This window comes from Neofelis nebulosa, chromosome 3, assembly GCF_028018385.1.
Source record: "Neofelis nebulosa isolate mNeoNeb1 chromosome 3, mNeoNeb1.pri, whole genome shotgun sequence".
NCBI lineage: Eukaryota > Metazoa > Chordata > Mammalia > Carnivora > Felidae > Neofelis > Neofelis nebulosa.
The window spans coordinates 123,803,688-123,875,776 of record NC_080784.1 but is presented as its reverse complement, the minus strand read 5'-3'; the positions used below and the strand labels follow the sequence as shown (position 1 = coordinate 123,875,776).

At 38.0% G+C, this 72,089-nt stretch overlaps 1 protein-coding gene across 4 annotated transcripts; it reads left to right on the top strand.

Annotated features, from left to right (window-relative positions):
• The first annotated feature begins 22,440 nt into the window (after positions 1 to 22,440).
• Positions 22,441 to 69,256, top strand: C3H4orf17 (chromosome 3 C4orf17 homolog). Of its 4 annotated transcripts, none has more exons than XM_058721829.1 (10): positions 22,441 to 22,465; positions 40,840 to 41,058; positions 48,027 to 48,236; positions 50,780 to 50,844; positions 56,363 to 56,506; positions 57,067 to 57,123; positions 64,772 to 64,853; positions 66,250 to 66,436; positions 67,377 to 67,420; positions 68,882 to 69,256. In XM_058721829.1, exons 2-10 carry the CDS (start codon positions 40,932 to 40,934, stop codon positions 69,082 to 69,084), a joined length of 1,119 nt encoding a protein of 372 aa, XP_058577812.1. In that variant the 5' UTR covers positions 22,441 to 22,465; positions 40,840 to 40,931; the 3' UTR covers positions 69,085 to 69,256. The 4 variants fall into 4 exon arrangements, with proteins under 4 accessions (XP_058577812.1, XP_058577813.1, XP_058577816.1 ...); XM_058721833.1 differs by lacking the exon at positions 22,441 to 22,465 and adding an exon at positions 33,619 to 33,775; XM_058721832.1 differs by lacking the exon at positions 22,441 to 22,465 and adding an exon at positions 34,627 to 34,882.
• Positions 69,257 to 72,089: the final 2,833 nt, after the last annotated feature.

The window sequence follows — 72,089 nt, the reverse complement described above, 5'->3', positions numbered from 1 at the left end:
TTAATATCTGTATAAATCTTTATCGTCCTAATCCCTTTACTAGAAGAATTGATTGGTGATAAAATGTCAAAAGCTGAAACTCAGAAGGTAACCTATTAAAGAAAAATAAAAAGGTGAGTTAAAAAAGTTCACAATCATGTTGGACAATATATCACATCAGTCCTAGATTTAGGTTTGGAGAAGTTAGCAGCTGAATCTCTCTTATAAACCCCTTCACAGTATTGTATGAAATTCTGGGGCCAAATCTCTCGTGGTACTGAATCTCCTAACTGCTGTGAACCTTGCTCCACTGCAGAAAGTTTCTAAGAGCCTCTAAAGAAAGGTGCTAATCTCAAAATACCCAGGCAACTCTAATTTGCTCAGGATAAGTTATAGGGGATCTGGAAGAACTTTGAGAAGTGTGCCACAGGAGGGAGTAAGGGCTGGAGTCAGAAACAGCTAGTTCAGGGCCTGGAGACTTGCTTGAACATGTATGACCTCAGCTGCCATGTTCGTAAACTGGGCATAATAAGAACTGCATTGCATGATGTGCTGAGGATTAGTGGTAAGGCTCTTAAAGCCCTTCCTACATTGACTGGTTCATAATCAGTAACCAAAAATCATCATTTTTGATTACCTTGATTCCCATTGGTAACCAAGGACTTGGATTTTTAAAATATTGGGACACTTGAGACAAAATAGCCAGGAGTCCAGGTTCGGTAAAAACTGTTTTTGTGGAGATCAATTGTGGAGTCTCAGAAACCTCCAGAATTTCCTAAGAGTATGAGGCTAAGAATCTTCTGAACCTGGAAGTGCTACCAGAAATTCAAGTGGAGACAAATGCAAAATATGATCCACACATGGGGAGACCAACCATCCTGGTTTGCCCAGGTTTGGGCAGGTTCCCAGGCTGCAGGATTTTCAGTGCTACAAATAGAGACATATTGGTTACCCTATGCTCGCTCTGAGTCACCTCAGGGTCCTTGAGTGTGTGCGGTGTGCGGGGGCATGTTAGCCTTGGGTTTCAGCCCCCCTCCCTCACAGCCCTGATCCTTCTGCCTTCAGACCCCAAACAAGTCTCTGATCACCCCAGTCTCAGAATGACAGCATGGAAGTGAAAACAGTCACCAGGGTCAGGAGAACTGGGTTCAAGTATCAGCTCCAACGGTGACTGGTAAGTGCTTCTGGCAAGACACTACATGCTCTGGCTTTCCAAATGAGAGGGAATTATACCTACTTCCGGGCTTGTCGTGAAGTCTAAGTGAGGTAGTGCATGTGGAAATGCTTATTCAACTGTCAAACAGTCGGTAAAAGAAAATTACTATAAGTGATAAGGTTAAGAGAGTAAGAAAAGGGCCTTTGTGCACACAGGCAAATGGACCCAGCTTATTGCCAAATCATTCTTCATGGCAGGAGGACTTGCACAATCGTAATATAGAGAAGCATACAGCTTCTAGTAAGCACACGGCTGCTGGTCACCCAGGATCGCAGTGAACACTGCTTACTTCCGCTCTGCTTTAGCAAATGCCAAACCTTCAGGATGGGATTTGATTCTGGCCTTTGTTCCTAAAATTTCCTCTCTCCAGAACTGCAAACTCAGAGGTGGTCAGACAGCCACAAGAAAGCAGAAAACTTTCATCCTCCCACTCTGCCCGGCCATGTGAGGGTGTGTCCGTGCTGCCACCAGGGCCAGGATGGGGTTTCTGCAGCTCTAACCTGGTAGGTAAAAATTTCTCCAATCCCTTCTTCAGGCACACTGTGGCAGCTTTCAGAACTGCTGTGTGAGACAGTGCTTGGCAGTGTTGGTGAAATTTTCTTCTGTAGGCACACCTTGCCGAAGAGAAGAATCCAAAGCAGGTTTTTTTATAACAAGGCAAGAGCTTCACATTCGCTAAGCATAAACTCTCCATTGGGTTCAACTCACCGAGTGTGCTGCTGATGAGAATTTCCATTCGAAGAGGTCAGGAATTGAGTAAAAAAATAATCCAAGTTGTTCTGTCCCTCTCCTCCCACCCCACTCCCCTGCCACGATCTCCCCCTTTTTAAAAAACACCCAGAAAAATCAGTTTGGCTGTACATCTGGCTGATAACAAGTTAAACATAACTCCAAGGCCACAAAGCCTGGCAGTTCTTTACAGATGTGAGCCTACAGGTTGTTTCTTACAGGGAAGGACAGGCCACAAATCATCATAGAAACTGGAAAGGGCTGGAAGGCAGGAGGCATGGCCTTGGGAAGGAGGCAGCCGTGACTCTGGGGGGTATTGCATATCATTAAGTCAAGCTACTGATTTGTTCTCTCTTTTCATCTATTGCGAGTTCCCCTGAGGGTCTGTCTCAGGAAAACAAGGAGTAGGATCCTTTACCATTTTGTGTTTCATCAGCAGGATCAAGTACAGCATCTTCAAGAGTTGGCTTACCTTTGCCAGTTTCTCTCAGAGAACATAGATCAGCACTGTCACTTCTAGTGTGCCTGGAAAAGAAATGGAAATGTATGAGTATAAAATGCAAATTACTTCTAAGTGATGAAAGCAACAGGGAGAACTCAATAGCACTTTGAGATAAAGCAGTTAGGTGACTATCTCATAAGCAAACCTGAGGCTTCTTAGCCAAACACACTCCCGGAGGAGAGAGCCCCAGGCCTTGTGCAAGACCTGTGGGCAGGCAGATTCATAGCCCCCTCTTTTTTTTTTTTTTCTGGCCCTAGGAATGAAGTTATGTGACAAGATGGAGCCATATGGCAGTTCTCTCTGAAGACAAGACCCAGGATTGCATAATCATGGAAAAGTTAGCTGCTAAATTGAGGTCTCAGCTATTATCTTATAGGAGAGGACTAAACTGACCAGTCTGTGACTTGGTTTATTATTTCAAAACAAAGAACTTCTAATTTAAAAATAAAAAGGTTTAATTGTGTCTAAAAGAGTTATTTTCCTAATTAAAAATTAATGCAAAAAATAAAAATAAGTAAAAACCAATGTAGAGTCTAATAAAGGGTTTTTTGGCTTTCATGTTTTGATGTCACTTCCATATTTGAGACTTAGTCTAAGAAATATAATTTGGATACTCAAATGGAGGAATTTTCTGAAACATTTCAATGCTTTATAGGGAAAATGGAGCAGAATATTTTATATCAGAATATGCTTCAAAAGCAGAAAAATTGCCAAAATTCTGCCAATGTGAAAGAAGAAAAATAGATGACCTTCTTCCATCTGAAATTATAGTCTGAAATTTCCTAGAAATTACTTTGGTCAAATCATGCTCTGTATCTTTCTCTTTATAAGTGAGTGTTCCTTCAATTAATATAGCTAATGTTTATTAGCTCATTAAATCAATACCTGATTTAATTTTCATAAAACCCCTATAAAGCAGATGATAGTAAGTCCATTTTATTATTTTTTTAAAAGTTTTATTTAAATTCCAGTTAGTTAAACATTGGGGTACATGTGCCTCTATGCATCAGCACTCCTGTATCCCTTGGGTAAATTCCTAGCAGTGCTATTGCTGTGTGATAGGGTAGATCTATTTTTAATTTTTTGAGGAACCTCCACACTGTTTTCCAATGTGTATAGCAGTACTTTCAACAATAACCAGCCAAATTATGGAAAGAGCCTAAATGTCCATCAACTGATGAACGGATAAAGAAGATGTGGTTTATATATACAATGGATTACTACTTGGCAATGAGAAAGAATGAAATCCTGCTATTTGCAGCAACATGGAGGGAACTGGAGGGTAATATGCTAAGTGAAATAAGTCTGTCACAGAAAGACAGATATCATATGTTTTCACTCATATATGGATTTTGAGAAACTTAACAGAAGACCATGGGGGAAGGGAAGGGGGAAAAATAGTTACAAACAGAGAGGGAGGGAGGCAAACCATAAGAGACTCTTAAATACAGAGAACAAACTGAGGGTTGATGGGGGGTGGGGGAGAGGGGAAAGTGGGCGATGGACATTGAGGAGGGCACCTGTTGGGATGAGCCCTAGGTGTTGTATGGAAGCCAATTTGACAATAAATTATATTTTAAAAATAATAAATTCCAGTTAGTTAACATACAGTGTATTATTAGTTTCAGGTGTACAATATAGTGATTTAACACTTCCATACAACACCCAGTGCTCATCATAAGTGCACTCCTTAATCCCCATCACCTATTTTACCCATCATCCCACCCACCTCCCTTCTAGTAACCATCTGTTTGTTCTCTACAGTTAAGAGTCTGTTTCTTGGTTTTCCTCCCTCTCTTTTTTTTCTCCTTTGCTCATTTGTTTTGTTTCTTAAATTCCATTAATCATATGTTGGATGGATTTGTTTCCATAATTTGGCTCTTTTAAATAATGGGGCTATAAACATTGAGTACATGTTTCCCTTTGAATTAGTGTTTTTGTATTCTTTGGGTAAATACCTCGTACTACAATTGCTGGGTTGTAGGATAGTTCTATTTTTACCTTTTTGAGGAACCTCCATATTGTTTTCCGGAGTGGCTCCACCAGTTTACATTCCCACCAATGGTATAATAGGGTTCCCCTTTCTCCACATCCTCGCCAGCGCCTGTTGTATCTTGTGTTGTTTATTTCAGCCATTCTGACAGGTATAACATGATATCTCATTGTGACTTGTTTTATATTTTCCTGATGATGAGTGATATTGAGCATCTTTTCATGTTGGCCATCTGTATGTCTTTGGAAAAATGTTTATTCATGTCTTCTGGCCATTTTTTAAATTGGGTTGTTTTTTGAGTGTTGAGTTTTATCAGTTCTTTATATATTTTGGATACTACCCCTTATCAGATATGTCATTGACAAACATCTTCTCCCATTTTGTCTGTTGCCTTTTAGCTTTGTTGATGGTTTCCTTCACTGTGCAGAATTTTTTTATTTTGTTATAGTCCCAATAGTTTATTTTTGCTTTTGTTTCTCTTGCCTCTGGAGACATATCTAGGAAGAAGTTGCTGCAGCTGAGGTCAAGGAGGTTACTGCTTGTGTTCTCTTCTAGGATTTTTATGGTTTCAAGTCTCACAGGTAGGTCTTTCATCCATTTTGAATTAATTTTTGCATATGGTATAAGAAAGTGGTCCAGTTTCATTCTTTTGCATGCTGCTGTCCAGTTTTTCCAACACCATTTGTTGAAGAGACTTTTTCCCATTAGATATTCTTTCCTGCTTCGTTGAAAATCAATTGACCATGTAATGTGGGTTTATTTACGGATTTTCTATTCTGTTCTATTGATCTATGTGCCTGTTTTTGTCCCAGTACCATACTGTTTTGATCACTACAGCATTGTAATACAACTTGAAGTTCGGAATTGTTATGCCTCCAACTTCACTTTTCTTTTTCAAGGTTGCTTTGGCTATTCAGGGTCTTTTGTGGTTCCATACAAATTTTAGGAGTGTCTGTTCTGGCTCTGTGAAAAGTGCTGTTGATATTTTGATAAGGATACCATTAAATGTGTAGAATGCTTTGGGTAGTATAGACATTCTAACAATGTTTGTTTTTCTGATCCATGAGCCTAGAATGCTTTTCCATTTTTTTCTATTACCTTCAATTTCTTTCATTAATGTTTTATAGTTTTCAGAGCACAGGTATTTCCCCTCCTTAGTTAGGTGGGGACCTAGGTATCTCATGGTTTTTGTTGCGGTTGTAAATGGGACCAATTCCTTAATTTCTCTTTCTGCTGCTTCATTATTGGTGTATAAAAATGCAACAGATCTCTGTACATTGATTATGTATCCTGTGACTTCACTGAATTCATTTATCAGTTCTAGCAGTTTTTTGATGGAATCTTTCAGATTTTCTATATATAGTATCATGTCAACTGCAAATAGTGAAAGTTTGATTTCTGTCTTGCTGATTTGGATGCCTTTTATTTCTTTTTGTTGTCTGATTACTGTGCCTAGGACTTCCAGTCCTATGTTAAATAACAGTGGTGAGAGTGGATATCCCTGTCTTGTTCCTGACTATAGAGGAAAAGCTCTCAGTTTTCCCCATTAAGGATGATATCAGCTGTGGGTTTTTCATATACGGTCTTTATTATGTTGAGATATATTCCCTGTAAACCTATTTTGTTGAGGGTATTCATCATGAATAAGTCCATTAAAATTTTTTAATGTTTATTTATTTTTGAGATAGAGAGAGAGAGCAGGGGAGGGGCAGAGAGAGAGGGAGACACAGAATCAGAAGCAGGATCCAGGCTCTGAGCTGTCAGCACAGAGCCTGATGCGGGGCTTGAACTCACAGACTGCGACATTATGACCTGAGCCGAAATTGGGTGCTTACCCAGCTGAGCCACCTAGGCACTCCTGGGTAATTCCATTTTAGAGATGAGGGACTGAACACAATTTGAAACAAGCCTCAAAGGTAATCTCAAAGAGAAAATGCTACTTGAGTGACATGAAAACTATGGATGGGTTGCAGAAGTGTTTACAACGTAGCTGAATAAAGAGGAGGAAGAAGAAGAGGAGGGGAAAAAATGGAAAGGAAATGAGCTAGAAGCAGACACATGATCTGAATCTTATGCCCAAAATCTACATTGAGCCATTATTCTCAGCTTGAAGCATCCTGTATGATAGCCCCCACAGCCCTATATCCAAGGAGCAGAGAGTAGTGTGAAACTTTTATTGTCTTGCTCACCTACACATAGAACCAGCCTCAAGAAGGAAGAATAGTCTCTTGTATACAAACTTCTAGGCACAGCCAGGCTAGCATCATTTTAACAAACTCTTGGGTAAACATATCCAGGTCATTATCCATAGTTGTACTACCTCTTTATTTATTTATTTTGATCAGCTGAATCCTCAAATCCTACCCTCTATTCTCCATTGCCATCATTACTTAGGCTCCTGAAGAGCCCCAGATGCCATTCAAGTGTTATAAACAGAATTTAGCCTGAAGGCAAAATACACTAGGATTTGCATTTCAGATTTACTGGCTAAGAGACTTCAAGCAGATGACTTCTTATACTAATAACGATCTTAGCTGCCAAATGGAGAAGATAATGTCTTTTTTATAGGGATACCACATTGAACAGTGTTTAAAAGTTCAGTCACTGGACTCTGACATCCATTTGAGAATGTTTCCACCTTTGGTAAATTACCTAATTTCAGCAAGGCTTAATTTCATTGTCTGTAAAATGAGGATAAGGCTAATAGCACTTATGTCACAGAATTGTTAAAAGAATCGAATGAGATACTATATATGAAACACTTGACATATTCCCTGACAAAGAGTGATCAACAAATATTGGCTTTTATTATTATTACTGGAGATCAGTGATAAGCCTGGCACAGTGTAGCTGACCGATGCATGCTAACTAGCCTTATTAGGATACACGTGGCAAGCTTTGAATAATTTATATTGCACATTATTTTCCCCAAACTGCCACTCTTAAGTATGTATTCAGTGATGAAAGGCTGGCTTTCTAGTTATTTTCTCTGTTGATAAACAAACCTCTATCTAGAGATATAGACTCGTGGTGTGGGTAACATCTCAAGCAAGCCCAAATGCTGCCTTGTACTCCTATAAGATCTGGCTGGGAAGAGAGGAGTGGGTTGATTTTCGTCCCCTCGGAATTCATGTCCACCAGAACCTCAGAACATGACCTTATCTGAAAGCAGAGTCTTTGCAGGGATGATGTAAGTAGTTAATATAAGGTTATATTGAATTAGGGTACTCCCTAAATCTAATGACTAGGGTCTTTATAAGAAGGCCATGCGACCACAGAAACAGAGATTGGAGCAGTGCTTCTATAAGCCAAGGAACACCAGGGATTGCCAGCAATCTCCAGAAGCTACAAGAGAGGCAGGGGACAGATTCTGCTTAAGAGATTCCAGAAAGACCCAACCCTGCCAACATTTTGATTGTGAACTTCTGGTTTTGAGAAACGATCAAGTTTGTGTAATTTGTTAGGGTAACCCCCAGAAACTAATACATGAGGGACCTCTAGCCAAAAGTGCAATAAGGGTTACACATCTCTTCTCTCCAGGCAGAGGCAGCAAGGAGTGGTGCAGAGGATGTATATTTGGGGGTCCTGAATGTATCCAGACAAACATAAGACCTCCAAAAGTGGGCCCCAGAAGACACAGCAACGGTAGGTGCATGTTCTGTTATATCAGTGGCCCCTTAGGCAACTGAGGGTAGTTCTGTGCCATTTGGAGTGGGTGCCAGGGCACAAAAGGGCAAGGAAGTAGAACCACATTGATATGCAGAGATTGGGCTACGCCAATACTCAAGGGTGACCTACCAGACAGATTCAGAGGCTGGGGCATCTCAGGCAACATTAACTCCTTTTAAGTATATAGCCAAAGATATGGCACCATTCCTTGCTGCCTCTGCCTGGAGAGAAGAGATGTGTAACCCTTATTGCACTTTTGGCTAGAGGTCCCTCATGTATTAGTTTCTGGGGGTTACCCTAACAAATTACACAAACTTGATCATTTCTCAAAACCAGAAGTTCACAATCAAAATGTTGGCAGGGTTGGGTCTTTCTGGAATCTCTCAAGCAGAATCTGTCCCCTGCCTCTCTTGTAGCTTCTGGAGATTGCTGGCAATCCCTGGCGTTCCTTGGCTATATACCTCTTATACCGCAAAGACAACACTGATACCAGAAGTACCTGAGGAGCTTTGCAAAAGTTCTGGAGCTCTGAAATAGGGACTGAAATTTGTGTTTTGAAAAGCTTTTCCTGGTAGATTGATACAGAGCCAGGACTGAGAGAAGTAGCTAGTTCAATTAATGTTAGTTACTAATATGCCAGAATAAGTAAAGGATGACCAGTCCATCATAAATGAGCAGCTGAATGATCAAGTGTGCCTTCAATACTGTAACATTTCAGGCCACGTGGAGGTATGGAGACATCAGGCATTGTGTGAACCCAATGTGAAGGGGGAACAGGACAGCTGGGGGCTGGAGGGGCATCAGTGTCCACTGGCTGCAGAGCAAGTCTTGGCTGAGCCCTGGCTCCTCGGCGATTTTTCATCCTGGAATGATAATTTAAGTCAATGGTAGCCCATATTTCTCTAGTACTTTTTGAGTTACATTTTTGTAACAGTTATGTTAATTGTCGACTCTGTTTATCCTAGGATGTAATATTGTAAGTATTTATAGCTTAACTCTGATGAAGAGAAAACGGAAGATCATTTGCTGGTAAATCGCCATGCGGAGATGTAGAATGTGAATTCCACTAGTGGAAGCAGTATTGCAGATGTGCTGATTTATCAAGACGAACTTATTGAAAGGTCAATACATAAGCTTTCGTTAATTTTTTTTTTTTTTTTTTTAACTGTTTGAGGGGTTTATTAGTTTAGGGAACTGAATGGTTGCTGCCTCCAAGTCTCCTCCCTACCCTGGCGGACCTGGGCACAGACAAGTCCGTGTACAGTATAGCGTGTTGCCGCCACCTAGTGGTGAAGATGGCATTTAACCATTGTTAATGGAATAAAAAATCTCTTGAAGAGAGGACAATAAGTAAAGTTGGATTCTCAAGCTCACTTTGAAAACAATCTAGAATTCTCCTCTGGCCCTCCAAACAAAAACACCCTGATATATCTTTCTGATAAGTTTACATATTATATAATCAGCTATTTTTTAACATTGGCACACCAGTGCTCCCGTTTCGTTTCCTCTATTCACATCCTATAATTTTTCCTTTTTTTTTTTAAACAGAAACAAACTATTACCTTAACCTCTCCACATTTGTGAAATAGCTAATGTGAATATGCAAATGATAGAGAATGCTCTTTCATCCTTTTTTATGAATACTTATACATCTGATGTGTAGCACTTCTCCCAATGAATGCAATCTTTCTTCTCAGAGCCAGAAGAACAATTCTGAAGCACTCTATTTTGGGTTCTTACAGAGCCAGATCTCACCTTTAGAGAGATCACGTGATAGGAGTTGATAGTAATTAAAACCACAAGCTGGAAAAAATAAATTTGTCATCTCCCCTTTTCTGTTTTGTTGATGGATGATCTGGAGCGAGGTTATCCATCCTAAATTTCCCAAGGAACTCAATAAACATTTCTACTGTCTTTCCCTTTTATTCAAATAAGGAGACAGAAATGTGACAAATAGCTCATTCATGTAAGTCTGAATTTTGCAAAGCTGTCAGCATTCTCAAGCTGAAAACACAGCATTTCTTTTAGTTCTTCTACACATGGGATCATTTCTGCCACTAGCTCTCTTTGGAACATGCTCACCAAAGCTGTGTTTCTATTGGAAACACTTGAAATGGACACTAAGATTGCTTCTAATTTACACACACACACACACACACACACACACACACACACACATGCACAACCACTGATTCCCTTGCTACTGTATCTTGTTGAAAAGATCTGTGGCCCTAGGATCACCTTGTACTGGGTTAAGTGGTGGCCGCCTGAAAGATGTGTCCTTATACTATTCCCTGGGAACCTGTGTATGTATTCTTATTTGGGAAAGGGTCTTTACATGTATAATTAACTTAAGTATCTCATGATAATTTTGCAAAGCTGTCAGCAAAGCTGTCCTAAATCCAATAACAAATCGCCTCAGAAGTACAAGCTAAGGAATACAAGCTAAGGCCACTAAAAGCTGAAAGAGGCAAAGAAAGACTCTTCTTCCAGGTAATTCTAATGTTGAGAATGTGTGAATCTGAAGTATTAATAGGAAAGCCACCTTCTGTCTGGCCCCAATGAAGGTGGGTAGGACCTGGACTGAGGATACGGGACAGATGGTCAGCACAGTGACCTCTGGCATGCATGCATGTGTGTGTGTGTGTGTGTGTGTGTGTGTGTGTGTGTGTGTGTGTGTGGTAGGAGTGGGTAGATACATGTAGATAAGGTGCTGGGACATATCAGGAGGGTGTAGGGTAAGGATTATACTGGTCATCAAGGAGCCAGGAAATGCCAAATTCAGTTTCATGTTTTCCTCATTTCAACTCTCCTGTTCTTCCCCACCCTTGAGTCATGTTTTGTTGAATGTTACCCCTTACTTTCTGTGCACTGGGGAATTGGTGAAGATGTGATAGCTTCTTAGACAAAAGCAAAGCCTTTGAGCCAGGATACCTGGGAATGAATTCTGATGTAGCTACTTTCTAGCTGTGTGACAAAATTACCTAAACTTTTGCTGCCTCAGTTTTCTCCTCTGTAAAACAATGTAAAAAACAATGCCATCCTCCTATGGCTCTGTGAAGAATAAATATAAAGTACTTAGGATAGAAATTGATCCCTAGAAAGTGTGATAGTGATCACTTTTTAAGTAGTACTGAGAATATCCACACTCAGTGTGGAACCCAATATGGGCCTCATTCCCCCAGCTGTGAGATCATAACCTGAGCTGAAATCAAGAGTCGGACACTTAACTGACTGAGGCACCCTAGAAATCTTCTTCCGTAGAAAACTTCTTGCTTCTAATCCGAGGGTGTGCCGTCTTACAATAGGAATGACTCTGCAGAGTAGGTACAATAGATGTCCAGTGTTTGTTGAATTAATGAATAATTATTTCATAATTGTTTATCTTGCAATGGGGTATACCTGAAAACTTATTGGCTGCATAGCATAATTTTTGCATCTGCTGATTTTAGATTTCTTCTTTAATAACTTTAAAGAACTATATTCTTAAGACATAGATCAGATTAGAAACTATATAGAACAAGCTTATTCTGTGAGATGTATTTCTTTTTTCCATCTTTCACCCATCTGCAAATTTTCATTTTTATCAAGTCATTTTCTGAATGCTGTGAAGAAATGTGTAATGTCATTATAATTATAGATATCAATAGCATGAAAGAATGCAATAAATCTCTTTATTTAGTAACCTCAATTAAAGTATGCTATTTTTCAGAGGCCAATGCCAGTTAGAGAGGGCACACAGGGAAAAGGAATCTAGGGTGGCCAAGTGTGGAGAAGCTATACTAGGATCTGAGGCTGCTGATGGGTGGGAAGAATTTTAGCATGTGGTAAATATGGCGTTAATGGATATGGCTAAACATGGGCTCCAGTTGAGTAGAAAGTTTGTATAATCAGGACGGGGCTGACGATATAAGAGTGATAGGTTGAATTATTGTGAACCCTGTTGAGAATAATTCAGATTTGGTTTACACAGAGGAATAGAAAAAAAATTAATTGTAATTGGCAAATAGTGCCATGACAATGAACAAATCCCAGATAGTTTTCTTGAAAGACTTCATGTTCCTTGTCATCAAGATTTTGAAAGCAGAAATACAATTTTACCATTGTAATATAAAAATGGAGACAATTAGTACATAAAGCTTCCTGAACAATATTTCAATAGCCAGTGCATTATGATATGGACAGAGTTAAGCTGTACTATTTTCTTCTTTTGTTTGTGTTTTCTTTTGAAAAGTATTTTTAATGTTTATTCATTTTTGAGAGAGAGAGAGAGAGAGAGAGAGACAGAGAGAGAGACAGAGAGAGACAGAGTAAGAGCAGGAGAGGGGCAGAGAGAGAGGGAGACACAGAATCTGAAGCAGGCTTCAGGCTTCAAGCTGTCAGTACAGAGCCCGATGCAGGGCTTGAACTCACAAACCGTGAGATCATGACCTGAGCCGAAGTCAGATGCTCAACTGACTGAGCCACCCAGGTGCCCCAAAGCTGTACTATTTTCTAAGACTCTTTGTAGATTCATCCTATATCTAATAGATTGGTTTTATATCTAATTTGAGACAATGGCCTAATGTAATAAATAGTATCCCTACTTTACAGATGGGGAAACAGGTTCAGGGAGGTTAGGAAAATAGCTCATAACATAGTGAATGACGAAGCTGGGATTTGAATCCAGGAGTTGAATCCAAGTGTCCTGAATCCAGAGAGCTTTTACTTTTTCCATTACACAATCCTACCAAGCACCTCCTAGATTATAATTTTTCAGACATTTATAAGTTATAGACCCTACATTTATTATTCTTGATCACCTTACCCTTTTCATTTCTTCACAGCATTTGTAAAATTTTATATTTGTATTTCTATGTGTCATATATACATATACACAAATACATACATATACATCCCCAGCCCCCCAACACACACAATTGACCATTATTTGTATGCTGGAGCAGGACCAAAGTTTCTTCCTGAGGAAAATTCTGGCTTTGACCATTTATTCCTATGAGTCACCTCAACTAAGGGATGGGTGGCCTGCTACCTGGATGTGAGTATCACATAACTCTTCAGTTTCCACAACTGGATATGTATCCTACATCTGGTTGTTTTCCCTAATTGCACATGGGCCTGCCCTTGGTCAGTGATACCAGCATCAGAGAAAGCAGAAGAATCTCAAGGTAGAAAGATAGACTTGTCATGCCCTATTTTTACAGAACTTCTCTTCTTTTGCCTAAGACTGCTACAATAATCACAAAATTAATAGTCCCTACCTCCTAAGGACTAAAATGGATATTGACTCGTTCTTTAAGTCTTCCCTTCCCTTAGCACTTGTCACTCAAGGAGTTGTGAAGGCATTCTTGCACATCAAATCAATCATAGAAAATTTCAAAACAGGTGTCCTCAAGTTTTAATGCAGTTTAAAAATCCTTGGAGGGGCACCTGGGTGGCTCGGTCGATTAAGGGTCTGATTCTTGATTTCGGCTCAAGTCATGATCTCAAGGTTGGTGAGTTTAAGCCCACATGGGGCTCTGTGCTAACAGCCTCTCTCTCTCTCTCTCTCTCTCTCTCTCTCTCTCTCAATCTCAAAATAAGTAAACATTAAAAAAAAAAGTCCTTGTAGGGGTACCTGGGTGGCTCAGTCAGTTAAGCATCCAACTTCAGCTCAGGTCATGGTCTCATGGTTCATGGATTTGGGCCCCACATTGGGATCTGAGCTGATAGCTCAGAGCATGGAGCCTGCTTTGAATTCTATGTCTTTCTCTCTCTCCCTGTGTCTCAAAAGTGAATAAACATGAAAAAAAAGTCCTTGGAGCTATGGTTCAGGAAGATATGCCTGGAAATGAAGACTTCTGCATTCTAGACTTAATTACACCCCTCCCCTTTTTCCTAGATGATAAGGAAAACAATGTAAAGGGAATATCTCAAGACACTAAAGAAGTGAGTGATTAGAAGAGAGTACCTAATCATTGCTTATGTAATTTTATGGGGAAAATGGAAAATACAAATATTTTTGCTTGAAGATTTATTAGGCTTAGACCCCCTAATTTGAACATTCTGTATTAGAAAGACACAAATCTGGAGGAAATAGAAAAATACTTGATTCAGGTATAAAATGGTAACAAAATGGAAACTAACTTTGTGATAATTTAGGAATAGAGTATCCATAGGTTGGAAATATAAGACTAGAAGTTATCTAAGAAAATAACACTGATTATATATTGTTATTTTAATTTCAGTACAAACTGCAGCCCCTTCTTCTTGTTTAGAAATAAAATCTATCCTATCAATACACATCTCTTTCCTGAATGATGCAAGTCAGTTCCTTCCTATTTTTTTTCCTGTGTCCAATACATGAGTTCTCAGTGGGTCCAGATTAATCTTGTAGGCAATACAATCAGCCACAAGTGTAAGGTTACTATCTTTGCTCTTGAAACTTAAACAAAAAATTAAAAAAAAAAACATGTGCAAAAAGATGAGATTTTGTATTGGGTTACATTTTTACATTTCCAGGAAGACTAGTTACTAATAAGGCTGCTAAGATGTTTTTAGTTTTAGAAACATTTACTTATGCTGGAAAAATAAGTTTAATTACATTTCTGGTTGTGTTTAAAAGATTAATAGACAGTTGGCTCTCAAACATTAGTGGGCATTAAAAATCTCCTGGGATTGGGGGAATCCTGCTTAAAATGGAGATTTCAAGGCTCTGTTCCCAGGAATTTTGACTCAGTAAGTCTGAGGAGTGGGACCTAGAAAACTACATTTTTAAAAGCTTTAATTGAAATATACTATGCAGATAGAAAAATGCTTGTATCATTGGGGTATAGCTCAGAGAATTTTCACAAACTGAACCCACACTTGTAACCAGCACTCAGTTCAACAACCAGAATGTTCTAGTACGTAGAAGCCTTCTTGTGCTTCTTTCTCTTGCTCTCCCCTCACAGGAATAACTGTTATGCTCACTTCTGACTTGTTAGATTAGTTTTGTCCATTAGCTTTGTCTGTTTAGCTCTTGTATTTCACGCAAATGGAAGACTGTATAATTTATATTCTTTTGATTCTGACTTCTCTCAGTCAACATTATGTCCATGAGAGTCATCCATATTGTTGTGTATAATCGTAGGCCATTCATTTGCCTTGCTGTATGGTATTCCATTGTGTGACCATACCACAATTTACATATTCATTTATTTTTGTTAGGTATGTGGGTAGTTTCCAGTTTGGGCTATTAAAACTGGTACTGCTATAAACATTGCTGTTTGAATCTTTTGGTAGATTTGAGTGCCTTTCTTTGGAGATATACCTTGGAGTAGAATTTCTGAGTCACGGAGATAATCAAAATTTCGCATTTAGTAGATACTACTAGAAAATTCTCCAAAGTGGTTATACCAATTTATATTCCCACCAGAGAGTATGAGAGTTATTCCACATCCTCACCAACACTAGGTATTATCTACTTTTTTCATTTTAGCTATTCTAGTGATCGTGTAAAAGAAGCTGCATTGTTAACACACTCCCCTCCCACTTGATTCTGATGTCGAGGGCGTGTGAACTTTGAAACACACTTATCTAGCTGTCACATATTAGGCTGAATGGGGCTAACAGATATGATTTTTTTGCCTACATTTTTTCTCTAAAGACCAGTCTTGCATTCTTGAGTTTACTGTGGTCCACACCACTCTGTCTCATTTTGTGTTCTACATGGTTCATTCACACATTTATATTGCCAGCCCAGCTCACATAGCCATTTTAAGGTTAACTCTTGAAGACATTATGAATCAATCAACAAGCTATTAATTTAAAAGCATCTGTGTGCAGGAGTGCATGGGTGGCTCTGTTAGTTAAGTGTCCGACTATTGATCTCAGCTCAGGTCTTGATTTCAGGGTAATGAGTTCAAGCCCCACGTTGGGCTCTGTGCTGGGCATGAAGCCTACCAAAATAAATACATAAATGAATAAATGCATGCATGCATGCATGCATGAATGAATAAATAAATAAATAAATAAATAAATAAATAAATCTATGTGCAAGACACTTTGTATGCTAAGTGCCTCTTGATCTTCAAAGAAATAATCTAAAAAGTCTCCTTCCTGAAGAAATTTATAATCTAGTTGGATAGACAAGATATCAATATAGAAAAGCAAATAGCATTAAAAAGAGTTTGCAACTACCATAGTAAGTGCTTATTTGCAATGTAATTTATTGAACCATTATTTTTTAAACTGCCATGTAAAGGAGCTGTTTGTAGCTCACCAGACGGCAAGAGGCCATGTGGTCTAGAACCAGAACATCCACTCATCAGCCAACTTCTAGGCTCTAGAAATCAGGGCAAGGCCCTGAGGGATCTTCTAGTCCAGCCCAGCTTTGAGCTGGATGTAGCCACATGAGTGAGACCAGGTGAAACTGGCAGAACCTCCTAGTCGACCTACAGGATTATGAGAAAAAAATAACTTGTTGTTGCTTTTAGCCCCTAAAGTTTTAGGGTAGTTTCTTAAGCAGCGGTAAACAAGTGAAACACATGCTAACACATGTGATAGTAAGTGCAGAAAGCAAATTGCACAACAGTATTTATAATATGATTCCTACCCCTCCAGCTGCCTCCGGCTACCACCAATCTGTTCTTGGTTATCTATGAGTTCAGTTATTTTTTTTTAAGATTCCACATATAAGTGAGATCATACAGTATTTGTGTTTCTCTGACATTTCATTTAGCATAATGCCCTCAAATTCCAGCCATGTTGTTGCAAATGGCAGAATTTCCTTCTTTTTTATGACTGAATTATATTCCATTCTATCTATATACCTTACTTTCTTTATATAGTCATTCATTAATAGACCATTGGGTTGCTTCGATGTCTTGGCTATTGTAAATAGTGGTAAATATTTATTGTAAATAACGAACATGTGTGTGTATATATCTTTTTTTATTCATCAGTATTGACATTTTATGAGTTCCAAGACTAAACATAGAATTGAAGAAAATTTTTAATCTTTAATAACTTTTGATTATATATACAAATATTAATTAAATAAAAAATTAACTCAAAAAAGGTTATATATATATAATTATACATATATATATAATCTTTTTTGATTCAAAAAATATATATAATTATATACATATAATCTTTTTTGAGTTAATTTTTTAGTTTCCTTTGCATAAATACCCAGAAGTAGACTTTCTGGATCATACAGAAGTTCTATTTTTAATTTTTGGAGAAGCCTCCATATTGCTTTCCATAGTGACTACACCAATTTACCTTTCTACCAACAATGCACAAAGTTCCCTTTTCTACACATCCTTGCCAATACTTGTCCTTGTATTTTTTATAATAGCCATGCTACAGATTTGAGGTTATATCTCATCATGGTTTTGATTTGCATTTCCCTGATTAGTGATGTTGAACAGCATTTCATGTAAGTATGTATGTCTTCTTTGGAAAAATGTCCGCTCAGATCCTCTGCTCATTTTTAATTGGAGTGTTTGGGTTTTTTTGCTATTGAGTTTCTTTGTGTATTTTGGATCAGAATCCATTATCAGGCATATGACTTGCAATATAATCTCCCATTCTGTAAGTTTTAATTTTTTCTTTTAATTTTTTGATGGTTTCCTTTACTGTGCAGAAGCGTTTTAGTTTGATGTAGTCTCATTTGTCTATTTTTGCTTTTTTGGCCTTTGATTTTGGTGTCATATCCAGAAAATCATTGCCAAGGCCAATGTTGACGAGTTTCTTCCCTATATTATCTTGTAGGAGTTTTATGGTATCAGTTCTTATGTTTAAGTCATTGACCCATTTTGAGTTAATTTTTGTGAGTCATGTAAGACAGGGGTCCAATTTAATTGTCATACATGTATTTATCCAAGTTTTCCAGCACCATCTGTTCAAGAGACCATCCTTTCCCCATTTGGTGTGTTTGACTTCTTTGTCAAATATTAGATGATCGTATATGTGGGAGTTTAATTCTGGGCACTCTCTTCTGTTCCCTTGGTTTATGTGTCTATTTTTACACTAGCGCCATACTATTTTATTACTAAAGCTTTGTAGTATAGTTTGAAGTCAGTAGTGGGATACCTCTGTGTTTGTTATTGTTCTGCAGGATTGCTTTGGCTATCTAAGGTTTTTTGTTGTTCCATACAAATTTTAAGATAGTTTTTTCTATTTCTTGAACATTGTTTCTTTCAGTCTTCATGGAAACCTTATCTAGTAGGTTTTATTATCCTTTATCCAACGAAGGTCTAATGCAAAGAGAAGTTATATAATTTTATAAGGCCAAACGTCTAGTACAAGGCAGAGCTAGGATTCAAATTAACATTTACCTGACTACAAAACCCATGCTATTGATTACTAAATATGCTTCTTTCTCACAGCTCTTATTCTGGCCTGTAGCTAAGCCTGTTGAATTGTATCATCTGCAGCCTTGAATCAAATTCAGCACGTCATAGTAACACCTAATCTTGCATACTGCTTTACTGTCTGTGGAACATTTTCACATCTATCACTTATTTTGGCTGATACCGTGAATCACTCTGCAGGGACCTGAGCAACATTTACTTCCTGCATGAACCAGAAGCTGTGAATATGAGTGTTAGTTCAATAAGTCTGAGTTAGAATGCCAACTCTGACAAGGTCTGTGTGACCTCGTCCAACTCTGAATTTGTCTGGGTCACAGATGTCTTTCTTTTTAATAAATTTTTCTTAGTGTTTATTCATTTTTGAGAGACAGAGAGAGACAGAGCATGAGCAGGGAAGGGGCAGAGAGAGAGGGAGACACAAAATCCAAAACAGGCTCCAGGCTCTGAGCTGTCAGCACAGAGTCCGACGCAGGACTCGAACTCACGAACTGTGAGATCATGACCTGAGCCGAAGTCGGGCACTCAACCAACTGAGCCACCTAGGCGCCCCTGGGTCATAGATGTCCCAGTAAGCTGGTATATTAAATAATGCGTGCATGTGATATACTTAGTTCTGACTTTAACTCAGATGTTTGCTCAGCAAGGTTTTTGCTCAGGTTCCCTGTCCCTATTTTCTATTGTCCTTCCCGTCCCCTGTCTCCACCAAAGTAGCTAGAGCAGGAGACATTTGGGATTGGGAGAAACCTCTGCCCACGGCTTTAACAAGATCAATGCAGTTTCAAAACTTATGGAGTAGACCTTGGGGGAAGAAGGTTGTGGTCTAATAAATAGACATTATTTAATATACTAACTTACACACAAAACATCAACATCGAGTGGCAAAGTGCCTAAGCCCAAAGTCGCATATAGCTGGCGGTCAGAGCTCCTGTGCAAGACCCAATGGCCCTGCTCTTTACTATGTGGAATTCTCAGTATACAGAGACAGTTATGAGTCACACAAAACCCTGCACCGCCCTCAGGAGGCACTTTCAGAGCTACAGGCACACAGCTTTATCGATTCTTACTGCCTGAGCAGAGTCAAGACCCCATGGTCTGGCAGTGGCTCAGTGTCCACTAGTCAGGAGTAACAACACTGGGTTTGGAATCTGATAAGCCTCACTTTAACATGTTTGCTATCAGGGCAAATAATTTCATCTCTCTGGATGTCAGTTTCCTGTTCTCTACAATGTACATAGTAATACTTATTTCACAAAGTATCTTAAAGATTAGATGCCATGATGGAGATGAAAAGTTTGGCACAAATTAAGGATCATAAATGGCGGCTATTCACCGTGCATTTTGTTCTCTCTCCTCCACTTGCTCTGGGAAAGCAGACTTCCTCAGTCTGAGCCAAGAGCGGCACGCTCCCCCGGCAAAAACCTCTGCGCTTTTCCTTGCTTCGTTTCTCCTTGTCTGTTACTAATTGGCTCTCCCCCCTCTCTGTCTCCTCTCTGCCTCTGTTTCTGTAACTGCCTGTTCTTTTGCTGTCTCTTTCATTCTCCTGTTCAGGCCTTTCCTCCCTTTTCCCCTGTCCTGCCTTTCTCAGACTTCACCCACCTTTATGCTATTATCAGATTTTTCTCTAGGACGTTCCCTTTTCAACCAACCACCATGCAGTATGTGCTGAGCTGCTGTGTGCAAATCACAGGAAGGAGTAGGAAGATGAGGAGGACACAGGACCCAGTGCTCAGAGGCTTCCATCTAGTGTGGAAGAGAGATGCACACTCCAGCCTGCCCCAGCCTGGCCCACCCACCCACTCACTCTGGGGCCTACTGCCCTCCTCAGGCAACTCCTTCACTCTCTCCTGGTCAGCAGGTTATATGTCATTCTGTCCAGTCTCTTTCCCTTTTGTCACATGACTGTTCAAAACATACCTGTTCTATGTCACATTAACTTTTTATCCCTTCCAAGGCCTTTTTTTTTAAGTTTTATTTATTTATTTTGAGAGAGAGCGTGGGAGAGGGGCAGAGAGAGAAGGAGCGAGAGAATCCCAAGTAGGCTCTGCACTGTCAGCATGGAGCTCAATATGGGGCTCCATCCCATGAACTGTGAGATCATGACCTGAGCCAAAATCAAGAGTTGGACGCTTAACCCACTGAGCCACCCAAGACCTTAACTAGCTTCCAAGATCTTAACTAGCTAATCTAATGAGATAATTTTCTGTAGTGTGCTCCCAAGACAGGGTGAAATGAGAGCACCCATCTTCTCTGGAATCTTCCCATTTGTCCAAGGTAGGGATTATATATTTTCATACAAGGGAATATTATTCATCCTTAAATTTTTTAAATGTTTAATTACTTTTGAGAGAGAGAGAGAGAGAGAGAGAGAGAGAGAGAGAGGCAGAGAGATGGAGACACAGAATCCAAAGCAGGCTCTAGGCTCTGAGCTGTCAGCACAGAGCCCTATGAGGGGCTTGAACTGACGAACTGTGAGCTCATGACCTGAGCTGAGGTTGGACACTTAACCGACTGAGTCACCCAGATGCCCCTATTCAACCTTAATAAGAGATATCCTGCTATATGTGACATTGTGGATGAGACTAGAGGACATCATGCTAAGTAAAATAAGTCAGTCACAGAAGGACAAATATTGCTGTTCCACTCTCTGAGGTCTCTTAAAAAATCAAACTGACAGAAGCAGAGTAGAAGGGTGGTTGCCAGGAGCTGCAGGGAGGGATGAGTGAGGAGTTGTTACTCAGTGGGTATAGAACTTCAGTTACGAAAGACAAGTAAGTTCTAGAGAACTTCTGTACAACATGGTGCCTGTGGTTAATAATACTACTATATTGTGCACTTAAAAATCTGTTAAAAGTGTATTTCTCATATTAAACGTTCGTACCATGAAAACAACAACCACAAAAACGGAATGAGGAAACTTTTGGGGGTGATGGATATGTCTGGTACTCTAATTGTGATGATGGTTTAATGGGTATCTGTGTTATGTCCAGACTCCTCAGATTATATACATTATATATGTGCAGGCTTTTTGTATATCAATTATACTTCAACAGAGCTGTCATAAAAATCCATAATCCCTACCTTGGGCAAGTCATATCCCAGCTTGTGCCAAATGCAATATGACATCTTGTGTTGAATATTGAAACAGAACAAGAGGATATTAGTGGGAAAACTGTTGAAATCCAAGTGAAATCTGAAGTTCAGTTAATAGTAATGTACTAATGTTGGTTTCTTGGTTCTAACAAATGTACCACAGTCGTGGAAGATTAGGGGAAACTGGACGAAGGCTATACAGGAACATTATGTGCTATCTTTGCAATTTTTCTATGTATCTAAAATTATTCCAGGGGTGCCTGAGTAGCTCAGTAGGTTGAGTGTCCGACTTCGGCTCAGGTCGTGATCTCATGGTTGACGAGTTAGAGCCTCACGTCGGGCTCTGTGCCGACAGCTCGGAGCCTGGAGCCTGCTTCGGATTCTGTGTGTGTGTCTCCCTCTCTGCCCCTCCCCCGCTTATGTGCTGTCTCTTTCTGTCTCAAAAATACAATAAGCATTTAAAAAATAAGACAAATAAGTAAAATAAATTATTCCAAAATAAAAATTAATAAGAATTATTAAAATTATGAAACCTTTAAAAGTTAACTCACTATTTCCTTACTCTCAGATGAAAACTATGGTAAAGATAATAGAGTTGCAAGCATGAGAGCTCACAACAACATAGTAATCTACCGTTTCTCCTTTGCCAACCTCAGTGCTTCATCTGAGCCTCCTCTGCATCCCCTTGTTCAGGGTCATCTACGTTTGTGGCACAGAGAAGAAGCCTGACCCATGGGAAATCCTGCAAGTATTCTTCACATCTCCCCTCGTTATGAAAAAAAAACATAAGAAGTTGTGAACATGAATGAATGGCTCCCTCATTCATCCAATAAAACAAGAGCACTGACTTGTAATTGTCTTTAAAAGATAAAGAAAACTAAAAATGGACTTTTCCTGCAATGTCCATGCTGTCTCCAAATCACTAGACATCAGCCAGTCTAAAGGTATGTTGTTATTTTCCAGCTCTCCTTTATGCAATGCAGAATCCTAATTATTTAGCTGGTATTGAATTGAATGCTTGGAGACATGCTTCCTTGATCCTTAGCTCAGCTTCTTTTCCCAGGAAATTTAGAAAGCCTTTATCAAGCCTACAGTATTCTAAGGAGCTGTTGTAACAGTTACCAAATAATTTATTTATACTCCACAGATCAGCTTGAAGTCTGGTATCGGTGAAGAGGACTCTTTGTTTGTGTTCAGTTTTGAAATATTAAGGGTCAATACCTGTCAAAGAGAATCCATGTGAGAAGCAGAATGTTTTTGCATCTGGGGCAAGGTGAAAGAGTGCTGTCCAATAGAACTGTAATGTGAGCCACACATGCAATTTTAAGTTTCCTGGTAGCCACATTAAAAAGAGTATAAATAAATGGGTGAAATGGATATTAACAACATTTTACTGAAACTGATCTTTTCAAAATGTTATCATTTAAAAGTATAATGAATATTAAAAGTTATTAATTATTTTATTTTATTTTATTTTTCTAATAAGTCTTCAATATTCCATATATATTTTATACTTAGAACACATCTCATTGAGGACTAGGCATATTTCAAGTGTTTAAGCCTGGCGCGAAGGGCTTCCTTAAAGATATTAGATGTTAAAAACCCCCAGAACAGAACTAGAATGGTAGAACGCATTTCTACGTGTTTGCATTACATTTCCAAGTTAATCATAGTGCACAGGGTTTTAAATAGCTCTAGAGGTAATCATTAGTTGTGTTAGGCAGGCCGACTTGAGTTAGACCATGACCGCATGTCCTTGAGAACATTATTTAACCTCTCCAAACCTAAGTTTTGTCCCATATAAAATGAGAATAATAATATCTAATAAGAATAATATCTACTTCAAAGAGTTGTAAAAATTGAGATAATCCATGTAAAGTACTCAACACAACACTGACTCTGATTTGAAAACAAGCATTTGATACATAATACTACTATGTTATTATTATTTGGCTGAGTACAAACCATTTTCTCAAGTGTCTGTAAGACTTCTAAGTGGACGTATCCAGTAGACAGTTAAGCATAAAGGAAAAAAAGCAAGAGTGGGATAATCCCCATAGAAGATGCATTCTAGGCCTTTTATTCTACTCAAGTATCCAGTGTAAGATACCATATTGTACTTAGGACAATTAATATTTGATGGATAACCTTTTTTTAAATTTTAATTCCAGTGCAGTTAATATATAGTGTTATATTAGTTTCAGTTGTACAACATAGTGATTCAACAATTACATTACGCAGTGCTCATCATGATAAATACACTCTTTAATCCCCTTCTCCTATTTCACCCATTCTCACACCCACCTCCCTTCTGGTAACCACCAGTTTGTTCTCTATAGTTAAGAATCTGTTTATCTTTTTTGTTTCTTTCTTTCTTCATTTGTTTTCTTAAGTTCCACATGTGGGTGAAATCATATGGTGCTTGACTTTCTCTGACTGACTTGTTTCACTTAGGAAGATAGCCTCTACGTTCATCCATGTTGTTGCAATATATACATATATAAATGGTATAGATACTACTTCTTTATCCATTCATCTGTTGATGAACACTGAGCTACTTTCATAATTTGGCTATTGTAAATAATGCTGCAATAAACATAGGGGAGAATATATCTTTTAGAGTTAGTGTTTTTGTATTCTTTAGGCAAATACCCAGTGGTGGAATTACTGGATTATATGGGAATTCTATTTTTAAGTTTTTGGGAACTTCCATACTGTTTTCCACAGGGGTTGCAGCAGTTTGCATTCCCACCAACAGTGTACAAGGGTTCCTTTTTCTTTGCATCGTCACCAACACTTGTTTCTTTTGTTTTTGATTTTAGCCATTGTGATAGGTGTGAGGTGATATCTCATTGTGGTTTTGATTTGCATTTCCTTGATGATGAATGATGTTGAGCATTTTTCCATGTGTCTATGGGCCATCTGTATGTCTTCTTTGGGAAGATGTCTGTTCATATCTTCTGCCAATTTTTTTTTTCAGATGTTATAGCAGCTTTATTTATACTTGCCAAAACATGGAAGCAACCAAGATGTTTTTCCACGGGTAAATGGATAAACTGTGGTACATCCAGACAATTGACTATTACTCAGCACTAAAAAAAATAAGTAAATCAAACCATGAAAAGATATGTGGGAAATTTAAATACATATTACTAAGTGAGGGGCGCCTGGGTGGCTCAAGTCAGTCAAGCGTCCAATTCGTGGTTTCAGCTCAGGTCATGATCTCACGGCTTCATGAGTGGAGCCCCAATCTTCTGCCAATTTTTAATTGGATTATTTGTTTCCTTGGTGTTGAATTTGGTAAGTTCTTTATATATTTTGGATACTAATCTTTTATCAGATATGTCATTTGCAAATATGTTCTCCCAGTCAGTTGGCTGTCTTTTAGTTTTGTCAGTGGTGTTTTTTTGCTGTGCAGAAGCTTTTTATTTTGATGTAGTCCCAATAGTTAATTTTGCTTTTGTTTCCCTTGCCTCAGGAGACATATCTAGAAAAATGTTGCCAGGACCAATGTCAGAGAAATTACTGCCTGTGTTCTCTTCTAGAATTTTCATGGTTTCAAGTTTCACATTTAGGTCTTTAATCCATTTTGAGTTTATTTTTGTGTGTGCTGTAATAAAGTGGCCCAGTTTTCCCAACACCATTTATTGAAGAGACTGTCCTTTTCTCCACTGCCTGTTCTTTCCAGCTTTGTCAAAGATTAATTTACCATATAATCATGGTTTATTTCTGGGCTCTCTATTCTGTTCTATTGATCTATGTTTCTGTTTTTGTGACAGTACCATACTGTTTTGGTTACTACCGCTCTGTAATATAATTTCAAATCTGGGATTTTGATACCTCCAGTTTTGTTTTTCCTTCCTCTTGTACTTTTTGGAAGAGTTTGAGAAAAGTAGGTATTAATTCTTCTTTAAATGATTGATAGAATTCACTTGTAGCCCTCTGGTCCTAGACTTTTTGTTAGGGAATTTTTGATTTCTGATTCAATTTCATTGCTACTAGTCAGTCTATTCAAATTTTCTATTTCTTCCTGTTTCCATTTTGATAGTTTATATGTTTCTAGGAATTTATCCATTTCTGTTAGGTTATCCAATTTGTTGGCATATAATGTTTTATGATATTCTTTTATAATCCTTTGTATTTTTATGGTGTTGATTGTTATTTCTCATCTTTCATTTCTGATTTTGTTTATTTGAGTCCTCTGTCTTTTTTGTAACATTTATTTATTTTTGAAAGAGAGAGCACAAGCAAGGGAGATGCAGAGAGGGGGACAGAAGATCTAAAGTGGGCTCCACACTGACAGCTGTGAGCCTGAAGCAAGGCTTGAACTCTTGAAACATGAGGTTGTGACCTAAGCTTAAGTCAGACCCTCAGCTGACTGGGCCACCCAGGCACCCAGGCACCCCATCTCTGTCTCTCTTCTTCTTTTTTTTTTTAATGAGTCTTTCTAAAGTTTTATCAGTTTTGTTGATCTTATGAAGGAAACAGCTCCTGGTTTCACTGATCTGTTTTATTGTTTTTTTTAGGTTCTATTTCATTTAATTCTGCTCTAATCTTTATTATTTCCCTCCTTCTACTGGTTTTGGATTTTTTCCCCTTATTTTTCCAGCTCCTTTAGGTGTAAGGTCAGGTTGTTTATTTGAGATTTTTCTTGCTTCTTGAAGTAGGCCTGTGTTGTATAAACTTCCTCTCGGAATAGCTTTTGCCGATCCCAAAGATTTGGGACTGTTTTGTTTTCATTTTCATTTCTTTCTGTGTATTTTTTGATGTTCTCTTTAGTTTCTTGCCTGATTTAATGATTGTTTAGTAGCATGTTATTTAACTGCCATATATTTGTACTCTTTCAGATTTTTTTTCTTGTGGTTGATTTCTAGTTTTATATTGTTGTGGTCAGAAAAGATGCACAGTATGACTTCAATCTTTCTGAATTTGTTGAGACTTGTGTTGTGGCCTAATATGTAATGTAATCTGGAGAATCTTCCATGTGCACTTGAAAAAAGTGTGTATTCTGCTGTTGTAGGATGGAATGTTCTGAATATATCTGTTAGATCCATCTGTTCCAATGTGTCATTCAAAGCTACTGTTTCCTTGTTGATTTTCTGTTTGGATGATCTGTCCATTGTATAAGTGGGGTGTTAAAGTCCCCTACTGTTATTGTATTACTACGTATTACTTCCTTTATCTTTTTTGATAGTTGCTTTATGTATTTGGGTGCTTCTATGTTGGGTGCATGAATATTTATACTTGGTATATCTTCTTATTGGATTGTTCCCTTTATGATTAAATAGTGTTGTCTCTTGTTACAGTCTTTGTTTTGAAGTCTATTTTGTCTGATACAGGTATTGCTATCCCATCTTTCTTTTCACTGCCATTTGCATGATGAATGCTTTTCCATTCCTCCACTTTCAATGTGCATATGTCTTTAGGTCTGAAATTAGTCTCTTGCAGGCAGCTTATTGATGGGTCTTGCTTTTTTATCCATTCTGTCACCCTGTGTCTTTTGATTGGAGTATTTTTTCCATTTAAATTCCAAGTAATTATTGATAGGTGTGTACTTTTTACCATTTGGTTCATTGTTTTATGGTTATTTTTTGTAGTTCTTCTCTGTTCCTTTCTTCTATTTTATTCTTCTTTCTTTTTTCAATTTATTTATTTATTTTTTAAATTTATTTTTGACAGAGAGAGAGAGAGAGAGAGAGAGCAAGTGGGGGAGAGGCAGAGAGAGAGAGGGAAACAAGCAGGCTTCAGGCTCTGAGCTGTCAGCACAGAGCCCAACATGGGCTCACAAACTGTGAGATCATGACCTGAGCTGAAGTGGATGCTTAACCAATTGAGCCACCCAAGCACTTGAGCTGGCTTTCTTTAGTGATATTCTTGGATACCTTTCTCTTTATTTTTTGCATATCTATTACTGGTTTTTGATTTGTGGTTATCATTAGGTTTGTATATTAAGTTGACGGTTGTTTAAATTTGAACTGATTCTAAAAGCACCTGATTTTTTACTCCTCTCCCCTCTCCTCCCATGTTTTAGGTATATAGTGTCATATTTACATCCTTTTAGTTTATGGGTCATTTGACTGATTTTCATAGATGTACTTGATTTTAGTGCTTTTATGGTTCCTTCCTTTTTTACTCCTACTTATGGCCTTTCCTTTCCACTCAGAGTCCCCTTTGACATTTCTTGTAGGGCTGGGTTAGTGGTGATGAATTCCTTTAACTTTTGTTTGTCTGGGAAACTTTATCTCTGTATGTTTTCAGTCTTTTTGTTGAGGGTCTCACTGAGGTCCTCCACTCTTTTCTCAAGTCCAATGAGTATCTTTATGACTATTACTTTAAATCTCTAACAGGCATATCACTTATCTCCATTTCATTTAGTTTTTTTGCTGTGATTTTTGTCCTTTTCTTTCATTTGGGACAATCCTCTATCTCCTCGTTTTGTCAAACTCTGTTTTCTATATTTTAAGAAAGTCAGCTACATCTCCTGCTAAGTAGTGGCCTTATGAAGAGGTCCTGTAGTGCCCTACAGTGCAATATCCTCTGTTCACCAGAACCTGGCGTTTCAGGCCATCTCCTATGTGTGTTGTGTGCACACTACTGTTGTGGCTGAATCACATTTGCCTTCGGTCCAGTCATCTGCACTTGCTTTCTTTGTTGTAGGCAGTGTTTGATCCCTGTGTTGTTGGTGGGCCAATCTGGGACCACCTTGTGCTTGAGTTGGGTCAGACCAGGTGTTTGCTAGAAATGCAGTAACAGCAGGCTGTAGGGCACTTTCCCTGTATTTTCCCATGAGAAGCTTTTGTTGGTGGGTGAGGCCTGGGGTAACACCAGGTGTCTGCCCCCAGCTCACTGCTGGGGCTGCAGTCAGACTATTACATGTGGTTATCTTCTCCTCTCCCCAGCGCAGGAATCACTTTGGAGTGGTACTGGCCCCTGTTGGGGCTGATTTGCACACTGCCTCATTTGTGGTCCCACACTGGATGGACCCCTGCCAAGGGTGTGTTGGGGTGATAGGTCCACAGGAGAACTCAGAGGCGACACACATGGTGATAGGCACAGGTTTGTGCTGGTCCGATGTGGGAAGGGACCTGTAGCCACTTTGGAGAACTCTTATCCAGGCCAAGTTGGAGGGGTGGGTCTACAGGAGAACGTGGGAGTGGGGATTGCGTGGGGCACAGTGTTAGCAAATTAGGTAGAGAATGTTTGCACTGCGCTGGTTCCTGCAGGTGTCTGTGTATCTGGGCTACTCTCACCAGCTCTTTTGTTCTTGCAGAAGTCTCCCAAAGATCCCTATCCCTCCAGCATACTTTCTAGGTTAGTAAACAAATCTCCCTCCCTTAAACCCCAGACATTTTTCAAACTGCTCTTTCTATGGTGTCTCTTGGCAGGGATGTTCGTTGTGCTATTTAAGGGTAGGGACTCAGTTTCCTATTGCCCTCTGGCTGAGTCTCCTGAACTTTAAATATTAAAATTCCAGGTGTTAAGCTCCACTGATTGTAAAAGTTCAGGAAGTCAAACCCTGTGGTTTTCAAAGCCAAATTCTATGAAGATTTGTCTTCCCAATGTGGGTCCCCCATGCCTGGGGTGCCTGGGGTGGGGTTTGCTCCTCTCTCCTTTGTGCTCATGGTGTCCCTCCCTCCCACAACATTCTTGCTGGTCAGTTAGGCTCCTGACCATGTCTCTGCCCTTCCCACCCTCTTCAATGTGGCCTCTTCTCTACATTTAGCTGTGGAAAGTCTCCCCACTCTTTGGGTTGTTTTCTGGGTTATTTACACTGATGTGGGTGTTATCTGGGTGTATCTATGTGCCAAGGAGAGCTTAGGGTACTCCTCCTCCACCATCTTCTCCAGAGTTGACCTTGATGGACAAACCTTAATTCTTCTGGGGACACGCATTTAGGACAGTTAATATTTGATGGACAACCTGAAAGATGATGTATAGGTTTATTATGTGTTTGAATCTGTTTGAGATATAAATGTATAGAAGTTAAAAGAGGGATTAAGTTCTTTTCATCTAAAGCGTATACTTACAAACATGCTGATCTGAATCAAGTGAAAGTAGATTTTGGCAACCAAACCTGGGACTGTCTCCTTGTTTGAATTATGCTCAAGTTAGGATTGGGCAGGTATTGCTGCCTGGAGCTTTGAAAAATTTTCTTTACAAGGAGACACAATGACAGAATAATATCCTAGATCCCTTTTCTCAGGATTAAACTAGCTGGAATGGCATCTGGAACTAAGTTTGTAATAGATAATCAATTTCCAGTATAATGAAAAACATAGGAGACAACAGTAAATTTTGCATTTCAAGTTAAAGTATTGATTGTTCTCTACTGGAGTGCCCTCCCTCCTAACTTTGTGCCTTGCTGAGGGTCTCAACTTAAATATCACCTTCTCAGAGGGGCTCGTCCTGGCTGTCCTGTCTTCCTTACAGGACCCCACTCTTGTCCTTCAGGGCTGCGGCACATGATGCTACCTACCGCCTGCCTTTTTAACCAACCCCCAGTAGTTGTTCAAGGCAGTGATGTGTCTGGCTAAAACGCAACAATTATCAACCTTCCCTGGGACAGAGACAGCAGTGTGACAGTGTCGTGGCCCAGGAGCATAGGCAGAAGCTGCTGAGGATGGCTGGGAAATGGCTGCTTTCTCCCCATCATTGCTGACTCCAGGTTGCTTCCTTCTTTATGGAATGCAGATGCCAGGCTTGGAAGGGCAACAGCCCCCTAGGACCACAAGAACAAAAGATACAGGCAAGGACTGCTGGAGCAGGAAGAGGGGAAAAAGAAAGAGCCTGTATCCCATGACGTGTCTCTGCTTTAACCCAAGTTTCCCTACCTAACGTTAGCAACAACAACAACAAAAATTGTACATATATGTTTATGCATTTCCGTCATCAGTGCCTGTCTTCTTCACTAGACTGTGAACTTTATGAAGAAACAGACCATCCAGGTTTTTTTGTTCATGACTGTGTACCCAGCACCTTGCACAATGTCTGGTGCATAGATTTTCAAAGGAGATTCTGGAAAAGAATGAATGATATGCAGCATTGTGGAGTGAGACATTTATTAAAACAAAACCATTTTAGCTGAAAGGTAAGAGAGAAAATGCAGCAACACAGAGGCCTCAGTTACCGTGAGAATAAACCTAAGAGTGAGGCAGAGACACTGAGACAGATACTGAGAAGGAAGCAGAAGCCTGAGTTGCGCCAGCCTAACTTGTGTCCTGTCTCTACTTCCTGTCCTTCTCACTGGACCATCCGTGCTCTCCCAATGAGCTGCCATCTGAGACATTTTAAATTTCAAGTGGAGGCAGTAATCACTTCTCCCAAGGAACTGGTTTGCTTGGGCAATTGTAGATAATCTCTCAAAATTAAGAAGACAGGAATTGTCTGATAATGAGAGATGATATTCAAAATATCAAACAACTACTATGGCATGGATACCAACCAACTGGGAGGGACACAGCTGGTAACAATCAGTACTCCTGTTTAGGGCACACCAGCTGCATTTCAACCTGCTTGGCTTGCTGCCCAAGCACACACACACAGCTGAGAACTGTAACACAACCCTGAGAAGTCATGGATACATTTTAGGATGGAATCCTGTGAACTGTCTCCACAACCTGCCTCACTTGAAGACATCACAGTCTGATACATGAAACAGATACTGTTTTTATAATTGAGTATGGACTATGAATATGCTTCCTAAGTTTCATTTTACTGTATTAATTTTTCTTTTGCTGCCTAATACATTGCTACAAACTTAGCAACTTAAAACAATGCAAAGTTGTTATCTCACAGTTTCCATGTGCCAGGACTGTAGGCATGGCTTAGCTTTAGCTGGGTCCTCAAAACAGGGTCTTATAAGACTGCAGTCCAGGTACCAGCTGAGTTTGGGGTCTCATCTGTGGCTTGGGATCGTCTCCCAAGCTCTCAGGGTTGTTGACAGATTCATTTCCTTGCAGCTGTAGAACTCATGATAGCTTGCTTCTTTAAGGCTAGCAGGAAAGCTTGTCTGATCTTACGGAAGGCCTAAATCTCCTTTAAAAATTAGGTCAGGGATGTGTAGGTGGCTCAGTCAGTAAAGAGTCCAACTTCGTCTCAGGTCGTGATCTCATGGTTCCTGGGTTTGAGTCCCACATTGACTCTGTGCTGACAGCTCAGAGCCTGGAACCTGCTTCAGATTCTGTATCTCCTTCTCTCTCTGCCCCTGCCCTGCTCACGCTCTGTCTCTCTCTCTCTCTCAAAAATAAATAAACATTAAAAAACTTAGGTCAGATCCACCCCCAAACAATCTCCTTTTGATGAACTCAGAGCAATTCTGATTAGGGATTTGAATTATATCTGCAGAACCTCTTCATCTTTGCCATAGAATGTCACCTAATCACAAGAGTGACATCCATTGTATTCACAGATGTGCCCACAATCAAGGGAAGGGGGTTATACAGGGTATGAACAGTAGTGGTGAGGAAATGTAGAGGCTAATTTAGAATTCTTTCTATTATACTTACATCAGTACTTTTGTTATGCTATGGCAATCACAAAGTACTCTTTTCTATGAATGCAGATACTTGTTGCAAATTTAGGGCTGAATCATGTGCTTCCAAAATTGACAGAACAAAGTACATGGTGGGCAAGACACCAGATGAAATAAGTTTTATTCTTGTGTTGTTTTCAATTACATTTTTACCTTTCATAAATAATTTACATTACTTTCTTATATGTTAAGCAGACACCAGTGGGATTTTTATAGAAAATGCAAAACGAAGATAAAAATCAATAGGTCTAATCCATTCACAGCTCCAAGATGTGGCCACACTGCTTGTATATGGAGAAAATGCACCTGACGGAATGTTCTGCATATTCACATGTGTATTAATGTGCTAGGGCTGCCATAACAGAATACCACAGATAGGGTGGCTTACACAACAGAAGTTCATCTTTTCATAATTCTGGAGGCTGGAATTCCAAGGTCAAGTTTCTGGCAAGGTTGGTTTCAGGTAAAGCCTCTCTTCCTGGCTAGTAGACGGACCCCTCCTTGCTGTGACTTCACATGGCCTTTCTTCCATGTGTGTATGGAGAGAGAGAGAGAGAGGGAGAGGGAGAGGGAGAGGGAGAGAGAGAGAGAGAGAGAGAGAGAGAGAGAGAGAGAGAGAGAGAGTGTGTGTGTGTGTGTGTGTGTGTTCTGGGGTCTCTTCCTCTTCTTAAAAGAACACCTGTCCTATTAGATTTGGACTCACCCTTAGGACCTCCTTTAGCCTTCATTACCTCCTTAAAGGTCCTATCACCAAATATGGTCACATTGGGGGTTGGGGCTTCAACATATGAATTTAGGGGGACACCATTCGGTCCATAACAATACTCAAAATATCTGTGGACAGTGAACAACCTGGGAGATTTCCTGTTTATGACTACTACAGAAGGTGTTTTTAAATCACTAATCACCATTCAAATATGCACATATTCCAAGAAATCTCTCCATCCATTTTCTGTCTTTGAGTGTCTTGACTAGCAGTTTGTTTCCAAGGCAACAAAGATACATGTGTGCCCTGAGCAAGGGCAGCAGAGCAACCTCTGTCCCGAGGTTCTGACAGAATTACTGCCAACCGTGCCCAAACAAACCAGTTGTATCATTTTTCCCAATAATGAGACAAGGAAGGTCTCATAGGTCTTCCTATAAAGAAAATACAACAGAACCATGTTACATAGCCAGGGGTATGTCTCCCTCTGATGGACGCTTCGCCCTCTCTAATGAAAGGTACAACTGCGTAGAGTGTCAAAACCTCTTCCACAGGGGTCAGGTATAATGTCAGGATCTGTGGTAGAAACTGTTTATAACCCAATATACCTTATCTCACTCTTCTTTTGGTAACTGAGCCCGTCTTTGAGAAATCAGTGGCAATATGCCCTGTGAAGAAGCTACACTTTCTATCCCCACCTTGCAGCTAGAAGTGATCAAGGCACCTAGATTATTGTCTGGGACTCATGAAAAGGCTTTTATGGAGGGAGCACATAGCCATCATGTCCTTGTCTGCACTCACCCCTCTTTCCTTTTCTTTTCTGCCGGCACTGTGCATTTGATGTCTGTAATATAGTAGCCATTCAGATGACTGGAACTTCAGGAACCATCTTGGATAAGAGTTAGCTTCAAGGAGGAAAGCCACATATCAAGGAAGATGGACCAAAATGTGGAACAAGTCTAGGCTCCAAACGACACCATGGAGCTCCCATACCAACCTTGGACTCTTGGAATCTCTCATGTGAAGGAGAAATAAGTCTCTACGACTAGCTGTGGAAAGCAAATTCCTGATACAAAATGTAGCATGAACATTTCAAAATGTCAAAATTACATTAGAAAATTGTTTGAATCTTCCATAAAATACAGAAAAATAGTGTGGTACAAGTCCTGAATGGGTTATAGGCAAGAGGAGATATTTAGCCTTTCATTCTTGGGGCCAAACAACAAAAAAAATCCAGACCGAATTAGACTGTATCCTTGCATTGTTTTAAACTAGTATTTGCCCTTTAGAAACTATCTACATTGATTTCAGAGACTGGTTTAGAAATTAAAAACCATACATGGTCTGAAAAGAAAAATATTAGGAAGCACTAGTATATATAATCCGGAGAGCTGAAGGACACATGTATGTATGTGTATATGTGTATGTGCGTGTATGGAATTACTATGTATGATTCCACCTTCCTTTTTCACAGGGAACCCTATGACTTTAACTGTATTATTTAATGTTTCTTTATTACTTTTAATTAACATTTCAATTTTTTTCAATACTATTGAGCAAGTCATTGCCATGGACATGCTGACTACCAAGCAGAATGACTGGGATATCTTAAAATCACCCACATTTTCTCCCCCTAGTTTTGGGTAGTATGTATTCTTCAAGCAGAATTATGGAGAAAAGTATCAATATCATTAAAATTGCTCTTTCTTTTTTCTCTTTCTCTTTCATTCGATTCAACACTATTATATGTCTGAAACCGAGAAAAGTCACTGCTACCATGTGGTTTTGTCAAGCTGTGGAGCTCTGAGAACATGGGGTGAAGAGGTTCTGGAACTCAGATTTCCCAAAGGAATGTTACCACGTTGCTAAGCTTTGCAGTGTATCTTAACAACCAGGGAGCTTCCTGGGCTCTTTGTAGCAAAGTGGGAGAAACTGGAGGGAGACAGTGATATTCTACTGGATGCATTAGACATTAGGCTGTCTCTGCCAATTAAAAATTCCCAGCTCAAGTGCAAAGATTTAAAGAAATCAGTGACAACTCAGCATAGACCCATTATGAGGCTTGGAGTGTATCAATAGCCTTGAGTTCCTGTGAGCAAGATCACCTTCTTTAAAAACTGTCCTCAGGTATAATTTTAAATTCATCATTAAAATAATTTTCAAAAAATTTAGGTATGATTTAGTTAATGGATCTCAGGTTCATCCTCTTTTCAAGACTATGTGAAGGCCAAATAAATCTGTTTTGTGGTAATGAGGTATTATCTTTTAAAGTAAACCACCTAAAAAAAAAATAAAGTAAACCACCTGTCTTTGAGGAGATCATACAAATAAAATAAGCTAAGTTTGTGGGATAAAGACATTTGTTCTGTGGATAACATTCAACTTCATTTAACAAATACTGAACATATACTATGTGACAGGTATTGGGAATACAGAACTTAGACTAGACCATTGCCTGCTTGATTATGATATCCTATGGAGAGAAGCGGAAAATAAACACAGAAATGAAAAAAAAAAAGCCAGGGAATAACATGCACTTATGGAGATCGCCTAAGGAGAGTTAGGGATAGACAGTGATCTAGGCAGGGAAGATGGTGGGAACTACTTTAGAGAAGGGTAAGGAAGCCTTAGCCTTAGGAGAAAGTCTCCTGTAGGCAGAGCAATGAATGCAGTGAAGATCTTAGTGGCATGCCTTTTAGGCGAGGTGACCTGCAAAATGGTTCAGCATTCATCACCTAAATAACAATCTTTACATCTCTAGGAATTCTTTGTAACTTACAGCTGTTTGTTGATCAGATGTCGTATCCTCTTGTTTTAAACATACATCTTACATAAGTGTTACTTTGGACTAAGATTATTAATATTTAATACAGATTGGCATATTTTATGTTAAATTTTTTTTTTTTAGCATTTATTCATTTTTGAGAGTGAGAGAGACAGAACACAAGCGGAGGAGAGGTAGAAAGAGAGGGAGACACAGAATCCAAAGCAGGCTCCAGGCTCTGAGCTGTCAGCACACAGCCCGACGCGGGGTTCCAACCCACAGACCGTGAGATCATAACCTAAGCCAAAGTGAATGTTTAACTGACTGAGCTACCCAGGCGCCCCTAGATTTACATATTTTAAAAGTAACGATGACCAGATTTACAACTACATGATTAATCATACCTCTGAAACTCTAGATTTTGAAGATTTTGTGTCATGTAGTCTAAATAAAATTCAGTGACTTGCTAATATATAGGTAGATTCAAGAGGCTATAGAAAAGGAAATACTGCTCCCAGAAGTGCTTGCACGATTCCCTGAATGACAAAGGGTAATTTTAATTAGATTTTCCATCAGTTACCACTGTACAGGTTTTTCTCTTCCTCTTCAAGGCAAAAGCAGAAGGCTGGCATCACAAGTAGAATAGAATTATAAATGGAACTTGGCTACTTTCACTCAGCACATCTTTTTGGACATAGTCAGGAGGGCTCCACCGAGGTTTTGCAACACAGACAGTGAGGCGAGACCCAACATACTTACTGATAATAACTAAAACGCTCATGTTTAGAAATTGTTTAGCTTTTAAAAGGAATTAATACAAAGAAGGGTAAGTTTTCTAACACTACCTGTTGGCGTTTAGTTGTGATGACATGTGCCTACCTGTTTGGAAAGATTGGAGTTAAACCTGTTTATACAGCTCCTGTGAGCAACAGTTACTGACACACCATAGTTGGGGTGATTGATTTTTTTTTTTTTTAGTACTTTGCTCTACCACAACTGTGGAATTCATTCTTTAAAATCTGAACATGGGATGGCGATGTCTTTCCTCCAAACATCACCTGTCATGTGCATCAGGTGGGGAAAGAAGGCTGAGAACTGCTGCCCCATATTATACAGCAAATACCTACTAAGCTAAAGTAGTGGAAACAGTGTGTGTGTGTGTGTGTGTGTGTGTGTGTGTGTGTGTGTTGTTTTCTTTGTGGTGTTTTTTGTTTGTTTTGGAGTTAAAAATACCTATTATTTATCACAAAACTGTAAATAATTCATGGCACATTACAGAAGTTATTATAACTGATTTCGTCTACAGAGTCCATCCATGATATGTATTGACCAATTTTGCATTGATGGGATGCTCTAATACTGGTTCAGGACAATGTTTAGTCACTTCATTATAAAATAAATGAAATTTCTGATTCTCTAACAAAGATTATGCTTGTTTATCAACAAGTAAATTATTTTCTGGTCCTCTATTAATTCCTTATTTTAATAACATGTTCTTTTCATGTTTCTCTTGCCTTTGGGGTGAAAAAATCTAACCTTTTGTAGAAGAATGAATGATTCATTTGTTTAGAGTTTATGTCTTAAAAAAATTATAGCCCCAAATCAATGCTTATATTAAAGAGAAATATTTAAATAGAAAAATATTATTTTAAGCCAATTCATGAACTTTGGAAAGATATCCACTAAAATCAATGCAAAATGTATTATCAGTCAGTTAAGGAGTGTTAAAATCAATATAGGCAACAAGTGGAAGAGAAAGATGTGGGCCATCATTAATAGCAACTAAAATAGTTTTGCTTTTCTTCAGGCTTGAGTTAGTTTCTTTTTTTTTTTTTTTTACATTAATAGACTTTATTTTTTACAGTAGTTTTTAAGCTTGCAGAAAAATTAAGCAGAAAGTACAGGGAGTTCCATATATCGCCCCTGCCCAGTCTCCCCTATTATTCACATCTTCACTAGTGTGTTACATTTGTCACAATTTATGAACAAAAACCATACATTATTATTAACTAAAGTCCACAGTTTACATTACCATTCACTCTGTGTTGTACAGTTCTGTAGCTTTCAACAAATGCATGATGTCATATATCCACAACTACAGTATAGAACAGTATACTACAGGCTGGTTTCACTGTGCTAAAAATCCCCTGATCTCCATCTATTCATTATTCCCCCACTGTCCCTCTATAACTTCTGGCAACCACTGATCTTTTTACTGTCTCCATAGTTTTGCTTCTTCCAGAATGTTATGTAGTGGGAATCACTCAGTGTGTAGGCTTTTCAAACTGGCTTCTAACAACATACATTCTAACAACATACATTCTTCCATGTCTTTTCATGACTTGATAGCTCATTTCTTTTTATTACTGAATAGTATTCCACTGTATGGAGGTACTACAATTTATCCATTCACCTATTGAAGAACACCCTGGTTGCTTCCATTTTTTGACAATTATGAATAAACATTCATGTGTAGGTTCCTCTGTGGACATGAGTTCAAATCCTTTTGGGTAAACACCTAGGAGTACAATTGCTGGATCTATGGTAAGAGTATGTGTAGTTTTGAAAGAAACTTCCAACCTGTCTTCCAAAGTGGCTGTACCATTTTGTGTTCCCACTGGCAATGAGTGAGAGTTCCCGTTGCTCCACATTCCTGCCAGCATTGTCAGTATTTTGGACTTTAGCCATTCTAATAAGTGAGTAGTGCTATGTCATTATTTTAATTTGCAATTCCCTAATGATAAGCGATGTTGAGTATCTTTTTATATGCGTGCTTATTTGCCATCTGATAATCTTCTTTGATGAGGTGTTTATTCACCTTTTTCACCTGGTTATTAATTTGGCTATTTGTTTTCTTAATGTTGAGTTTTAAGTGTTCTTTGTTACTCTGGATACAAGTCCTTTATCATATATGTGTTTCAGAATATTTTCTCCCAGTCTGTGGGAGACATTGTTTTAAGAACTTTTGCAGGGAAAAATATAGTTTCACTTTTCTTCAGGTTTGAGATAGCTTTATTTTTTCATTATTAGATCACTTGCTAGAACAATTCAAAGTACAACTTTGTCCAGACTTTTTCATTTATCTAATTTCTGAAAACTTAAGTGTAAGTCAGACTTTCAACAGTACATAATGTATATTGGATTTTGTAAAATTTTTAATGATATATGTGGATAAAATATTTACATATTGCCTGAATCCCTTTAACATTATTTCAAAACCTCCAAAAGAAACAATAAAAGCCACAACATCAGGTAATTAAATTTTCTGTAATACAAAAGAAAGCCCTATAGCATCTTTTAAAATATAAAAGCAAAATGAATTCCAGCCATCTTGAAGGCACTGTTTTTTTTATAAGAGGAGAAAGAGTTTTCTTCATTGTTTATTGACCTTTAATACCAGAATTTGAAGTATGTCATTACCCTTCAAATTAACCTAAGAAATGATTAATGAGGGTAAGACACACCCAGTAGAATAGCTGAACATTCTAGCTGATGTCTCAGTCAATCTCATCAGGTTTCAGATGAAAAAATAAAAATCTAGGAAATAAAATAATTGATCCATGGTGACTTAGCTTGTTAATGGAAAAGCTGGGACCATACATCTCATTTTAAAGTTTCAGTTCACTTTAACTTGAAAGTTAACTTGAAAGTTCCACTCTCCAAATTGTCTACTGTACCCTTTTCCGCCAATACAAATAAAAAATGAATTTACTGGCTTAATTGTGCAAAAGGTCCCACACAGAAAGAATGAGTAAGGCTATAGTTTGGGTTACACAAAGAGGCTGGAATTAACTCATTATTTATAAGGAACAATAAGAAAATATTTTTTATTGATAGATAATAGTACTTTATGAGTTCAAATGTTTTAACATATTTTATTTAGCCTAGAATAATTTTAGAATTTATGAACGTTAGGTATTTGTGGTAACAGGACTGATAACATATACCATACACTCTGAATGTATACCATGGAAAACTTGAACACAGATTCTTTGGTCTAAAAAGTAGTCAATGAACTAAAAATGTCTGCCCCAACAAAATCTTGAGAGCAATTTCTAGAATATGGACATATTTTGATGCTGAAAATTATTCTGACCAGAAAAACTCCCTGCCGTGGTTAGAAATAAAATGTGAATTTCCTAGTCCTGCTATCATGAATAAGATAGCCACGTAAGATAGGAAATATACAACAAACACCAGAAAAAAACCCTTCTTTATATTTCAAGATAGCATGCCATTTTTTTAAAGTTTATTTATTTTGAGAGAGAGAGAGAGAACATGAGTGGGGAGGGGAAGAAAGAGAGGAAGAGAGAGAATCCCAAGCAGGCTCCGGGCTGTCAGTGCAGAGCCCAATGTAGGGCTCCATCCCACAAACCATGAGATCATGACCTGAGATGAAATCAAGAGTTGGATGCTTAACTGACTGAGACACTCAGATGCTCTAGTAATATGTTATCTTTAAGAAAGTTTGTTTAACTCTTTCCTATGTTAGTAATCCAGAACTTTCCCCCCACGTAATTGTAAATTCCCTAAGAGCCATAACATTATCTTTGATCCCTTAGGCCTATGACACTTTAGCTATCTAATAAATAATTCCAGAGTGATTGAAAGAAAATCATTAAATAATACTGAAAATTACAAACAACATGTCAAATGTTCTCCAGTTTATCAATTGTAGGTACAATATCATTCTTTTATCAGATTTACCCCCCTTATTTTTAGGTTTTACCATCCTCTCAGAAGATGATACAAATTTAAGAGGGTGGTTTTCTAGGGGTACCTGGGTGGCTCAGTTGGTTAAGCATTGGACTCCTGATCTCAGGGTTGTGAGTTCAAGCTCAGCATTGAGCTTGTGCTGAGGGTGAAGCCTACTTAAAAAACAAACAAACAAACTGATTTTCTTAAAGTATAATATGAAAGGTCTTCATGTGTATATTATATCATAATATGAAAGGTGTATTCATGTAAAGCACATTTGTGGGTATTGTATTTTAAAGCTATCATTTTCATTTACTATATCAAAATTGATAACCTGTTATTTTTATGTTGGTAAGCTAACAAAGTGACCTTAAATGTAATTAAATATAGAGTGTATTTTAAGCTTCTCACAAATGTTTTGAATTTTCCAGGGAAAAATTCTGTGCTTCCACCCATACCCGAATTCATTTCAATGTTTACAAAAATTTAATCTGAAAGTATAATAGCCTCACATTGCTTTGACAAGGGAAACAACTCAGCAGTGCAAGCAATGAAGAAATATTTGATGTGTAAGAAATGTCAAGAACCCCTCATCAGAATGATTGTCATTTTATGATTTCAGGGTCAGAGCACCTCTGGAAGCGAGGTTACCAGGTAGAACCCCAAGACATTTTGTGGCAACAGTGGAGAGGGGCAAACCAACATCCCGAGAACATGAGCCTCAAGTCCCCAATGTCTGCTCCTCAGTTTGAGAGCAAATGCAGCCATATTATGGCTAGAAATGGAGGTTGTTTTCTAGTCCGGCACACCCCTCATCCCAGAAGGGTGTGCCACATCAAAGGTAAGGTGACTCAAGGTCCTAGAATGTTTCCCTTTCTCAACATTTGGGCTACTTGATGATTCTGGTGAGTAAGCACAGGGATACTGTTCAAAATATGTAACCAATAGGGAGGCCCAGGTTTTGAACATTAAGACCAGATGCCAGCATTGGAGTTAGAGCAGAGGCTTACAGGCATCCTCTGTGCCAGGCATTAACCCTTGGTTGGGAAAGGGACTATAAATTTGGTCCCTTCTTGAACTTCCTTCCTCTCCTCTTGCAATACTTCCCTTGATCTCATCACTTTTTTGTCTAAACGTTTTGCAAAGTAAGCTACTTCTCCCCATGGCCATGGTTGCAGCTCCATTCTAGGCCATTCTTATCCCTTGGTCTGACTGCTACTTTTGCAATTTGCAGCCTTCTAACTGCTCTACTTCCACCCCTGCCCTCATCCAATCCACTCTCCTAAGAACAACAAGAAAGATCATATTAAAATGTAAATTTAACTGCTTAAATATCCTACTCAAAATCCTTCAGAGACTTCACATGCACTTAAGATAATGACTATCTTGACATAGACTAAAATGTTTCCTATGATGTTTGTGGCCTCTGCCTCTTTTGACTCATTTCCTATCAATACCTACCCACCTGTCTTCACTGTTCATAAACCACACTGGACTTGCGGAAGTTCCTTGAACACGTAATAAGACTTTTCCAACCTCTGGATTTTCACTCATACTATTTCCTCTTGCCAAAAATTCCCTTATTACTTGCTGTTTCTCATTTTTCAAGCTTCTTGAAATGTAACTTAAAAGAGACATTCTGGGCTCCATATCCTCAATCTAAATTAAATTTCCTTATGTTATATTCTCATAGTATTCTATCACAGCAATTGTCTTAAGTCAGGTTCTCTGGAAATAGACTGTAGTATGGAGAACTGTTTGAAGGAGATTTACTGGGGCTGCTCTCAGGAACAACATGTATAGGAGTCAAGGGAAGCAGGATTTAGCAGAACTTGAGCTGTGATACAGATACAGTAGAGGTCTCAGTCAGCCCCATAAGGAGCCATGGATGGCTTTGTAGAGGTATCTCAACTTGAGGAAAGGGGGTAAGGCCTTTGTAACCCCCACCAAACACTCATTGGTCAAGTTCCCATCGTGCATGAGAACTATCTTCAGCTGGAAGCAATTCCCAGAAGGGACTCAGCATGAGCCATCAGTAGCTGACACATCTGTCAGGTGGACAGATGAGTGTGCGCATCCTGAAAGCATGGTTTTGGATAGATGCCCCTCCACAGTCATTGCAGCTCGTGACTAAATATTTTTATTTGATTATGATCAAATACCTTCCGCTAATTTGTGAGCTCCTTGAAAACAGAAGACATATCTGTTTTACTCACCACTTATTTCAATTTCCCAAAGAGTGGCTGCCACATGGGAAGTGCTAGGTAAATTTTTGTGTAAGGAAAGAAGGGAGCTTAAATTATACCCAGGTAAAATTTAGAGCCTCTCATAGATTTTTAAACAGAGTTCATGTTCTACCGCAGCTATCTAGTTGTGTGTCCTTGAGCAAGTGATTTCATTCTTTAAAAAATCATTCTAGCTGTATTATAGAAAGTGGAAGAGGAGCAGGGGCCTAACGAGGGGTTGGGAGATAAGTTAAAAGATGGACTTAGTCATCAAAGTGAAAGGGATAGAGAATGGGCCAGGGCAGAGTAAGCAGAGAAGTGAAGGCTGAACTTTGGGGCAGAGCAAGAGGAAAAGCTTAGGTGAGCAGCACGGAGGAAAAAAAAAAAACCAAAAACATCAGAAGGTTATGAGATAAACCAAGATTCAATGAGAATGGCTGGGGATGATCATCAAAGACAAATTCCTAGAGAAGATCAGGAAAATGAAAGCCAAGAGAAAGCAAACAGATATTACAATAGAAGTCATAGATGACCTCGAAATCTATTGTTGTGGCAAAATCTGATGAAAGAGTTTTTCAAAATCCACATGAGAAAACCATTGCATTTAATTGGAACTTTTTTTTCTATGAAGGCAAATACTACCAAATTGAGTGTAATATTTTTTCTGACTTTCAGATACTTGATATATAATATATAATTCTTGTATATGTTATTTCACATTCTGCCTTGAATATCTTATACCTATAATTACAGCATAAAACTGTTGGCAGGCAAGGGATGGAGTTTTATGCCTTCAAACACCCTACAATGCCTACCACAAAGCCTTGCTGATAGTAATATATGTTCACATATAAATATATGTTCAATTGAATAGAAAATTTTATTGGAAATCTTTCAAGGATATCCATGCAAATTCTAGAAAGCCTAGTAACTGGAGTTGGATGAGAAAGAGGAGAGCAGCAAACTGCTTTGTTTTGGCCGTTAACAGCCAGTGCTTTGAGCCCATACTGAGTAAAAGGACACTACAACTAGTTTCACTAGTTTTACGCCAAAGGTAATTCTTATAGTCCATTTTACCAATATTCAAATGTTCTAGTCTGTTGAGATCTAATGTTATTATCAGTGATAAATCTTTTAAAAATTAAATCATCAGTATGTTTGTTCAGGGACGCCTGGGTGGCTCAGTCGGTTGAGCGACCGACTTTGGCTCAGGTCATGATCTCACGGTTTGTGAGTCCGAGCCCTGTAACGGGCTCTGTGCTGACAGCTTAGAGCCTGGAGCCTGCTTTAGATTCTGTGTCTCCCTTTCTCTCTGCCCCTCCCCCACTCATGCTCTATCTCTCTCTGTCTCAGAAATAAATAAACATTTAAAAAAATTTTTTTTAAAAAGTTCAGTCTAAGAAATGTCAAGTTAAAGTCTCTATTTGTGATACATATAGGCACTCTGCTAACAACACAACACAAGCCAGTTTCTGCTCACAGTGTAGTTTGGAGGAGATATAAATAGAAGGAAAAAATTATAATACAGTGTGTTATGTGCAATAATAGAAGTATGGTGAAAGTTGAGGTGTAATACAGAGATAGGAAAATTACTGGAGGAGTATCAAGAATGCATTTCACGGAGATTTGATTGAGAGATACATATGATAAACACTAAGGAGCAACAATTAGTAGGAGTTGGACCTTTATTGGATTTGGGAATGGAATAACAAGTCTAGAATTACTACCAGTTTTTTTAGCTTGGTTGGTTGGGTGGATAGTGGACCAACTATTAGTCTTGAGCATATGGGAGGAAGAACATATATAGGAGGTAAGATTAAAAGCTTCACATCAAACATGTTGTACTCGATGTGCCAATGGAACATTCAGGAGCAAATGACCAAGTAGAGAAATGGATATAAGGACTTGGAGCCTAAGGACTGGATGAGTCTATAAAGTAGATTTGAAAAGCAGGAACATGTAGGTTAAAACTATAATGTTATTGCTCAAGAAAGCAAAGAAATGCCAAAAAAACCCCTGAAAAACACAAGGATGTATAGACACAGAAAATCCAGAGAAAGAGACTGAAAAGAAAGGGCAGAGATGCTGGGTTGAAAAATGTTGTCTCTGAAAATGGAAAGAAGTGATTTTAAAGAAAGAGGGAACAGTAAATGGGGTCATCCATAGAAAGGTAAATGCATGTAAGAGACGAAAATTTTTCATTTAATTTACAAACTAGTGATCTCTACAACCTCTTCTATCACATAGAATAGAGAAAGTTTGAATTTATAGACCTGAGGATATTAAAATCTTACATTTGCTTGGCAGAGGTTTTTGAGCTGTGTTCTGGAGTCTTAGAAATCTGGGCAGGAGACAAACATGGAGTAAAATGTGCTTGAACAAAGGACACAACAGCCAAAGAAATTTGAGTGTCACTACTGCATAGAAAAAAAGCATTATATTTAGTCATGGGATTAAATGAGACTTTTCTTGTTTCCAGAACTTTGGCTAAAGCCAAATTTCAAGATCATTTGTGCATGACTTGCTAAGAGGTGATTTAAAAACTGGCTCTACCATGGTAGCCTATCTCCAGGCTCTTTTGCTTTAGAGAAGAGTAAAAGTTCATGAAAAGGAAAGAGTGAGGATTTCTTTGACAAGAGTCTTTGGGGTGCTGTGTACTCCCCCTCCCCTCCATGAGGAACAGTAGTAGCTGCCTTCACCAGTACCTTCAGGGCTTTCCCAGGGGACCATTTATGGAGAACGGAGGGTCTAGAGAGGAGACTGAGGTCTCACTGGCTAGCAAGATCCTTGCCTGTGCTGTTCCTGGTCTGCCCTGTACTGTTTCTGCAGTGGAATATGGGGAGACTATTCTTGGGGTGAACTTGTTCTGTATCTTCTATGCTATGGAAGACAGAGAATGGTGTCTGATTCTCTTCTAAAATCTAAAGACAAGAGCCAACTGGAGCTGCCTGAAGCTAGCTATGTCAGTGGCACAAAGACTGGGATTAAGTTGCTCTCCCACAGAAGACTAGGCAAAGGGCCTTGTTTCCTGTGGGCTAGAGTGGACACTCAGGAGGAAGCTGGTCAAGAACTGTCTTACAGGTACCCAGCCCAAGAGGACTAACCACTATAATAGGACAACTCCAGCCAAAAGAGGCTGGTGACATTTTGCCTGGTGTGAAGGTGGGAAGGAAGAGATGTTAATAATTTTCTGGTAGGTACATTATCCATGACTGAACAGTATCAGAGATTTCCTCAACCAAGGGTCTCCAAAGAACCCACAAAAATGCCTCATGAGAGAAAGAGCCAGCATTTCTTCTCTGTCTCACAGATCCACTTTCATAGATGCCTCAACACTAAATTAAAACCATTCAGCAAGTAAGACTTTGTGTCCCTTTAACCATTCCTTCATCTTCCACCCCAACTCCAGAGGAGCTGGAAGCAGTGAGTGGGGAAGGGAGAGTGGAAGAGCAATGTGGAGGAAAAACAGACCACACCCCCACTCCCCTGCTGGTCTGTGGAGGTTGGGTCATCCTTGGCCTGGAGAGGAGGGTGTGAAATGAAATGGAATACGAATACTTTTACAACACCAGCTATGCTGATAGTAAATATTTTTGGCATCTTTGGTGGAAAGTTTTGTACACAATAAAGATTATTGCAGTTACTTGTTATTTTTAAATCAAAATTTAAAATAACAATTCTAAACCTTTTTGTTTTAACATTTAAAATTTAACTGAACCCAATATTAGAGCACACTCATCAACTAAGGAAACAATTACCTTGGACAAAAAGATAAAATGAGAGTATGTTCTCATTAAACTGGGGCTGCATATTAGAAAATTAGATAGGAATGTGATATTTGAATCTTCTGGTGACACTCTCCCACAAGGTGAGTCCCTCATAATTACAAAGGTAACAGAAATTTGATGCCCTATAGGGGGAGCTGGTCATTCCTAGGCCCAAAACTCCATAACCTAATTCTCCTGTATATTCAAAGCCGTTAATGAAACTCCCACCAATGTTGTCCTAATCTTCTTCACTGCTGGGTTGAGTTTTACATTTCCCTGACTAGCTTTAAATCATTTAATATTGTCCCATTTGACTCTGAAACCACTTTAGTGCCCTTCCACTTTCTACATTTCTGGGTAGTTCTTTCCCAACTGTTGGATAGATAGAATCTGAATTCTTTCGTATTATGTATCACCATTTTTTAATTAAAGGAGATAGCAGAGAAAATAAGGATTTTCCCCTTGATTTGTCTTCATGTTAATTTTTTATTTATTTCATTTGGTAGGCAGTTTTTCACCATACACCTGGGCCAATCACTATCTCAGGTGTTTAAGATAAAATGGTAAGATGTGATACTATCTTTAAAAATGTTATTCTCATTTCTATATGGAACCAGTTACTATCAGTAAAGTTCTAAGTATCAGACTAAATAAAAGCTTTATATTTGGCTGTGTTATTCATTCATTTGATAAATAATCATAGAGCACCTACTTTGTGCCAGGCACTATTCTAGACACTGGGAATAGAGTAGCAAACCAAACACACAAAATCCATGCTTTCATGAAGCTTACACTCTAGGACAGCTCAGCCCAGCAATGTGCAAACAGATATGACAAGGGACAAATGCTATGAGAAAAATAAAAAGGCATAACGGAACAGAGTGTGAAGGGGTGCATTTCAGACAGGGGTTTCAGCAAAGACCTTTATGATGTCATTTGAGCAGATAGGTAAGAAGGGGGGACTGATAGTACTAGAAGGAAATTTAGAAGAAAATGGGCACAAAAACCAAAACAAAAAACAAAAAAACAACACTATCCAGAAGCTTCTTGTGCAACTTCTTGGAAACAAGACAGCTGCCTATTACTATCTCTCATAATTCACGGATTAACATCGAGCAATGTCCTGTACACCCTCATTTCCTAAACTGTCCGACACGTCATGACATAGTGTTTACACGGAAAAGAAGATATGTCTATAATTCGATATATGACCCAGAAGCAAATAGCTGTTACAGGAGAGTGAAGGAGCCTAGAAGCCTTGGACATGAGGAAGGAGTTTGCTTTGCACTGCTTTTTCCTTCCTTACCTCGCTCATAATCTACCTCCTCCTGCCTCCTGTTCCTAGCTTATACAGCTGTCTATATCTTTTGCCAGTACGAAAAAAGAGCCAGTGTATGTCTTTTAGGAGGCCTTATTATATTGAGACATTTTGGATGCTTTCAAACGTCTAAATGTACTGTTCATGAAAAGGGCTAACATAATCCCGCTTGGTCATTATCAAAACTCGGGAAATGAGGCGTCTGTCTGGGATAGAGGCAGATCTATTCCACTTGACTCTCTGACTAAGATCAAAGATGTGAGCCTGGTTCTCAAGGCTAACGAGATGGCAGAACATTTCAAGGAAGCATGTATTGCTAACATAATTTGCTACACTGACTTTCAAAGAATATCCACCTAGCATTCATTCATACGATTTGGAGTCTGACATCTTATATACACTTAACAATATCGAATTGGGAAATTGCTGATCATTCAGAGAAAACCTGCCAGAAACCTAATCTGGTTTTTTTTTGGTCTTTTTATCCTTACTCAACTAGGTTTGAATAACATTCCCATCTGTACTGTGAATGATGATGAGAACTCACTGGGAACATTGTGGGGTGTTGGCCAGTTCAACCACTTAGAGAAGGATGAGACACCATTTGCCAAATGCGGTTACCCACCCAGCACTGCGACCCTGGAGAGTCCTGTCAGAGAAGTCACACTGGCCCCAAACCATATCAAAATGCCCCCTCGGCCTCATTCTGGTGAGTCCCTTGCGACTAATGAAATCTTTCCTGAGGTCTCCTGCAAACAACCAGAGGTGGTAGGGGGGATAGTCTGTATGATTGCTAATAAAACTGCAGCGATTTTAAAATATAGCAGCGAACATAGCTGCAGTGATTTCTCACTGTGAAACAGGTTATTCATTATAAATTTTTTTTATTCTTCTAATCTCATTTCAGTAGCCCAAGACATATTTGGTGTGGTTCTAGTCTCTAATTCCAACAAAAGTAGCTTAAGAGATACTGAAAATGAATGTTTACCCAACATGGTAGGGAACCTACTGCAGACAAAAAGTGAGTCAGGGAAATGCAGTAGGGAGGGAATTACATGTTTACATTTCTCCCTGCTGGATGGCCAGCTCCTGAAGGTCAGGGACCAGGCTTATTCCCTTCTGTGTTTCTGGTATCCTTGGTATCTCCCCAGGTCCCAGTACAGCGTTTGATCTTCAGTAAAAAAAAATTTTAATTAATTAAATAATGTTTATTGAATTGAAATGAAAAGGGATTAATCAACAGAACACCATGATGACTATAGTTCAAAATACTGTCTTGTATATTTGGAAGTTATGAAAGTAGATGTAAAATTTTTCAGCACAAGAAAAATATTGATAATTTTGCAAGGTGATAGTTAACTACACTTAACTGTGGTGATCATTTTGCAATATATACATATATCAAATCACGGTGTTGTACATCCTGCACTATCATATTTTAAAAAGCACAGCATGGCAAAATCTAAAGGGCTAGGTAAAATAGAAGGAACTCTGGGTATTGGAAATTGCTTCCAGTTCTCCTTCTCTTGTCCTGTACAGTTACCTGCCATTATTAAAAGTTTCAGGGCACCTGAGATTGTTTTGGTATAGTGCGGTAAAATAATATTGTCTTTCAAAAAGCTACAATAAGAGGCATCATTAGTAGAGTATTTCCTATGTGATTCCATTCTAAGGTCTTCACGCTTGCTAACTCATTTCATCCCTTCAAAGAGTTCCTCTTCCTTTCCACTAGCAGTAGAGAATAAAGCCCACACATTCCACCTACTGTCGGGTGTTCCTTCCTATACCATAAAACCCAGAAACTTAACAGTTAGGTTTGCAAGAGTCCCCTAATGGGAGTTAAGTGTTGCCACCTGATCAGATGTATATTTCAGATGTGGGGCTAAGGTCATCGTTTTGGTTGCTGTCTGCTCTCAAGCATGACTGGAGACATGGGGTTTTCCTGCTACAATATCCCAGTGTTCAGATGCTGGATTTATGGGTGTCAGATGCCAAGTCAGCAGATACGGTGGCTTTCAGATTGCAGCATGTTCCAGTGCCTCATCTTTAGCCTCAGTGATGTGACAGCAACTCAAGTGTCAGTGGCATCCTGACTCCCCTTCCCCCATAAAGGCTGTGCCCCCTGGCGAGCCAGGTGCAAGACGTTCTTGAAGTGATTTGTGAGGGTCAACGCCAGAGTTCACTGCTCCAGCCCTTCCAGTGATGTTGCAAATACCGCATTCCCTGTCTTATTTACATTTTTGCTTAAAATAGAGTGGTTTCTGTTTCCCTGAAGTGACCACTACCTTAATAGACCACCACCCATAACTTTGTTCTTCCTACTTCCTGTTCTCTTCTGGAGGGGTAACTTTACAATGGTTTTCTCTCTTCAGCTAGAACTAACGAATTCAGTTACTGTTGGGAATATGCAGAAAATCTTTGCATCTTTTAAGAAATTGTTTCTGTTGACTATGTAAAATGATAGCATTATTTACAGAGAATATAGCTTTATTTAAATTAATGCAAAATGAAATTAAGCAAATATTTAAATGGTTTAAAGTGATTTAGTTAGATGATGCTATGAAATGTGTAAGGTTGAGAGACTGATGAAATAAGAAATATAATTAAAAATGTAATTATAACTCAATACACATCCTCTGCTTGTGGCCACAGGGCAAACAGCACACCTATAATCTCTTTAATTAGGAAAAGTGACAGCTATATGGACAGGAAACAGAGAAAAACATGTTTTATATGAAATGTGCACTTTTAAAAATTAGTTTACCCAGATCAAGAAAATTCTTCTAGTCTTTCTTTATATCATCTTCCTGGGCATTGAATTAGTTTTGTAAATATCAATATGCTTTAAAAAATTTTTTATTAGTTTTTTTTTTTTATTTTTGACAGGCAGAGAGAGACAGAGCGCATATGGGGAAGGGGCAGAGAGAGAGGGAGACACAGAATCCAAAGCAGGCTTCAGGTTCTGAGCTGTCATCACAGAGCCTGATGTGGGGCCTGAACTCATGAACCGTGAGATCATGATCTGAGCCGAAGTCGGACACTCAACCGACTGAGCCACCCAGGTGCCCCTTAATATGCTTTTATTATGTTATTCTGGTATAACTCTACCTGCAAGTTTTTCAACAGATCCCTGAGTTGACTTTAATTAAAATCCAGATATACTCTCATTTATTTCAGCAACTGATGTATATGTTATGTGGTAGAATTTTTTTCTGTTTGATCTAAATATATATTTCTGCGTCATCATTTCAGAGCCCTGCAGAAAAATCAGGGAGTGCTTCAAAACTTCCAGTGAGAATCCCTTAGCAATTAAAAAGGTAAAGAAACAACTATGTACAGTTACCTATTTAATTTGACTTCTGTCATTTCCTCTCCTTCTCTTCTCATAACTTTCTGAAAAGGCACATTTCATAGTATCTTTAAGCTTTATTTAGGTGTAATTAACACAATATAAAATACACATAGAGTATACAATTTGATGAATTTTGACAAATATATATCCACATCTGGGAAGCCACCACTGAAATCAAGAGAATGAACATACTAACCACTCCCACAAGTTTTCTCAAAACCCCAGCCCTGGCCCTCCCACATGCAAATATTTATCTGCTGTTGCTCAAAATTAGCATGCAATGTTTTAGGCTTTTATATAATGAAATCATATAATGAGTTATTTTTTTAAATATGGTTTCTTCAGACTCTTAACTCTAAAGAACAAACTGATGGGTGGGGGTTGGTTAAAAAGGAGATGGCGATTAAGGAGTGCATATGTTGTGATGAGTGCCAGGTGATTATGGAAGTGCTGAATCACTATATTGTACACCTGAAACTAATGTTATACCGTATGTTAACTAAATGGAATTTAAATAAAAACAAAAAAATGGTTTCTTTAACTCAGCATCAATATTTTAAGATTCATCCATGTTGTTATGTTCATCAGTAATTCATTCCTTTTTATTGCTGAGAAATATTCAATTGTATGGGTATCCCACAATTTGTATACGTGTTCACCCGTTGATGGACATTTAGTTTGTTTCTAATTTTTGCTGAAGCTGGTATGAATATTTGTGTACTCATCTTTGTATGGATATATATTTCTTTTCTCTTGGGTAAATACATAGAAGTGGAATGATTGGGTCTTATAGCAGGTGTAGGTTAAAATTTTTAAGAAATTGCCAATGTGTTTTTCCAAAGTGGTTTTACGATTTTACATTCCTGCCAGCAGTGTATGTTTCTTTTCCTCCACATCCTGCCAACACTTAGTATAGTTAGTATTTTATAATTTTAGCCAATCTAGTGGCTAATGGTATCTCATTAGCCAATGGTATCTCATTGTAGTTTTAATTTGCTTTTCCCTGATGACTAGTGAGGTTGGTATCTTTTCATGTTCTTACTTACCATCCCTATATGGCATTTTTATGAGAAATGTGTGTTCAAATCTTTGCCCACATTGTAAATTGGGTTGCTGGTCTTTTTATTATGAAGTTTTAAAGGTTCTTTATATATTTTAGGTAAAAAATCTTTTGTCACATATACATTTTGTAAATGTTTCTTCTAGTCTAATGGTGACTTTTTTTTGTAACAGTGACTTTTGAAGAACCAAAATTTAGAAGTTTGATGAAACCCAAATTTAAAATTTTTCTATCATAGTTTCAAATCCACATGATGTTTATCTCTCTGTTGTGTCTTATTGCAAAGACTAGCCTCTAGCCTAATGTTGAGTAGAAGTGATGAAAGCAGATAACCATGTCTTGCACCTAATCATAGGAGAAAAGCTTATATTTTCACCATTGAATATGATGTCAGTTTACTTTATTTATAGATGCCCTTTATATGGCTGAGGAAGTTCTTTTCCATTTCTAGTGTCCTGAAGCTTTTATCAGAAATAGGAATTGGATTTTGTCAAATGCTTTCTCTGCATCTATTTGAGATGATCATATTTTTCTTTTTTAATCTGTTAATATGGTGATTGTTTTGGTTAACTTCCAAATGTTAAACTACCCTGGCATTTCTGGGGGGGGAAAAAACTCAGTTGGTCATGATGTGTTACCTTTTTATATATTTAATTTCATAAAACATTGTTTAACATTCTTGTGGCTATGTTCATAAGGAATACAATTTTGTAGTTTACTTGTAATGTCTTTTCTGGTTTTGATAGAGCGTATACTGGCTTCCTAGAATAAGTTGGGAACTTCTCTTTAAAATTCTGGGAGATTTAATGTAGAATTGGTGTTATTTCTTCCTTAGAAGTTTTGTAGAATTCATCAGTGAAGCCATCTGGGCCTGGAGTTTTCTTTGAGTCAAGATTTTTAACTACAAATTCAGTTTCTTATTTTCACAGATTTAGACCATTCAGGTTATCTGTTTCTGTAGTGAGTTTTGGTGGTTTATATTGTTCATAGAATTCATCCGTTTCATCTAAGTTGTTGAATTTACTGATATGAGGTCATTCATAACATATCCTTTTAATGATTCTATGATCAGTAGAGATGTTTTGTGTCTCATTCCTGACACTGGGAATTTGTGTTTTCTTTTTTTCCTGATGTATCTAGCTAGATTTGTTAGTTTTATTGATTTTCTTAAAGAAGCTTTTTTACAAAAAGAAAGTTCTTTTCTTAAAGAAGCTTTTTACAAAAAAAAATTATGAAAAAAAAGAAGAAACTTTTGGGACACCTAGGTGGCTCAGTCAGTTAGGCGTCTGACTTCAGCTCGGGTTATGATCTCACAGTTTGTGAGTTCGAGCCCCGTGTCGGGCTCTGTGCTGACACTCAGAGCCTGGAGCCTGTTTCAGATTCTGTGTCTCCCTCTTTCTCCCCTCCCTCACTCATGCTGTTTCTCTCTCTCAAAAATAAAATAAAACATTTTATTTTTTATTTATTTATTTAAAAAAAATTTTTTTTTCAACGTTTTTTATTTATTTTTGGGACAGAGAGAGACAGAGCATGAACGGGGGAGGGGCAGAGAGAGAGGGAGACACAGAATCGGAAACAGGCTCCAGGCTCTGAGCCCTCAGCCCAGAGCCTGACGCGGGGCTCGAACTCACGGACCGCGAGATCGTGACCTGGCTGAAGTCGGACACTTAACCGACTGCGCCACCCAGGCGCCCCAAAATAAAACATTTTTAAAAAATTTTTAAAGAGAATAAGCTTTTCATTTTGTTGATGATACTTATTTTGATTTTTTGTTTATTTTATTGATTTTTCATTTGTGTCTTTATATAAGATGAAAGCTTAGGTCATTGATTTCAGACATTTTTCCTTCCTAATATGAGCATGTATTAATATAATTTTTTTAATAAACAGTGCTTTGGCTGTATACCCCAAATTTTACAATGTTGAGTTTTCATTTTCAATCTGTTTAAAATACTTCCTAATTTCCTTTTTAATTTATTCCCTATTGGTTACTTAAAATTATGTTATTTAATTTCCAAATATTTGGAGATGTCACAGATATCTTTATGTGATTGATTTCTAATTTAATTCCATTGTGGAGAGAGAGTATACTTTGTATACTTTGAAACTTTTTAAATTTATTGAAACTTGTTATATGGTCAAGAATATGGTCAATCTTGCTCAATTTTCCATGTACCCATAAAAAGAATGCTCACTCTGCTGTTGTTGGGTAGACTGTAATATAAGTATCAGTTATGTTGGTTGATACTCTCATTCAGGTCTTCGACAGCCTTACTGATTTAGCTGTCTGCTTTTCTCTATCACTTATTGAGAAAGAGGTGTTGAAATCCCTGACTATAGTTGTGGATTTCTATATTTCTCTTTTAATGCATATCAGCTTTTTTGGAGTCCCAGTGGCACAATTGGTTAGCACACAGTACTTATATCAGGTTTTAATCCTGTATTTTGAAGCTCTCTTATTAGAAGTATAACTATTTGGGTTTGTTATGTCCTTTTGATCAAATGACCCTTTTATCATTATAACATTACTAATTTCAATCCTCATAACATTCTTTGATTTGAAATCTATTTCATTATAGAACTATTCAGGGTTTCTATTTCTTCTTGAAGTGATTTTGGTTATGAAATTATTCATTGCATTGAAACATTCAGATTTATTGATAATGGTATACATAATAACCTTATATTATATTTTAAATATATGCAACATCTGTAAGATGTACCCTTTTACCTTTCAGTTTTGTTAATCTATGTCTTCATTTTTCAACAGAAGTTTATCAATTTTATTAGTATATCAAAGAATTAATTTGGGGGGTTTTGTAGATCCTCTATGTTGTATCTTTCTTTTCCATTTTGTTAATTTATGTTACCTTTTCCTTCTTTCCATACATGTACTTTATTTTATTGTTCTTTATCTGACACCTTTGGTCTTTCTGATATATATATTTTAGCTATAAATTCCTCTCTGAGGACTGCTTTCACTGCTTTTGTAATTTTTGCTATCAGCATTAATTTAAAATTTTTTCTAATTTGCACTATAATTTCTTTTTGCCTCATGACTTAGCTGCTGGATATTATGTATGAAAGTTATTTGTAGGAATCTGAAGCTTATGACAAAAGGACTTTTTTCCAAAGAGAACTTGGTGCTTGCTTCTGTAGGAACCCAGACGCCTTACCACCCTAGACCAACTTAAATGAAGTTCAAAGCTTGATCTCAAGTTGTATTTCTTCAAGGACCATTGCACTTCTAGGTCACCTTTACCTTCAGGGTGTAGTCCTGTGTTGGCCCTTATTTGGGTCCTGAGCTTTGAGTCTTGTCTTTCAGGCTTTCAGGACCTTTTAAGCTGTCACAAGAAAAGTTTTCACTCTTCAGGATCTGACAATGACCTCAGGCCACAAATGGCTACTGTACTCCCTACAACTCAGGCTTCTCACTTGCCCTTTATGTTGGCCTATTAATTCCTACTTTATTCACTCCTTGACAGCTTTAATTTTTTTTTTATTTTAATCTGCCTTTTTAGTTGTGTCCAGTGGGAGAGTTGAACCCAAAAAAATATATATTGTTATTCCCTAAAACAAGAAGTCTTTTTATATAATAAACTTTAACAGAAGAATGCATCTACATATGGTATAGCTTTACTTTCACTAAATGTCAATAGTTCAATATTGTTCTATCAATTCCAATCATCACAGTCCCCAGTTGTTGGCATATTCAGCCACTTGCGTCTTTGTGTCTGAAATATCACTCACTTCTGAAGGTTAAAAGCCTTTCTTAGAATAAGCACACAGATTTAAGGCTTCTATAACTCTTCTTGAACTTAAAGCTCTTCTAACCTTTTTAAAAAATTCTAAATTTCAGGGTACATTTACTTCCCAGAACAAGAAAATAGCCTTTCTATTTCCTCTTCCAGTTAATCAAGGGAAGTAATTTAGTTGACCTCTAATTCTCTAGCTCTCAGTTGCTATTCAGCAGAGCAAGGAGACAGCAGTTCACAACATGTAGTGTCTTCACAGACACTGCATGAAATCTTTTGAGTGTCTTCCTCCTGTCATGAAAGAGAAATCTTCCTAACTTAACGGAAAATCTCATGTGGTATCAGTTTGTTGTTATCTGGAGCAGCTAGATAAATAAAGGTTACACATCAAACATTTAAAAATTATTATCTTGTTGTTTAACCAAGGGTTGAAACCAAGGGTTTAAAATGGCTTCACCAAAAGTAAATAATATCTCACTATGTGTTCTGTATCTAAATGAAAATATTTGATAATTAGATTTTTAAGGGAAGGTTGAAACTAACCCCTCTTTACTTTTATGTATGCCTCTTCTTTAGCTACAATATTTCTCATTCATTTTATATTCAACTTTCATAGAAAATGTGAGTGGATACAAATGCATATTGATTATATTATGCCTTTGATTTAGGAAGAAATTAAGGTAAAAAAGCCACTGTCACCTCCAAAGGCATGCTCTACTGCTGGCTCTTGTTCTTCAGAGGTGATGAGTACCAAGACCGACGTCAAAGAGAACACCATTTGCATACCAAACTATCTGGATCAGGAAATCAAAGTAAGAGGCAGATTTTTTAAATCCATAACTTAGGAACAGCATGAACATACCAAAAGTCACATTACTAACATCCTTAAAACTCTTTAGTGGCTCCCCCTTGACAACTGAATTGATTTAAAACCACTTAGCCTGAAATCCAGGGCCTACTTCTATTTTTATTTCCAGTTTTCTCCCTGGAATCCCTTCACTGTTATGGAAACCTAACCTTTGGTTTAGGCATAATGAAGAACTTGGCATTTGCTGAACAAGCTCAGCCCTGTTCTTCCCATGTTTTTCTTTATCATCTTCCCAATGCTTGAAAGGCACTACTTCTTGCCATTAGCTATATATTTCCTGTACATATTTTAAGGCAGAGATTCCTCCAATCAACATCCATCTCTCTCTTATCTGTGGAAAACTGTTTCCTCAAACCTACTCTGCCTGGGGTTATAAACTCAGTTATATTTATAGTAATATGTCATATCAGACTACTGGAAGGTTCTTTCCAGCCACAATTATCTCTGAGAATGACATATAATCAAGAATAAACCAATCAGCTGGTATCTGTTTTCCTTCTTTAGATCCTTTTGGTAACCTCCACATTGCCTCGCCATAAGACTCACTACAATAAATTAAAGGTGAAAATACTGTAATGATGACTTTGATAGCAGTTATAAATAAGTCTTTAGTAGCAATTACAAATAGCAGAGCATGTTATTAGGGTTATTATTGAATAATCCTGATAAGGAACTATTTTAAAAATAAAGCATAACAGTGGCATTGGGTATAATTATGCTGATGATTAAAATTGGGAAGGAAAATAAAAGGAAGGGAGGAGAAGAGGATAGAGTATCTGAAGACATGTGTTGCAGTTATACATGATTTCCTGATGATTCTGGCTAAAGACTTTCTATTTATATAGAGTCTTCAGAATCACTGTCTGTCTACTCACTACTGTCTGGCACCATAGATCCTCTAAAATTCGCTCATTTCCACCCTTAGGGACTTTCCCTCTCCTTGATCCTCTCAGTGGTCACCTTCTACTCATTAAAGTCTCAGTTTAAATATCACTTAAAAATACTTTCCCTGACCATCCAAAGTCACTACCTAGTCACTCTCTATACTATTACTCTTTGTTATTTTTTGCATAATGCATGCCCTATGTGATATGTTTCTATTTATCTGTTTCAGTACTGTCTCTGTTTCCTTGCTCCACTCACACCAAAATTTAAGTCTTATGGATCTCATACTCATCTGTCTTGGTTACTGCTTTATCTTCTGTGCCTAGATAAGTGCTGGGCACCTAGTAATTATTAAGTGAGTATTTATTGAATGTTGAATATAAACATTAAAAAGAAAAGTTCTACCAAGATCAAAGTGGAACTATAGAAAATCAGCTAACTATATAGGTCCTCAACTCAACCAAATGATAAACTGAGTACAGTTTTAGTAAGACTGTTTTCCTTCTTTATGCACATCAAATAATAGACCAGCAACATGATCTTATAGAACTGGGCTTTTGGGCATCTATTTAAAAAGCCTTCCTCTCAAATGCATCTTCTACCTCACAGATTTTGACTTAACTGGACATTAATACAAAATCTACTAAAATGTACTCTTTGAAAGAAGGCATCCTATCTTGTTCACAACTGATTCCTCAGCGCTCATCACTTTGCTTGAAAACTATTAACTGGCACACACAGCATGGCATTTTATCTAAGAGTTCGTGGCTATTTGTTAAATAAATGAAAAGAGAGGGAGTAAAGTGAGAAAATAGGTCTTACCCAAGTTTTTTGGCTTGTATGAATGAGTCCTAAAAATAAATCTCATCTTGGTGGTATTCCAACCTTCCATGCTTTCAAAAAAAAAAATCTGAAATATCTTCCAATTTCCTACTATCCAAGCTGGTAACTCTGAATGGCCGTGAAGTCAAGAAATGTTTGTGCAAGCGTGTGTATGAAAGACTGTACGGTTTTACAATTATTACTTTACGGGAAAAGAAAAACAGAACTCTGTGTCTGTTCATATCTTGTTTTTAGATTTCCTCTTCAAAATCTCGAATTTATAGAAATAAGTCTCTTTACTATTGGCACAAAAAGTCTGCCAAACACATTCATTTACTTTACAAATATCTAATATCAATGACAAAATACTAGAGTTTGGGGATATAGCTCATTCCTTCACTCACATAGGTTATGAGAGAGATTGTGCAGGTGTTGTTAAGAACATATAGGAGGAGATTTTGGAGCTGAGAGAGTCTTCAAGGGGAAAGAAACGTAAAGAATGTTTAAGACATAATTAGAAGATGAATAGAAGTATGGAAGAGATCATTCTCAGATGAGAGACCTTCATATCTAAAGGCTAAGAGGTGAGAGCACTGTTTATTCAAGGAATTAAAAACAATATGGCTGATGCAGAGTGCAGGGAGAAAGCTGCAAGAGATGAGGTTGGAGACTTATGCAGAGACCAGAAATAAAGGCTATTATCAGCCATATTGAAATGTTCAGATTCATCTGAAGTACTATGGGAAGGTAGAGTAAAATTTTAAACACTGAGTTATACTGAAATTACTTTGTAAGTATAAGAATTAAAAGGTCAGATTGTACTTTTTTTTTTTTTTTTAATTTTTTTTAAATTTTTTTTTTCCAACGTTTTTAATTTATTTTTGGGACAGAGAGAGACAGAGCATGAACGGGGGAGGGGCAGAGAGAGAGGGAGACACAGAGTCGGAAACAGGCTCCAAGCCATCAGCCCAGAGCCTGACGCGGGGCTCGAACTCACGGACCGCGAGATCGTGACCTGGCTGAAGTCGGACGCTTAACCGACTGCGCCACCCAGGCGCCCCGGTCAGATTGTACTTTAGAAAAATCACTCTAGATACAATATGCAGAATTAATTTGGAAGGGGGAGGCAAAATTGCAAGGGAGGTACTGTGCTTCCAAAATGTTAGGTTAATTCCAAGACTTAGCTTCCTGCTGTAAACAACTATATAACCGGGAAAAATACATGAACAAACTATTTTCAAGCATTAGGCAACAGACAGTGTAGATTTATGATGGTTGATAGAAAGAAGGGAAACCATTGAGATGATCTCCACTTTCAACCTAGATTTCAGCCTGGGCTTACTCCTAATCATGGCACAGAGAGGGGGAAGCCTAAACAGAACAATAACAGAAGTAACAGCTTCACTAGGTAGAGAAAAAAGAGTTTAGAGCTTGGGGACTCTGAAGTGGCTGGAATTTACAAATAAGATACTAAAGAGGAAGAATCTGTGGAGAGAATGAGCTCCAGAAATCTGTATAGGGTTCCACAAGTCTTTAGTTCAGTATAAGTTACATAGCACAGGATGATATTCTGAGACCTGGAAGAAGAGAGCTAGTGGGAAGTAGGACATAGCTTAGAGACGCTGGCGTTCTGGTCTGCCAGAGTGGAGAGACCTTACTGAACACACCAGGAACTCAACTGAAACCCCAGAAAGTCACACCTGAAAAGAGAGTAGGGTACTCTAGCCCTCAGTAGGGGCTACTCTAGATCTATAACCTCAAGTCCTAGAAACACACAATCTTTCAAAACTGAACCAGGAAGAAAAACAGAAAATTTGAACAGACTGATTACCAGTAACAAAATTGAATCCGTAATAAAAAAATCTCCCCACAAATGAAAAGTCCAAGACCAGATGGCTTCACAGATTAATTCTACCAAACATTTAAAGAAGAGTTAATACCTTTTCTTCTTAAACTATTCCAAAAAATAAAATAGGGAGGAAAATTTCCAAATTCATTTTATGAGGCCAGCATTACCCTGATGCCAAAATCAGACAAAGGCACTACAAAAAACAAACAAACAAACAAAAAAACACAAAATTACAGGCAATATCTTTGATGAACACATATGTAAAATTCCTCAACAAAATATTAGCAAACGAAATTCAACAACACATCAAAAGGACCATTCACTATGATCAAGTGGGATTTATTCTATAGATGCAAAGGTTGTTCAATATTTGCAAATCAATGCAATATATTACATTAAGAAGAGTAAGGATAAAAACCATATGATCATCTCAATAGATTCAGAAAAAGGTTTTGACAAAATACAGCATCAATCTGTGATTGAAAACTCTCAACAAAACTACATTGGGGAACATACCCCAATGTAAAAAAGGCCACATATGAAAAACCCACAGCTAACAAAATACTCAATGGTGAAAAACTGAAACTTTTCCTCTAAGATCAAGAATAAGACAAGGATGGCCACTCTCACCACTTTTACTGAACGTAGTGCTGGAAGTCCTAGTGGCAGCAATCAGCAAGAAGTGAAATAAAACACATCCAGATTGGTAAGGAAAAAGTAAAAGTTCCACTAGTTGCAGATGGCATGATACTATATACCCTTAAACACTCCACCAAAAAACTATTAGAACTAATCAATGAATTCAGTAGAGTCACAGCATACAAAATTAACATACAAAAATCACCCGTGACTCTAATAACAAGGTATCAGAAAAAGAAATTAAGAAATCAATCCCATTTATAATTGCACCAAAAGTAATAAAATACCTAGGGATAAATTTAACCAAGGAGGTGAAAGAGCTATACTCTGAAACTATAAGACACTGATGAAAGAAATTGACAAAAACAATAGAAAGATATTCTATGCTCATGGATTGGAAGAATTAATATTGCTAAAAATGTCGATAGTACCTAAAGCAATCTACAGATTCATTGCAATCCTTATCAAAATACCAAAAACATTCTTCACAGAACTAGAACAAATAATACTAAAATTTTATGGAACCACAAAAGACCCTGCATAGTCAAAGCAATCTTGGGAAATAACTAATCTGGAGGTATAACACAATCCCAGATTTCAAGACATATCACATAGCTATAGTAATCAAAACAGTATGGTACTGGCACAGAAATAGATACATAGATCAGTGGTACAGGATAGAGAGCCAGAAATAAACCCATTCTTATATGGCCAGTTAAGCTATGACCAAGGAGGCAAGAATATACAATGGGGACAAGACAGTCTCTTCAACAAATTGTATTGGGAAAACTGGATAACAACATGAAAAACAGAGAAACGGGGCCACTTTCTTACACCACAGACAAACATATACTCAAAATGGATTAAAAACCAAAATGTGAGACCTGAAATAATTAAACTCCTAAAAGGAAGCATAGGCCGTAATCTCTTGGACATTGGCTTTAGCAATATATTTATGGATATGTCTCCTCACGGAAGGAGGACAAAAGCAAAAGACAAAAGCAAAAATAAGCTACTGGGGCTACACCAAAATAAAAAGCTTTTGCACAGCAATGGAAACCATCCACAAAACAAAAAGGCAACCTAATGAATGGGAAAATATATTTGCAAATGATATATCCAATAAAGGGTTGATATCCAAAATATACAGAGAACATATACAACTCAACATCAAAAAGCCAAACAATGCAATTACAAAACTGACAGAGGAGGGGCACATGTTAATCATCCAACTCTTGATTTTGGCTCAGGTCAAGATCTCACAGTTGTGAGATCGAGCCCCATGTCAGGTTCCATGTGAAGCCTGCTTGTGATATTCTCTCTCTCTCTCTCTCTCTCTCTCTCTCTCTCTCTCTCTGTGTGTGTGTGTGTGTGTGTGTGTCTGTTTCTGTCATTCCCCCACTTTCTCTTTCCCTCTCTCTCAAAAATAAATAAACATTAAAAACAAATGAACAAAAAAACAAAGAGCACAGGGCTTAAAAATGTTGGAGAAAAAGTATTATGTAAATGTGTCAGGCACATATTTGGTAAAAATATATTATTAAAAAAATGTGCAGAGGGAGGTGCCTGGGTGGCTCAGTTGCTTAAGCATCCGACTTCAGCTCAGGTCATGATCTCACATTCATGAGTTCGAGCCCCCCCATCGGGCTCTGTGCTGACAGCTCAGAGCCTGGAGCCTGCTTCAGATTCTGTCTCCCTCTCTCTCTGCCCCTCCCCTACTCTCTCTCTCTCTCTCTCTCTCTCTCTTTCTCAAGAATAAATAAACATTTAAAAAAATGTCAGAGGATCTGAATTGACATTTTTCCAAAGATGGCCAATAGACACATGGAAATGTGCTCAGTATCACTCATCATCAGTGAAACGCAAATCAAAACCACAATGAGATATCACCTCACACCTGTCAGAATGGCTGGTATCAAAAAGGCAATAATAACAAGTGTTGGTGAGGATGTGGAGAAAAGAGAAAGCCTGTACACTGTTAGTGGGAATGCAAATTGGTGCAGCTACTGTGAAGAACAGTATGGAGTTTCCTCAAAAAATTAAAAATTGGAAATACCATATGATCCAGTAATTCCACTACCCAAAGAAAATGAAAACAGTAATTCAAAAAGATGTACGCACCCCTATGTTCATTGCAGCATTATTCACCATAGCAAAGATATGGAAGCCACTCCAGTGTCCATTGATAGATAAATGGATGAAGAAGACACATATATACATACATACACACCATATCTTATACGTACATACATATACGTATATACAATGGACTGTTGTTTCATCATAAAAAAGTGTGAGATTGTGCCATTTGTGACAACATGGATGGACCCAGAGGGTATTATGCTAAGTGAATAAATCAGACAAAGAAAGAAAATACCATATGATTTCACTTACATATGGAATATGAAAAACAAAACAAATGAACAAACAAAACAGACTCTTTTTTGGTTAAAAATGTTTTAATGTTTATTTACTTTTAAGAGAGAGAGACAGACGGAGTGTGAGTGGGGGAGGGGCAGAGAGAGGGGGAAACACAGAATCTGAATCAGGCTCCAGGCTCTGAGCTGTCAGCACAGAGCCCGACTCGGGGCTCAAACTCAGGAACCGTGAGATCATGACCTGAGCTGAAGTCGGACGCTCAACTGACTGAGCCACCCAAGTACCCCCAAACAGACTCTGAAATACAGAGAACTAGTAGTTGCCAGGGGGTAAGTGGGTAAGGGGATGGGCAAAATAGGTGAAGACAATTAAGAAATACAAACTTCCAGTTATAAAATAAATAAGTCATGGAGATAAAAAATACAGCATAGGAATTGTAGCCAACAATATTATAATAATGTTGCATGGTGCCTACATTAATTTGGTGAGCATCGAGTAACGTATAGAACTGTCAAATCACTATGTTGTACACCATGTTGTATTGTATGTCAACTATACTTCAATAATAAATTTTTAAAAAAGGAAAGATTTCAGGCACGCTAGGGAAAAGGATGTTGCAGAAGCTCAAGCAAGAATCGATGATAGTTTAGACTGGGCCAAGGGTGTGGAGATAAAAAGAAATGGAGAGATTTGAGAAATATTTAGAAGAAAGAATTTACTGAACTTGTTGTCTGGCAGCATACTGTAGATGCAAGGGAGTCATCCAGGATGAATCGCAGGGTCTGGCTTGGACATATATTCAGTGTATGCCAGAGCTGTCTATCGAGGTAAGGGAACCAGGAGGAACCAAGTGTGGAACAGGTTTTAGAAAGAAGAAGATGAGTTTAGTTTTAGATAATTTGGGTTCAAAGTATCTATAGTATATCTAGGTGGATACATTTGGTAGGCAGCTGGATACATAGGACTGAATTTCAGATATGTCTAAATTCTAAGAACAGACACAATTTAGAGTCAAACTGGAAACATCATTACTTGTGCTTAAAGTTTTGTACTTTAATGCTTATTATAGTCCATTTTTATTAGAATTATTTCATATATTTATCTCCTCTATCTTCCACATTTCAGACCCTAGCTCCGAATTTAAAACACACACACACACACACACACGTCAAGGAAGGATACTGACTGCCAAAAGTGAATTATATTCCTAGCCCATTGGACCAACCACTGTGTTCAGGGAACTGAGGAAAAATGACTCCAGCTAGATTCACCCACTACGGTACAGCAGGGATACAGTTGTGTGACTGGAAAATCCCAATTAGAACCCCATGGTGCAGTGGGAAAGGATCCATTCCCCAAAAAGAAGGAAAGTGAATTGCCCCTCCGGAAGATGTGGATACTGAGCAGACAAAACAAAAGGAACACTGTATTACCTAACCCAAACTATTACTTGTATTGATTTTTTGTTTGTTTTCTCTTTGAAATCTGGTTCCCAGGCTAAAATCCCAATTGACTTAATTGAGAAGTGGGTACAGAGTGACATTTGGGCGATAAGATTGTGGAGACAGTAAAGGAAATCTTGTAACACTTACACCATTTATTTGCTCACTCTGTAATTCTAATATTCTCTGTCAGATTCTGGCAAAGCTCTGTAACGTTTTACGTACTGATTCCCTGGCGGAAGTTCTACAGTGGCTGGTTCATGCCAGCACAAAAGGTGAGATTAAAATAAGCATTTGCAAACACTGGGCTCGGTTTATTGTCAGAAAATGTGAATGCACCAATATGTGAAGTGTTCTACCCTGGATTTGCAAAGATAATGTTGCAATATTATTTCCCTAGTACTTCGGTATCAGAGTCTCTGTAGTCCTCTATAACTCTATAACAGTCCTCTATACTGACTGTATGCAACTGGTCACTCAGTGACCCCAAATTTGGTATGCCCCACGTTAAGCTGCTTTGGGTGGTATGAAACACGTGTGTCCAGGGCTGGCTTGTGCTTCTTCTCCTAAGTCCATACACCGAGGTGTCTCCCTGAGTATATTTTCTGGCCTACCGTGAACCGTGAACACAGAGCCTGTTTCCTTTCTCTGGTATGGGTGCCTATTGCACAGCCTTCCAAGTTCTAGATTCTAACAGCTCTGCCAGTTCCCCCACCCAAATCATCAACTCAGTCATCTCTCAGCCTCCTTTTGGGCCTGTGTGGCCTGTTCCATGAAAACATATACCAGTCCCATGTGGGCCAGCCATAAATAGCATAGAGTGGCTTCCCTCAAACCTAGCTTGTCATCAGATTGAGGCAAAACTTCTGAGGTGGGCAGGGCCTGAGAATTTGCATTTCTAACAAGTTCCTAGGTGCTGATAATGCTGGTCTGGGGGCTACTTTTTGAGAATCTGCACCAATAAAAGTTAGGAAATATTGATGTGTTAGAGATAGACTAATATCCTTAAATGGGGAGAATTTTGGCAATAGTACTTTACCCAGGAATTCAAGACTACTTGGCAAGCAATTAAGAAGTATTTGGGGGCAAGGAGTCTTTGATTATTATTTTTTCTTTTTAAGAATGTAACTTAAAAATATACACAAGTAATTAAGTACTTATTGTTGAGGGGAAAAACCCAAATGAACCAGAAAAAAAATATGAGAAAGGAAGAATAATAATAAAATCATCACAGACATCATTTCAGTGACTACTTTGGTAAATATCTTTATAGACATCGTATAACTATTTACTACTTAACTATTAGTCTGTAATTAATGAGATTATATTGTACTTATTATTTTGTGTAGATATGCTTTCTTTTATTTGGCAGCAGCCTGAAAGGCTGGGTTTTGTACTCAATATTTAAAAAGAATTCCACTGCCATTCAGGGACAAGTGCCTCAGTGAGCTAACAGCTCGGGGCACTCTATAGTATCACAGGTCAATAGAAATCAGGTTGATGTGAACCAATTTTTCTGCAGAAACCTTGACTCATGAATAAATGCCTACTTGGAAAACGGATTACCATACCAGCCTTTCACACTAGAGTGCTGGATAAAAGAACCAATCCTGCGTTTCTAGTCAACATGATAATTATAACCTTTATGCCCACCCCTGTTCTTTAAATCAGAAAAAGAGTGGATCTCAGCTTTGATTCATGCTGAAATGGCTGAGATAAATTTGTTGACTCAACGAAGAAACATCTCAGCAGAACTAGCAACAGAGAGTAGGAAGCCACCCAAAGTTAAATCGCCCCCAAATTCACCTGCAAAATCTAAAGTACTGACCAAATCGAGGGAAAGACAGCAACCAACCAGGTAATTAGATATAATGGCTAAGTAGATATGGTACAGAAAGACTTTCAGTTTTCTTTTTGTTACCTTTCAAAACACTAAACATTCTGATGTTTTAAGTCTCCTTTTTTTTTCAGCAGGGGACCACCATGTGTATTTATTTTCTTTCATTTTCATAAATGTAATATGAGAATTATTCTAAATCCTATTTTAGCCACCCAGACATCTAAGAAAATGTAGTTTTTTTATTTTCCCTAAAAATGGAAGCAATAAAGAAAATGGAAATTGTATTATTATTGTATATTTTGTTGAATGCATATCACACAAGTATCACTTTTTGTGTGTGTGTGTGTAGAACAATGCTAGATTAAAATAAATTGCTTCAATTAATTTCTCTGGCACACTCCTGGAGGCTGCTAGAGGGAAAAATAACTACTACAGCAACTGTAAATTATTTTAGTAGAAATTTTTCTTAAACCTTATAATTTCAATGACAGAAGAAAATACATATTTATGTATAATACCATAGTGAAAGAATGTGGTAAGATGTTATTTAAGTCAGGAGAGAAAGTCTTGTTACTTTAAAATTAAAAGTTGGGTAAAACTTAAACTGAGAAAAAGTAAATATTCAAAACCCAAGTCACTTTAAAAACGTTTGAGACAGAGGAAAGTTCTGTATTGCAAGTTGTCTCCACTTTAAAGTTTCCATAAAGTTGGAAACTGGGAAATAGGATCAGTCTTTCTAACTTAGTGAATAATGTATGATGTACTGTTTAGATATGACTCAAAGTCAGAAGAATTTCTCATTGGAAAGTACCTTTAATAATGTCTACATTGAAAAACAAAGAATTGGGATAAAATATTTAAGATACCTATATACTTAGCTTATTGATCATAGTGCAGTCTATAGAAAATACTTGTTTGTATCTGTGAATTTCATTTTCTATTTCTCCATTTGATTTAGAGTGTCAAGTCAAGGATCTGAAGGAAATAAGGAAGTACCAAAAGGTTAAGTACAGTTTGTGATACTCAGTTGGTATAGAGAAACCAATAAGTATCTATCTATTTAGGGACACAGACAAGGACAGGGACCTATGGTTTTAAAAGCAGTGCAATACCATAATGATTTCCAATTACTCTTAAGGGACAGTGTGTGCTGAATTTCTCATTGAGATAAATTTGACATAAACTTAACTTTGTTTTGAAAGGCAAAGTGCCTCATCAGGGACAGACACTCTAAGAAACAAGACAGCAGGATACATAGGTTTGGTCTGGCCAATCCAGGAGAGGCCCTGCACTGACCTAACAAAAGGACAATGATGTCAGGGTTTTGCTTCTTCATAGGTTAACTGTGAAGCTAAGTGATTTTAACTAGAAATCAAGTCAACCATAGAAAACAGTAAAATGGCAATCAGCCACAAGCAGATGCTTTATGAGACAGCTAAAAAACAATAGAGAGGAGTAGTTCTCTGTCCCAGCCACACCCTACAGTTTGGACCAACAAGAATCAAGAGTTGTAGAATGTCCTACTTTGGTTCAGAATAGCCCAACTGAAACATCCCTGTGGGTTTGGCAGCTCCTAACTTAAAACAAGTGTAGCAATGATGACTATAGAGCAAAGACCAGGAGGAGTATGTCTATAAGCCTCGAACAAAAGTCTGTCCTGTTATATCTACAAGTTTCCCTTATACCAAGAATGATATGGTAATCAGAGTTCTTTGAGGTCACTCTAAACCCCAGCAGCTTTTGTTAGGGTTAACACCAAAGAGGGCCCATGTGTTAATAGGCAATAAGAAATAAAACTTAGAAGTTAGAAAATACTCCCTTATACTGACATGCCAAGGATGGTCTATTGTATCTGATTCCTACCAAACTCCTCACCCTAAGACCACAAAGTCATGACAGTGATGGTTGCTATTACTCAGCTTTATGTCTTACCTGTTGGCCCCAAATATATTTTACCCTATCTAGATATTTGGAAAACTTTTGTATAGAAGCCCCAATCATACTTGTCTCCAGGGGTGATAGTCAGCATCTCCCCAAATCCTTATTCTGGCTTGGGTTTGACCATATAGGTCTTGGGAAGCTCTTATGAATACAATTGACTTGTTTTAATCTGCTTATCTATTTTCTTTTTTGTCTTTCAAAACCATAGATCCTTTTCCTTCCTCTCGCTGTTCCCATTCTTACCTATCACCTCTACAGATCACTAATTCTAATTAATTCCTACCAAAATAATGTTTGATTTTAAGAGGATATAACATAGCCTGCATGTTACAGAAAATATTACTCATTAAAAATGAGCAGGTAGTAAGAAAGATGAGACTGGGTTCTTTTATGAATGTTGGGTATATTTGATTCGCCTAAACTTCATATAGTTTTTTTTTTTTATGTCATTTGCTACTAAAACATGGCAGAAGCTATATTTATGTCTCAATTTTGGCCTTATTTAGACTTTTTCTATTTCAGAGGCTGAACACAGGCCTCCATTTTTTATAAGAAGAAATAAGATGAAAATGCCCATTGCAGAATATTTCAGCAGACCAAAGTCTCCTCCCAGGCCTAAAACTCAGGAAAGCATATCAACAAAACCAATGTCAGCAAGAAGTATACAACAAGGATGCACTCTCTCTCCCCAGAGAGCATTTTATCCTTTAACATTCCAAAGGTAGAAATTCTGGACTGCGCTATTTCTTTCACAAACATGATCTTCACTCCATTACAACATCAAATTATTTTTAAAAAATATTTTGGTATCAAAGAATCAATAACTCCTCTATTTGGTGGCACATGTTCAAAGCACCTGTGTATAATGCTACTAAATAAATATTAATGGAGACAGTATTTCTATTTGTGGTTAATTTTAGCATGATCTGTAAAAGAAGTATGTTTATTTATATACCATATTTCTAGTGTTACACTAATTGCATTAATACATATGCTCAGGGCCCTGATGCTAGAAAAAAACATCCATAACAGAATTAGGCAGCTCCAATTTGACACATTCTCCGAACTCCTGATAGAGGAAAAACAAAAACAAAAACAGAATTTTAACATCTGAGCTAGTTTTCACAATCTATAGTGTTTCATTGTTGTTGGAGCACTGAATGAATTCCACAGTGATTATGAAAAAATAATGACCTTCTCCCAAAAAAGACATAAAAATTATCACTAATTTATGAGCCAGAAAGGAACTAGTTTCTACTCATTGCTAATTGTGAATGATGTTAACAAATTTACTAATATTTAACTTTTTTACATTTTTAAAATAAACCACTCCTGGGCCATAGCTATTATTCTTTCAGTGTATTACTGGATTCTATCTACCAGTTAGCCAATCTTTTAGAATGCTGCATAGATATTCAAGAGATACTATAAATTTTGTGTATGTGTGCATGTGTTGTGCAATCTTAATGACAACATTTATATCACATTTATTGTGTGTCAGGAATTATTCTAAACACTGTAGATACAGTAACATTTACTTTTCACAATAACTATTTGAGATAGCTACTATTGCTGTTCTCTCTCTTTTTTTACAAGAAAACTGAGGTGCAGAGTTGTACTCATTGGGATAGGGTAAACAGTTGTAATAATTGTCATCTTTAAAATACAGAAGAGGATTATTTCTCACATAAGAGTTCAAAGTGTGTGTTGTTAGGTGACTGCTTTACTTGGTGATTCAAGGGCCCAGGATCCTTCCATCTTGGCTCAACCATCACCCAGGGTTTCACTGCCAAATGCATCCTACTAGCAAAGGAGGAAAAGGAGAGTGGAGGAGAATTTTAATTTCCTACGGCTGCTTTAATAAATTATCACATATGGTATCTGTCTTTCTCTGCAGGTTTTCACTCTTATGTGGATCCTGAGAAACTTAACAGAAGACCATGGGTGAGGGGGAGAAAAAAAGAGAAAGGGAGGGAGCCAAACCATAAGAGACTATTAAAAACTGAGAACAATCTGAGGGTTGATGGGGGGTGGGAGGCAGGGGAGGGTGGGTGATGGGCATTGAGGAGGGCACCTGTTGGGATGAGCACTGGGTGTTGTATGGAAACCAATTTGACAATAAATTTCATATTAAACTAACTAGCTAACTAAATAAATTACCACAAACTTCGTGGCTTAAATCAATACAAATTTAATCTCTTACAAATCTGGGGGCACAGGTCAGAAATGAATCTCACTGGGCTGAAATCAAGGTGTTGGCAGGGCTATATTCCTTTTGGTGGCTTTAAGAAGAGTCTGTTTCTTTTTTTCAACTTTTTTAGTGTTTGTTTATTTTTGACAGAGAGGGAGACAGAATGCGAGCAGGGGAGGAGCAGAGAGGGAAGACAGAATCTGAAGCAGGCTCCAGGTTCTGAGCCGTCAGCACAGAGCCCAATGCGGGGCTCAAACCCACCAGCCATGAGAGCCTGATCTGAGCTGAAGTCAGATGCTCAACCAACTGAGCCACCTAGGCGCCCTGGGGAGAATCTCTTTCTTTGCTTTTTTTCAACTTCTAGAGGTTATCTACATTCCTTGACTCCTGAATCCCTTCTATCTTTAGCACCAGCAATGGCCAGTTGAGTCTTTCTCACAATACATCTCTCTGACACTGATTTTCCGCCCCCTTCTTCTACTGTTAAGGACCCTGTGATTACATTGGGCCTGCCAGTTATCCCACTTATCCAAGATAATCTTAATTTAAGGTCAAATGATTAGCAATTTAATTTCCCCTTACTGTGTAACTTCGTAGGTTCCAGGGATTAGGATCGTGACGGGACATTATTCTGCCTTGCACAAGGAGAGTACAACTGCTTAAAGTGTTGGCCTTGAAATGGCAAACATCACTTCTAGTCACATCCCATGGTTGGAAAACAGTCTAGCTGAAAGAGGGCTGATAAAATTCTTAAGCAGGAATCCTAGTCTAGTTACAACTATATTCTATGGAAAGGAAAGTTGAATTTTGGTGGACAGTTAAATCTCTGACACAAAGGTTTAGTGACTGACTGAGAGTGTGGCTGGAACTTGTATGCTTAACCACTAGGCACTACTGATATGTATCAAAACCATACTCACTTCATAAAATTAATATCAAAGCTTTTTCTCTTTTTCTTGTTATAGAGAGGTTTCAATAGCACTGCACATTCCTTTTCCTTGAAAACGTAGTGAAATTCTATTGGACCTATCAGGTGTTGGGGGATGGTAGCCCTTTAATAATTTTATTCCTTCTATGGTAACTAGTCTGTTTATATTTTCTGTATTTTGGAGGACCAGTTTTGGAAATTTTAATTTTCTTAGAAAATTAAGCATTTCGTCCACATTTCCAAATTTATCTTCATAGAATTGAGGCAGATTTGTCCTAATTCTAAATTCCTTGCTCTGTTTATTCTGAAATCTCATTTAAAAAAAAAAATTTTTTTTAACGTTTATTTATGAGACAGAGAGACAGAGCATGAACAGGGGAGGGGCAGAGAGAGAGGGAGACACAGAATCTGAAACAGGCTCCAGGTTCTGAGCAGTCAGCACAGAGCCTGACGTGGGGCTCGAACTCACGGACCATGAGATCATGACCTGAGCTGAAGTCGGACGCTTAACTGACTGAGCCACCCAGGCACCCCTGAAATCTCACTTTTATGTATTTGTATTTTTTATTCAGTTAGCTAATGACTTTTTACATTTTATTGTCATTTTCAAA

What these genes read in the sequence shown, in the direction of transcription:
- C3H4orf17 (XM_058721829.1), top strand. Translation starts at nt 40,932, where the DNA reads ATGAGCCTCAAGTCCCCAATGTCTGCTCCTCAGTTTGAGAGCAAATGC. An exon ending in GGTTCATGCCAGCACAAAAG is followed by an intron (nt 64,854 to 66,249) that starts GTGAGATTAAAA and finishes TCTTTAAATCAG; the next exon opens with AAAAAGAGTGGATCTCAGCT. An exon ending in AAATAAGGAAGTACCAAAAG is followed by an intron (nt 67,421 to 68,881) that starts GTTAAGTACAGT and finishes TTTCTATTTCAG; the next exon opens with AGGCTGAACACAGGCCTCCA.